Source organism: Mytilus edulis, chromosome 3 (genome assembly GCF_963676685.1).
Source record: "Mytilus edulis chromosome 3, xbMytEdul2.2, whole genome shotgun sequence".
NCBI lineage: Eukaryota > Metazoa > Mollusca > Bivalvia > Mytilida > Mytilidae > Mytilus > Mytilus edulis.
The window spans coordinates 51,320,476-51,383,382 of NC_092346.1; the positions used below are offsets into that span (position 1 = coordinate 51,320,476).

General features: G+C 33.8%; 4 protein-coding genes across 4 annotated transcripts; 2 read left to right on the plus strand and 2 right to left on the minus strand.

Moving 5' to 3' along the window:
- Positions 1-5,268: 5,268 nt before the first annotated feature.
- LOC139516752 (cholecystokinin receptor-like) lies at positions 5,269-7,085 on the minus strand. The gene has a single exon (XM_071307037.1). It carries the CDS (start codon positions 6,673-6,675, stop codon positions 5,485-5,487), a length of 1,191 nt encoding a protein of 396 aa, XP_071163138.1. The 5' UTR covers positions 6,676-7,085; the 3' UTR covers positions 5,269-5,484.
- A 1,512-nt stretch (positions 7,086-8,597) lies between these two features.
- Positions 8,598-49,300, minus strand: LOC139516754 (coiled-coil domain-containing protein 167-like). The gene is made up of 4 exons (XM_071307039.1): positions 49,235-49,300; positions 13,634-13,728; positions 11,249-11,301; positions 8,598-9,678 (listed from the first exon to the last, which is right to left on the minus strand). Exons 1-4 carry the CDS (start codon positions 49,262-49,264, stop codon positions 9,572-9,574), a joined length of 285 nt encoding a protein of 94 aa, XP_071163140.1. The 5' UTR covers positions 49,265-49,300; the 3' UTR covers positions 8,598-9,571.
- On the plus strand, positions 18,770-21,038 carry LOC139516753 (zinc finger protein OZF-like). The gene is made up of 2 exons (XM_071307038.1): positions 18,770-19,120; positions 19,902-21,038. Exon 2 carries the CDS (start codon positions 19,909-19,911, stop codon positions 20,977-20,979), a length of 1,071 nt encoding a protein of 356 aa, XP_071163139.1. The 5' UTR covers positions 18,770-19,120; positions 19,902-19,908; the 3' UTR covers positions 20,980-21,038.
- On the plus strand, positions 39,335-45,838 carry LOC139518166 (zinc finger protein 271-like). The gene is made up of 3 exons (XM_071309858.1): positions 39,335-39,674; positions 40,426-41,670; positions 44,428-45,838. The coding sequence occupies exons 2-3, from the start codon at positions 40,432-40,434 to the stop codon at positions 45,784-45,786; spliced, it is 2,598 nt and encodes an 865-aa protein (XP_071165959.1). The 5' UTR covers positions 39,335-39,674; positions 40,426-40,431; the 3' UTR covers positions 45,787-45,838.
- Positions 49,301-62,907: the final 13,607 nt, after the last annotated feature.

Genomic DNA, 62,907 nt, shown 5'->3' on the forward strand with positions numbered 1-62,907 from the left:
ACAATATGATTTTCTAAGAATCATGCGCTTCGGGTACAGTTTTGTTTTACAAAATATTACATTGGTCTATATGCAATATAGCTATGCTATTTTCAGTTCTATTGTATATGATGTAAACCCCTTCTTAAAATTTTCTTAATTTATCAGCGTAGTAAAATTAATTTTGTTGAAAAAAACCAACGCTGAATACCAACTACTAAACAGGTCCATACAGTACATTCGTTAAGTTCTCTTTACCATGTATACCACTTACACTTATGGTGTAAGTGTTTACTTCCTAATGAAACATGATGAGGGATTTATCTAAATAAATTTTACTAAAATCTCCGGAAATAATAAAGTACTGAAACGTTAACATATATGTACTCTCAGCAGTACAACATTTAACATATAGCTTCAGTCATCCTTTAGGGTTGAACTTCTTTGAATATAAAGACAATGCAATGTATCATATAAACTCCTTTTTTATGAATTTTGGGTCCTCAATGATCTTCAACTTTTCACTTTATTTGGCCTTTTATTTTATTTTTTATTTGAGCGTCAACTAGTTGTTTTGTTTGGCCGACACTTAATCAACAACCGTATTTTGGTAATTTGTTATGCATCTAATAGTTTTGTTTTACGCATTTTCTTGTAATCTAAAGGTGAAATAAATGAAAAGGCGGCAAGGTGGAGTTAATCTGCAGGTGACAATCATTTGAATGTCTAAGGGAACTTCATATATAAGAAACAAACTGAATAAAATTCTGAATCTTAATCAAAATCTATTAACACAAAAATGCAAGAAGCTGATAAACGTCCTTAGCATGCATCCTGGTCAGAGTCTCTAAGACATTATGTGAATTTAAACAAGTAGTTCATTCTATTTCAATATATTATGGGCAATTGTTTTGATAAGCATTTGTGTTTATATTGTGTACATGATTATTTATTTTTCTCATGTGCATAATAAGCTAAAAATGACTTAGTCTGAGTGGAAATTAATTATGAAAACGATAAGTTTGCTCGATTCATACCAAGGGTAAAAATCACCATTAGTATCTCGTTAAATTGAGTGCAGCAATATTTTCTATGTCAATTTTCTTTTATTATAATGGATTCAATTTTCCCTTGTGTAAATGGAAATTTGAACATTTCAAATGTCTGTGCTGAAGATTATTTGACAACAATTTGTCAGATTATTCTCAGTCGGAAACTGTATTGCAAAAACTCACAAAAAATGAAACTAACAGAAAAACAAAGATTAGAAAAGTGAAAAGGAGCTAGCAATGATATTTATTGTAAACGATATCTTATTAATAATAAACTCATCACAAATACCAGGCTTACATTTTGTATTTACGCAAGACGCGTGTTTCGTCTACAAAAGACTCATCAGTGACGCTTGAATCAAAAAAGTTTAAAAGACCAAATAAAGTACGAAGTTGAAAAGTTTTGAGAACTAAAATTTTGCCAAATACAGCTAAGGTAATCTATTCCTGAGGTAGAAAAGCCTTAGTGTTTTAAAAATTCAAAAGTTTTGTAAACAGTTAATTTATAAATATGACCATATCAATGAGAATTCATGTCAGCACAGAAGTGTTGACTACTCGGCTGGTGATACCCTCGAGGAATTAAAACTCCACCAGCAGTGGCATCGACCCAGTGGTTGTAAATAAACTCATCATAGATACCAGGATTAAATTTTGTATTTACGCCATTACGTAATTTCATCTACAAAAGACACATCTTCATAACCTATATCGTTCTTGTTGTATTTGGTAACGCCATAGTATTAAGTTTATAAATATAAAATAAAACAAAATGTTGATGATCGGTATTTTATTCCATGGCTTGCATTGTCGGATCTTTTAGCTTGTACTTTTAGATCATCGTTCGAGACAAATCAACCCTGTTTACTTTCGAGGAACATTGCTTTGCAAATTATGTTGGATTCCAGTAAACATTACTTCTGTAATTCTGTCGTTAGCTATAATATTTAACATGTCGTCCGTTTGGACAAAAGATAACATTGACATGAAAAAGAGTTGCACTTCGACTACTTATTGGATTTTCTGTTCTTCCAACGATGGTATTGCATGTGTAAAATAGAGAATTTGAATTATTTAATACTAAAATAAATGTAACGGGTTATATTTGTGACATTAATATAAACAGAGTAGAACTGGGGTTTTTAATTTTTGTGGCCTTTGCGTAAATCTTTGTTCTCCCTATATTGAGTGGGTTACTAGTTTTCAATACTTTAATTGGGTGTACAATTTATAGGCAGTTACATGGTAGGAAAAACGGCTTCATCAGAGAGTCAGAACTGAACACCCATATCAAAGCACCAGGCCTTGAAGGCATAAACCTTGCTCAGTGCTCGGAGCACAAAAATTATGCTCGAAACCAGAAATCCAGCAATTTGATTGGTTGAATTTCGAGTCTGAGTACAAAAATCATGCTCGAAAGATTTATGACCATGAGGCCAGAACAGTGTGTCAATATCAGAGCAGAATCCTAACAGGGAAAAGAAAGAAACATTGAAAGAAAATTGGTTTATTTTCTCACAATTTCTCCTACATATCTATGATGGTAGCGATTGCGTTTTATCTGTCGTTTGTGCCAAAGTTCATAATACTTGTTATGTCGGTTGGAAACGATAACTTTTGGATAAACAAAGGCAAAGGTGAACTTGCAATGTTAGTAGCAATTCGTGAAATAAACGTCATAAAATCCTGTCATTTATGGGTATTATGACAAACTTTTTCGACAAAAAAAAATAGTTGCTTAAATGCAAATGTTTGTTTTATCACTGGAATAGAGTATTCCCGAAATAATTTCAATGAATACATAGAACCAACTATAAACGAGCGGGAAGGTCTAGTGAAAAACTGGTAATCAGTTGTTCAAATGGGGCCTTAAAATATAAAAAAATTAATCATTTTTGGAGTGTCAAAAAACGTAGGAAGTACTCGACAGATTACATGCTCATATTGTTAAATTTTAATCTTTTCAAAGTTTTGATTTTTTTCTACCACTTTGCATTATAATCTCATTGGAAAAACTTCACACACCTTATTAAATGTTCATTTAAGGTAGCACAATACAAAGATTTTTCATCCCAAATCAGACACCTTTAAACTGATATAATTCCACTCATCTTTCTTTAAATTTTATAAATGAGGTACCAAAAGAAAGAAGAAGGATTAATCTTTCAAATTGTGATAATTTCATTATGACATAATTATTACATAATTAATTGTTATGTAATAAGTTGCCATATTGTGATGTCCATACTTGAATGAATTTAGCTTCTTTGTTATTCATAGCATCCAAAAATATTTTATAGATTCTTGCACAACACAGTTTGACCTCCAAAACTGTCTCTCAGATTTTTCCTATTGCATTTCATTCTCTCATAAATCTTAAATGAAGTTTGGAACATCAATTCATAAGAGACCACTAAATTCAATTGGGTATAAAATTTGTTCTATTGATGTTTTTGGAAATCTGACAAAAGGACGTCATCATTCGTAAATATAAATCAACGTGAAGAAATCTTATACGTTCACGTATTTCGCATCCAATCACTTATGGTTATATTGTATACAAAGCTTTAAAATGTCGTCATTCACCTCAACAGCTAATCAAACATTAAAATAGACTTATTTAGAAGGGTTATAGTTACCATACTGCTACCAGGATATTAAAGATGGCAATTTTGGAATTAATATTGATTCACTAAAAGGGTCTTTGCATCGGAAATAAACACGTTTATTCTAAAACCATTTGTTGGCATGACACGCGTACAATGTTCTTCTCGTATATTTATGGTGGTTTGATTTCAAACCCTTTACGTTTCGGATTACTCTTGATTTTCATATGATGAAGTCATAATCTTTCAATCAGTTTAAGTGAGGTCTGAAGCTGGCATGTCAGTAACTGCAGTAGTCCTTTATAAATTTATGTATCATTTTAATTTTGCTTAGTTTTTTCTTATTACTTATTCTGACATCGGAGTCGGACTTCTTTTAGACTGACATTTACCGTGCGTTTTTTTGTGTGTTTGTTTATTCTATATTGGTTAGAGGTATACGGGGGCGATTGAATTATTATAAAAAAAAAATATTCACAGCACTGCATGTTTGTGCCAGTCCCAAGTCAAGAGCCTCTGTACTTTATTAGTCTTGTGTGTGTGTGTTGTTTTTTTTTTAATTTGTTCAGTTATAAATTTAGTGTGACGTCCATTTTCACTGAACAAGTACACATTGTTAAAGGGCCAGCTGATGACCACCTCAGGTTGCGGGATTTTCTCGTTGTGTTAAAGACCCTTTGGTGGCCTTGGACTGTTTTCTTCAATTTGGTCGGGTTGTTGTCTCTTTGACATCTTTCCCAGTTCCATTCTCAATTCTATGTTTAATTCAAAATCTAATTCATGTATAAATACATACTAAAATAATGCCATTATGGCATAATGTTCTATATTTGAATTATTGGATTAGTTATTCTATAGTTCAGACACACAAGATCTATAAATAGTTACACACATTACAAATTAAAATCATAACACTTTTTTACGAGGATATAATGTTAAATATTTACAATATCGATTCTATTCTATAAATGTTTATCAAAATTTCACATACAACTCAGACACGCCATATTCGTAACAATAACGCTAAAAGTAACATTACGAACTTTTGAGCAAATGACACACGTCTGATGTGTTTTCAATTTTTTATGCATTTAACAAAAGTGTACTATCACTACTATTGTATATGGTATAACGTCGGAAAAGTTGTGAAACTATAATATCAAATGTATTGCATTTCTCCGAATTTCGTAGAATAAAATTCACACGATATAGCCATCAGGGAAACGGATGAAGCAACTTTGAGTTCTGGGATGATTTAGTGATTTTTGTTGGACAATTATACTGCGGGGTTATGGTGAAATGTGTTCATAATAAAACGAAAATAAACATGAAAGCGAAAAGGGTAAAGTTTGGTGAAAATCGAACAGACCATTTGGTATGTTTCTGTATTTTTCTATGAAGATGTATTTATCCTCTTCACTAAGTTACAATAACAAATATATGAAGCCAGTTTAAAGGTTCCAACTTTCTTTTTCCTTATTCATATTTTCTTTGCAAAAAAACCCAGATTTTTAACTGTAGAACTCGAACAAAGCCTTGACAATAGAAAAGGGTGGATTTTCAGTGAAATAAAACATAAATACACAGAAGATGTTGAACACAGCGTACAGTACAGTAATGAAGCAATAAAGGAATTATAATTTTTATTGAATCTTATTATCAGTTTTTTATTCAATTTTATTATTTCCTCTCCCCGGCCATTTGGTGTACCAAATGAGTCATTTCTTCAGCAGTTATAATATAAAAGTCTTTCATGGATAAATATGTTGCTTTTAAATCTGCCAAGAATCTAACTTTATTGATATATACCAACGCCAAGTACTGTTTCTGACTATTTCTATGTCACCTTAAAACTCACTGTCTCGAGCCCGTGCATTAATTGTCATACAAAACAATTTCTTTACTTCATACTTAAATGTAGTGTCAAAAAATCCATATATGAAAGGATTAATAATGTGGTTAAAAATGTAAAAACGATAGAAAAACAAACATACAGCAATTGTTTTAGGTTGGTCAACCAGATTTCTCCAGAAGTTATGGTCCACTGATTCCGTCACCATCAATGTGATACGAGGAGTAAAAGTGATCATGAAAAATAAAGTAATTGCCATGAACATGTATGTATAACGGTGTGTATGAAAATGCTGCTTCAAAGCTGAAACGTTTTCTTGTAATACATCAAGAGATCGTCGCTTCTTCCGTTGCGATGGTTGATTGTCATCTACAATGCTTTCCTGACTATTGTTCACTGAAGACACAATGTCTATATCTATGCTGTCTACCGACGCTCTATTTTTACCGTCGTCTGTAGTTGACGTTGATATCGGTTTATTATTTTTGCCGAGCGGTCGTCGCCTGAGAGTCGTTGTTCGTCTGAAGATAATAAACTTTTTATATATCTGTTTTCCTATAAGAGCATAGAGAACGGTAAATGATATACAACCAGCAATGGCCGCAAGGAATTCTAATATAGTGTATGTTATGACACTACTACGGAATAAATCGTCTGTTCTCCCGATTTGTCCACATCTTGATCCAATCACGGACGAATTATTTGGATGAGGAAACTGCAATTCTCCGTAAAAGAATAATGTTGGAATCGAAAATATCGATGATGTAATAAAGCACAAAAAAATTGCAATCCGTTTCCAACGTAACGTTAATGTCAACAGTGGTTTGCAGACTTTCAGATAACGCTGCACTGCAATAACAACAAGCAGCAGCCCAGAAGAAATAGTCGTAGCTTGACTAAAATACCATAACACTTTACATATAATATCACTTGTAAACTTGGCCGGAAGTAGATTTAACGCAAGGGCATACGCTGAACCAACCGAACATGCCGTTAAATCCATCGTCGCAAGAACTGGAATGAAATACCGATCATCCTTTTTCTTCAACTTAAAAATGTATATGAATATTACTAAAACGTTACCGAATAATCCTATAACCATATATAACACTAGAATTATATTGTTTACTATCAAATGATTGCTGAGCTGGTAGTTCCAGTTATCTAGAATTTCTTCTTCATCCATTTTGTTTCTTTTAACTAAACAGCCTTATCTTTAAACTAGATACTTTTCCTATTACTCAGAGTAACAGCTTATATCTTATGATTCATTGTGATAAATTGAATCTTTTACAAACCACAAAATGAAAATAAAAGTATTTCTCGTAATTTCATATAAACAATGCTCATAAAAGTTTATCCCATATAAAGTGCACATGTTTAAGGAAATGAATAATCCAACTGTTAACCGGACCGTAACGGAAACGAGGTTGTCAAATTTGTAACGAATCTATAATAGTGTACAACAACCTACATATTATTTACATTTGTTAAATTAATGCATTGATGACTTTTGTTGTCATTAAAGCAATTTTTCTTTGTCAACGAACCATGAATGACGCTGTCACTTACGAGTATCTTATTATCAACGATTTTTTTTTAACTTGATTGTAGTATTTATCATGATCAGATTAATTGTGCAATACAAAAGCAATGTTTTATAGCTTAAAGCTTTTGTATTTTAGTTTCATTGCTGTCTCATTTTTGTTTAAGCCTAAAAAAAAATCTCCCAAGATGTATCGTGGAAGCCAGTTTGCTTTGAGAATGGGATATCGAAGATTCGTGGATCAAACCAGACTTGAAAATTGTATTGTGTTTGCTACACTAAGCCTTAGTGGAGCAAAATCAAAATAAAGCAAACTGCATATAGGACTGGTCAACCCCGTTTCATTATGGTATACCTTGGTAGCGTGACGTGTTTTCAAGCAGACTGTACTAGCAAGTTAAAAATCTGGCATAGTGTTTTATTTTAGTACAACTCGGGGTTTATGTTCATATCACAATAACATATTCTCGTCCTAAATCTTAGCTTAATTTGCAATGGGTCAATAGACATTTAAGTCATATATCACCCTCCTTACTATCTTTGGTTTTCGTGTTTAAATTGTCTTACACTAATCATTTGAGCTTGCTTTTCGGTGTGAGCCAAGGCTCCGTGTTGAAGGCCGTAATTTGACCTATAATTGTTTACTTTTTACACATTGTGTCTTAGATTTAGAGTTGTCTCATTGGCTCTCATGCCACATCTGCTTATTTCTATATAATAGAAAATGTAAAACTTTACAGAAGAAAATAATTGAGAGGAAAAATGTTCAAAATTTCTAATATTTCCACAACTTAATCATACACATAAGCCTCCGGATAGCGTGCTTGACAATGATCAAGATGGTACGTATATGTTAAATATTTAATGGCAATTAAAACATTACTAATGACACTAAATTATCTGGTATAATACAAACATAGCTGTAGTAAATGAAGTGATTAATAATTCTGAATAACAACGCTTTTGAACACTTCATATTAGCTAAGGCAGCTCGTAAATAAGCTTCTTTCGTATGATTGTTTCACATTTTTTCATGTCCGTTTCATTGATAGCTGACTATAAGGTATATATACGAGGATTCTTTTCTCATTGCTAAAGCCGCAAGGTGATTGATAATTGCTTGCTTCCCTGTCATTTGAATTATGATAGATAGGGGTCTCATTTTGGAGTGGGGGTTCTGATCCCGGATCCCGATTACTGTTTTGTCATATTCCCATATCCCGCTTACACTATGCAAGTAAGCAATTCTCATTTTTTTTTTGTAATTTCCAGTGTCTCGCTAGACTTCATTTCCCGTTTTCACGGCACAATATTTTGACCTTCACACGTCACGCTTACAAAAAATCGGCAATCCCGCGTCACGCTTATAGACCCCAATGAGACCAACTCGAGAGTTGTCTCAATGGCAATCATACAACACCTCTTAATATTTATATTCAAAATCTTCGAAAGTCTTAACCAGAATCCTTAAAAACCAATATTAAAGGAAACTGGTAAATTAAATAGCAAATTATCTTCCTATCTAATATGAACAACCAACGGTGTCCATTACAACAACAAGAAGATGTAACCATTCTCTTTATTTCATCATTTCTTAAACACATTGTTTATCCTTAAAATGATTTGAGAATGGTCTGCATTTGAAATTTCTCTTTTTATGATATTGTTATCCAATGCATCAGTTGTTGTTCGTCTTGTTTGTTTATAGTTTGTCATGATTGTTGATTGTTTAAACATTCACCGGCAAATATTTCATGCATATTAAGGACGAATAACAATGTAAGAATTAGTGTTGGTAAAAAGGAAAAAGGAACTATTATTTTATGTCCACCCGCAATTAACAGAGTATTAGAGAGTATTGATGCGAATAAAGCCATGCAATAGCTAAAATATCACATATTGACATCTCATGAGTTGTTGTTCGTGTTTGTTAATGTGCATATATCTCTATAGAAAGCGTCAATGTCCTTACTCTTAAAGATGCCGTCTCTCATTAGACTGAACGTATATGATATATGCATTGTTTTAATGAAAGTGAAAAATTCTGTTTCTGTTCAAAATTACAAAATTTATACTAGATATCTGAAACTCATTCAGCCTAAGTTTTGCTGAAATTGCTTCAGCAGTTTTAAAGCAAGCAAACTAGATGAACAAATTCAGAAAAAAATCTTTAAGGGGTAGATTGTCAGTTTTAAACTCTTTTGTAAATCTTACTTTGCTGAACATTTTTGCTGTTTACAGTTTATCTTTACTGCTCTACTAGTGGAACGTATCGTATCATGTTGTCAAGAAGAAAATGAATCTTAGTTTGCCATTCAGAAACAATTCTTTTCATGGACCTTTAAATCCTCCGTTCCTTGTGAGTCACATTGTCACAGACATTTTTAAACCCGAGACTATAATTATAAAACACTTACACGAAAGTAATTTGGCATCTGCCAAATCATATTATTTAATAAAAAGCAAATTAAAAATAGTTAGGTTTTTTATTTTTTTTTTATATAAAACTTAATACAACTGTCAGGTGTTCATACTATTAAGGAGCCCATATTGAATGATACGCTAAATATATCAGTGCCATGAATAACAAAGATAAAATGGCATTCTTCCAGTTCTCTTTCCGAAGCTGTTTCAGTGCGGAATCTGTAAATATATAATATTGCAAACATATATTCACGTTGTTGTCATACGAATATACCATCTTCAATATACAAAACAAAACACGAGAAAGGAGTTCATAAAATATATAATACGTTTATGATCCTCCTATAAATTGCGTGCAACAACTCTTTGAGGATTCCGTAGGAATCCGGGTCCGTCCGCCCTGATTTTGGTTCGCCCTAGTTACTGTTCGCCCTAGTTCCGTTTCGCCCTGAGACCGTTCGCCCTGATACCTGTTCGCCCTGATACCTGTTCGCCCCGGGTATGTTCGCCCTGATTTATATTTTTTAATATAGTGTTGTGTTGTGTGTATTCAATTGAATATGTTGAAGTCAGTCTACAATTTCGCCGAATATTTACGTATAATACCGTAGACCTTACACTTGACTCAATTTCAGAGCTAATCTCTTTACCTTTTTTACGGTCGTAATAAACAACATTAACTATAAAGTCATCAACATCAAAACCTTGACTAAAAGCCATGTCTATCTTTTCTTATTTTATCAAGCAAACAATAGATTTTTTTTTTTCTCTCTTTTTCTCAAGAAAACAATAGATAAACTATCAGAGTAGGAACATATGCACCGGTTCCATAATCCACCATTGTTATAACCATATATAACAAATTTGTCAAAACACACTTGAGATCAAAGAAGCCAAGTCACGTTTTTACCCTTCCAAGCTGACTATTTTATTTGAGAAAAATGTTATTTTCATTATTAATCCATCAAAGACAATTCATATACCAATCAGTGATATCAAAGATTTCAAATTATACCTAATCAGCAATCAAAATTCAATCAACAGTAATTAAACGTAATTATAAAATAAAGTGTTTCAATGCAGCCAAGAATTTTATTTAATTTTAATATTCTGTATTTAACTTTTAATAGATATACATAAATTTTAATATATATAAATATATATTTCTTTCATTATAAGTTTTAAATATAAAATATATACTATATAACATATAACATATACATTAATGTACATATCATAAATGAAAATAGGGCGAACGAACCCAGGGCGAACGGATTACCAGGGCGAACAAACTCAGTGCGAACGAACCTAGGGCGAACATGTAATCAGGGCGAACGATTCCGATACCATTCCGTAGGTGGCATGTTGCAAGGCAATTTTCTGTTCCTTTCCAATATACCCTCATTTTCCAGTGGCAATCCAAATTTCCCAAACCTTCATCCCGAATGGCCTCTTATTACAAGACCTACCTATTGTATTTATTGTTAACTTGTTCTCATCCTGAACATGCATGAAATATTTGCAACTGGACGTTAAGCAACCAACAATCAATCATATAAATCTAATCTCAATGGACATCTCGGACTATTCTTATTAAATTTTTTAATTTAATGTATTACGGACGACAAAATGTCTGAATTTAAAACGAAAATCAAATACATTTCAAGACGTATCAAGTCAGAAAAATCCTCACAAAAAGACGACTCATGCAAAACCTAAATGATCAGAATAGTAAATATTCTTCCAAACAGATTCATTACTTAAAAATAATAACAGAAAAATGTATTACCTTGAATTGCTATATCTTTTTTTAGTCGCTTTTGTTCCTCAGTCAGTTCTCTTCTGAAAAGAAAACAGAAATGAATGTTTATCGTGTGCTTGTTACGTCTATTGTTATATCAAAAAGATGCATAGCTAGCATCTAGAAAAACTGAAACCAAAGCTAAAGAATTATTACTTCCAGCTTCTAGGTGTTCCAACTTTTGCTACAAAAAAACATCATAAACTATGCCATATTAAAGCATTACTAAGCTGGTCATAAATTCGTAAAAATAATGCAACAAAAAAGAGAAGCCGTTTTCCTCTTGCGGATTGACTACTTACTAAGCCCAAGGAAGTTAAAAGGTTTTTGTATTAATAATTTCACTATTGATAAACAGAGATTATAGAAAAGTTGTTAAAATTCATGTTAAAGTCAAAACACTGACTACTCATGACTGATCTGAAGATATTCTCGTTGACTAACGGTTCGCCATTCAGGATGACAGACCCGGTGCTAAAAAAAAAGAAGATGTGGTATGATTACCAATGAGACAACTGTCCACAAGAGACCAAAATGACACAGACATAAACAACTATAGGTCAACGTACGACCTTCAACAATGAGCAAATCCTATACTTATAGTCAGCTATAAAAGGCCCCGATAAGACAATGTAAAACAATTCAAACGAGAAAACTAACGGTAGTACCCTTAATAATAATAACACTTTAAAACATTGTGCTGTCGATCCCCTTTTTTAAAGTTACCATCAGCAGTCTTTGATTGTCGCAGAGTTGCTAACTTTTGAAAATCACCAAAAATGATCTTTGTAATGATATGTCACTTTACTGATAGAAATGGGAACAATAATTTTAAATATGTGTATATATAGTACACAACCGTTACTATCAAATAATTTCATATACAATTTCTACCATTATAATTATCTACTATATAAGCGCTATATTTATTAAGATTTGCAATTTTTCTGTTTTTGGCGTGATTTAAAAACAGTTAAACTTCCAAATTTGTGTTTTCCAGTTTTTAACGATTTTTTGATGATTTTGCTATATTTTACCCAAAATCACTATTTACCCTTTTAAAGATTGCTATAAAGTTTTGAAATGATTAGAATAAAGGTTTTTGTCTTTTTTGAACTATCAAATGAACTTCTATTACCAATATTTATATTTTTCCTGTCCTGTTGGTAATCAATTCATGCTTTGTAAATCTCAAATTCCAACAAAATTCGGATGTTTTCACCTAAAATTTCATGTTTATAAAAAAACAAACTATTTTTTTATTATTTCATTTCATAAACACTGTATAACCTGTTCTAAAACATTTGATTTGAAATGATTATCATCAAAAATGAATGTTTAACAAGTTTTTCCCAGTTTTTCACTACTTTTGTCAAATTTTGCTATTTTTCACCCCAAAAATCCATTTTACCACTCCGATATCTTGGTAGACTTTTAGTATGTTACAAAGAAAGCCTTTTAGAATTGAAAAATATCAAAAATAATTCTGTTGCAATTTTTTTTTGAGGTTGGCCACATTTTTCATCTATTTTGATCAGACTATTAAAGATTACGTACGTTAGCAATTTGTAATAAGATTTTATTACTTTTATAACCACTTATATATGTATCATAATGCTCTATTGATATCACGAATAATTTTGTTAAGGATAGACTAATATATCCACTATTGCCTATGCCGGTCAGCCCATATTAGATTATTAGTCATTATTTCTCTTTAAGGGTAACTTCAATAATGTACTTATCGTGTTATTTCACAAATGTATAAAACGAAAAGTATGTAAGTATTTGTACTTTGTTTGGTATAATATTCTTTTTGTTTCAGTCTTAGACAAGGTTATTTTTAAAGTTCCTTCAATGCCAGAAAAAGTTCGGCACGATTCGCTTTCAATATTGATATTTTCATCCTTCACATAATTTGACTTTGATTTAAACAACTAAAAAGTTTGTATCATTATGGAACTTGACATAAAGTAAAGTCTATGGTTAAAGATAAATGTGTTTTTGGGGTCTTTTGTGGTTTCCTCTCCCCTCCCTTACAAAAATAAATAAACTTTTTGTACATAAATTAGGCCGTTAGTTTTCTCGTTTTAATTGTTTTGCATTTGTCATTTCGGGGCCATTTAAAGGTGACTATGCGGTATGGGCTTTGCCCGTGTTGAAGGCCGTACGGCTACCTATTGTTTTTAACTTCTGTGTCATTTAGTCTCTTATGGAGAGTTGTCTCATTGGCAATCATACCACATCTTCTTTTTTTATATTCAGCATGTATCAAGTAAACATAGTACACACTGAATAATAAATCAGTTTAACATTACAAAAGCTACTTTGGAAAACCTATAACTTTCTATTCAGTAAGCGTGTTTATTTTACCTTCTTTGGTCTGTTAATTCCTCCAATCTGAGAGACTTTTCTATATCTTCAAGATTCTCCTCATATTCTGATATTTGACGTTCTACTTCTTCTATCTAAAATTATAAACAAAAATAGCTTTCTAGAATTAAAAAGAACAAAATATTTCTACTTTGAATCATGGGAGAACTTATTTTTCTGGAGAGAGAGACATCAGTGAGATTGACTATGACCTACCGATTGCTGCTAAGTATCCAGTGGCAAGAATTACATGTATATTATCATAAATCGTTATGTGTGTACGGATAAATATGCTGAGTCGGCAGTGGCGAATTCAAAGGGGGGTTCCGGCCTGGACATTCAATGCATTTGAATGGGGACGTCTAGTTGGATCCCCCTTTTATCCTGTGTTTGGACCCCCCTTTTTTTAAATGGCTGAATCCGTCCTTGATCGGATCGTTTATTTTAGCTAAGGGTTTATCACTTTACCAGGACACATTATGTTGATATTCTTCGCTCAATACCTCTAAAAGATTAGATTTACCAGACTCACAAACAGAAAATACAAATATAAAAAGTCCAGTTTGCATAGGATAAGGAATGCTTATACTCATTAAAAAATACCATTGTTTTATGGCAAAGGCATACACGATGTGGGCATTAGTTTAACCGGTACCAGTTAGAGCATAATATACAATAATCGGACGATGTGACACTTTTTAAAATAATATAAAATAGGAATTGAAGGGAAACTCTTATCCAGGAACCAGTTGAGCAAATGAAATAAAATACTCATTGCCAACAGGAGCCACGTTAACAACTATTGCTACTATTGCTCTCTATAATTTATTCTATCTATCTAATTTCAATCATACATGTATTTAAATTTAACTCGAGTTGCAGGATAAATGCTAATCCATAGATTATTTAAATGTTTCTACAAGTCAGATCAAGAGTTCTTTTTGACAATCTTCAATTATGAAACTAAATTCTAAATTCTTTACTTTACCATGAATGGACACTCGAGGAAAAAATGAGAGGCAATACAGTGTTTGTTCGATATTTGCATTTTCTCCCAATAATAAGTGTTTTAAAATAATTGATTGTTTTAACTACTACTTCATCCTTTTCTATAATAAAAATCAAGAACAAACAAAAAACACACAATTTACAACGCAAACAAGTTTCAATTAGTTAAGACATCAGGAACAATGTAAACCGAAAGACGTTGATTTCTTTAATATTTCCTTTCAACATTTTGGTAACTTTTATCAACGAAATATAATTAATAAAGCCAAAAAATCAATTTTCTGACCTGCAATCATGATAGCAGAATATTATTTTCTAAACGTCTTATATCAAAACAAAATTTAAAAATCCAGATTCTTAAAGTACGGCTAAATTAATACTGTGTTTTCATTGGATGAGAACTTGCAAGTGTGTTCTAAATTTATCTCAACACGTACGTGAATTGGATCATCATCATTGTGTAAAAATTAATCAGGTATGTGATTTAACTACAAGGACATTAGGTACAAAGGTGTCATAAAAGGGGCGCATGAGAAATAAATTTTCAAGTATTCATTATAGCATCATTTTGACATCTCGCTTGTTGTTTCCACACAAGATTTTTTTCCACTGTGAACCGGAGATTAGTCGTGGTCAATCATGGCTTTATAGGGTTGTCTCCCTTTGCACAGTACATCTAATATTACCGCAAAATTACCGAATATTCATTTTGATTCATAAATGGTTTCTACTTACTTTTACCGATAAAAGAAAACAAATATGTATTATACTAATTAATGGCCCTTGATTGGCATCATGACAATAATATAAACTTTACAGTTCACTATATACTAGTATATGATACGTATAAGAATAAGAATAATATTAATCTAATCAAGAACCCATAAAGGGCATCATTTTACAACACAATATGATTGGAAAAAGCAAAACAGAAAAACTAATACCATACTATAACGTTATGACCGTGATTTTTTTGGTAGTTTATGATGCAGAATGGAATGTTGCACTGTATACTACTCTGTCGAACATCTGTATTCAATAAATATTTCAGTACAGACAAGATCAGTGACAAAGTAAGCCACGTGAACGTGGTCCCCTTTTCTTACATTGATCTGTTTTTAGTTTGTTTTCCGTCAATTCTTTCTATGACTGTGTTGAGTCTTACATTGGGAGTAGTTTCCTAAAACAATAAACTGTGAACCAAAAAAAAAACCAGACTGGTTAATACCATATGTATACATCACGCAAACTATACAGCCAGGTTTGATGTTAAACTAGCTTTTTCCTTCATTAAACCATGCGGTGGCTGTCAATTGATTATAAGACACTTTCTGTTTTAATAATGAGGTTAAAACCTAAAAAATGGCGAAAACACACAGCAATAATAATAAATTATACATATTTTTTTTAATTAGTTGTGTGTTTATAATCTGTATGTACATCTGATAAGAACTTTGATGTGTCTTTAAACAGATAATGCGGCAATCGAAAACTTTGCAAAGATGATGATTGATTTCGCTGTGCTTCGACTAGTAAACGAGTCACCGTATAGATTTGAATTTTATCAGATTGGCAATGTATGTACACTATTTCTATCTGTAAGTGCTTTTGTTGATAGAGGTAACTTTGTCTAGTGCATTATTGTGTGTATTACCATTCTGTGTATAAATGATTGTTTTTTGCTATAAATACTATTCCATTCCAATATATCATATGCTGATTTCAGCATTATCGTTTGTTTTAAATCATTCAAAAATTTAGGACATTCCATTCAAAACGTAAATCATTGCCAGTTGGTAAGCCATTTATTGTAATTTTGTCACTTTTTAATTTTATACAGATCAAAGAGAAAATCAGACAAAAGCAGTTTAATGACAAAGAAAAGAGAACGAAGTTAATAGCGATGGAAAATTTACAAGGTTTTTGTGAGATAAAACAAGAGCATACGAGTGCCACAGTTACAGTTCAACCAAATACTGAAACCTACATAATCAACCCTGATTTAATACAGACTAATGTTGAAGGTACTAAATTTGAACAAGACAATTGTTTCGCAGAATCTGTATTTAACATTACATCTGTATCAGAATGTTATTCAACAGGCGCACAAGTTTCTCACTTTGGGGATTCGCCAAAGCTCATAAAGTTTGAGAAGGAAATTGACGATATCGTTACGGAAATTGGTGTTGAGATTGGTACAAATAAATCCAGTACTAAATGTAAAACTTGCTTGAAAGAGTTTTCAAATGTCAGTAATTTAAGAAGGCACATGAACACTCATAAAGGAAAATCAAGTGATGGTAAGAAATTTAAGTGCGAGATCTGCGGAAGAATTTTTGAAAAGAGATACCAACTTGTAAAACACAAAAAATCTCACATCGGTGACGTTGTTAAAGATGATAAACAGTTAAAATATAAATGTGGAATATGTGGGAAACAGGAGTCGAATAAGAGAGAGTTTGAGGATCACATGAGAGTACATACAGGCGAACGACCTTTTCAGTGTGACGTGTGTGATCTCTCCTTCAAACAGAAGAGTCATCTCAGACGACACAGTCGTGTTCACACTGGAGAATATTTACACGAAGGAAGTTTTATACAATGTGATGTCTGTGGTCGAAATTTTGGCCAAAATCATCAGCTAGTTCGTCATATGAAATGCCACTACCCAGCTAAGAAAGAATTTAAATGTGACCTTTGTTCAAAAGAGTTCAACGAAAAGCATCATCTGGTACGACATGCTCGGTTACATACTGGTGAAAAACCTTACACGTGTGAATTTTGTGGGCGTTGCTTTACTACTGACACTGGTTTGACTATTCACCGTAGACTTCATACAAATGAAAAACCTTACACGTGTAGTTTGTGTGACAAATCATATACACAATCGACAGCCTTGAAGCTACACATGCTTGTGCATTCTGGGGAACCTCGTTATACGTGTACAGAATGCGGAGAGAAATTTGATAAACCAAGCCTTCTTAAAAACCACAAGCATTGAATTTTCAAATAGTGCATATACATGGGCATATTTATTATATGTTTTCTGTCGGAATCTGATATTTGGTATTTGCGTTGGTGACTCAGTAATGCTTTTAATTATGGTCGTTTTGATTTCAAGTATTTCGGTACTCCTGCTTTCTGTAAAAGACCGGACTTCACTTAACGTATTGATGGACAAATCTCCAGTATTAGTTTTTCAATAAAACAATTTATATTTCTTTTTGATTTTTTTAAAATGCCTTTCTGTGCATCAATAGATTTACTTCCCGACATTGTCCAAATCCTTTATTGAGGTCCCTCAATATATGACAATTGTTCGTCATATTTGAGTCAATATTTGGCGGACGTAGACATGTTAGATCATACACACAAATTGATGACAATTCAGAAAGGGCATTATAATGTAACTTTGATCAATATTATAAGCTGGTTCAGAATGCGTTCTGTTATATAGATATAGGAAGATGTGGTATGAGAGCCAATGAGACAACTCTCCATCCAAGTAACAATTTATAAAAGTTAACCCATATAGGTCAAGGTACAGCCTTCAACACGGAGCTTTTGCTCACAACACCAAGCTATAATGGGCCCAAAATTTACCAGTATAAAACCATTCGGGAAACCAACGGTCTAATCTATGTTTATATATTACTAGGTTTATCTGTTTCTTAAAAAATGCATGTATTGGTAGTACTAGATCACTGCGATTGAAAGCTAGTCGCTCAAATGATATAATAAAGGTCGAGTTGGCATTTAAATTGAAATTTCAGTTATCTGAAAGTTAATCGAATATTCTCTTAACCATATATTTCAGAAACTTAGCATATAATTATACTACAGCAATAATGATGCATATAAACAAATATGAAAGCAGTTCATTTTCGCCACAAAAGCAGTACATTTATTCAATTGTGCATATGTGACAATTTAAATTATACGGGAGAGACGACTTTCAAAAATATATATAATAAACATTATAAATCTTGCAGGTTATTCTTATACAAGTCAACAAACACAATAATATCACTTGATTCAGCATAACTAATAAAGTGTAAATCATACATAAAGTACTTGCATATTTTTTTTTTACAATAATGCAGTAAAAACTTTTTTCAGAAATAGCAAAGTTACAACCTAGAATCAAATGACACTCATCACCTCTTTCGTTTGAGTCACATGGATTACAGTTTGTTACTTAGCTTGTGGTATTCCTCAGACGAAATACACATCATTTTAAAACCACTTCTATATGATTGAACACGCATCTAATTAATTAACCATCAATTGTAACAGAATAAAACAAGCTATTGGACACTAATTGAGAATTTTGACAGATCACTACTAAGAACATGAGTTATTTAAATATTGTATAAATCAGTCGATAGTACACCAATTTATCATATATGAGTGAATTTGTGGTTTCATCTAGAGCTACTGTTGTATACTATAGTGGAAGATAGACATTTGTAACATAAAGTAAGTAAACCAAGTTATGGAAACAAGAATAAGAGACATAAAAAGGGGGGGGGGATTAAAAACCCATCTTTGTTTTATTTTTTTTAATTATCTAATATTGATTGTATTTAATACTTCCATTACTAAAGTTCTCATATCTTAATCACAATGACTTTGATTACCAAAGTGGCCAGCAAGTTGATAGATTCTTGATTGTAAGGATGCACTCCCCGTTCAGTAACGGATCTGGAACTTTTTGTAAGGGGGCCCACTGACTGACAAGGGGGCTCCAGTCATGATTCAGTTATTCCCTATATAATCAACCAAATCCACCTCCCCATGGATCTGCCTATGCCGTCTAGTATAATGTTTTGTGCTCGAATTTAAAAAGTTTAAAAAAAAAAAGAAGATATAAGATCTATGTATTTACAAGAGCCACATAGTTTAGTACTCAATCTCGTTATAATTATAGTATATGTTCATATGCTTCGACGAGCACGCGAGTTTTATTGGATCTGTATTTGATCACTTTACAATATTAAAACTTTTATTAGTTTATTATCACAGAAGAAATATACTGCTCACACAAAAAATAGAGACAATAAAAAATCTGCCATCAACACACAATTATACCGGATTCTTGACGGACGACGAGCATATTAATTATAAATTTAAGTGGCCAGATTTTCTTGCTGCATTGAAGACCCATTGGTGGTCTTCGGCTGTTGGTCGGATTGCTGTCGTTTTTACATATTTCTCATTTCCAGTCTGATTATTTATTATTTTGCTATTTTTGTTACAGGAAGATCATGACGATCAAGACAGACGATGACAGTTTCTTTATAAAAGATCCAGAGTATAATGACATAACAGGAGAAATAGAAGACGAAATAAACGTAACTGAAGAAAGTGTGAGATTATTTTATAAAATGAAAGAAGAATATACAAGTGCATTAAATCCAGTATTTACAGTTCAAGAGATTGAAATTTATAACACTGTTTATAAACCTGTTCAAATTAATAATATATCCTCCCTGCCACACGATGTTGAAAATTCTCAGAAAGAACGAAAATTGATCAAAAAAAAACCTTCGGAATGCCAAATTTGCTTCAAAACCTTTTCAACTAACGGGAATTTAAAAAAGCATATTGATATACACACAGGAGATGCTATTCACAAAAGGAAATTTCAATGTGATATTTGTGGAAAAAGTTTTGGGAGGAAATACCGACTAGTTAACCATGTAAGATCTCACAACGGCGATGGTACTTACGAAGATAAAAAGTTCAAGTTTGAATGTATAGTGTGTGGAAAGCTTGTGAAGGAAAAGAGGGAGTTTGAGGATCACATGAGAGTCCATACAGGCGAAAGACCTTTTCAGTGTGATCTGTGCCACCTCTCATTCAAACAAAGGAGTTCTCTCAGACGACACAGTAGTGTTCACACTGGAGAATTGTCACACAAATGTGAAGTCTGTGAGCGATGTTTTGGACAAAGCCAACATTTAACTCGCCATATGAAATGTCACAACCCGTCAGCTACGAGAGAATACAAATGCGACCTCTGTCCAAAAGAATTCACCGAAAAGCATCATCTCTTACGACACGCTCGCTTACATACTGGTGAGAAACCTTATAAGTGTGAATTTTGCGATAAACAATTTACTTTTCACACCTCTTATACTAGTCATCGGAGAATTCACACCAATGAAAAGCCATACGAATGCAGTATCTGTGATAAATCATTTACCCAATTGTCAGGATTGAAACTGCATATGCATGTGCACTCTGGAGAACCTCGGTATCAGTGTAAAGAATGTGGCGAAACGTTTGGCAGACACAGTAATCTTAAAAAGCACAGACTAGAACTCCATCATTGAAAATGTATATACATGTTCCATAATTTGTTCCACTCATGAATGTTAATACTATTGTCATTACTTTGTCACCTATATGATAAATATAGTTTGTGATTTTCAATATTTATTAAAGCTGTTATCATTTCAAGTTCCTTTTTTTTTTGTCATCATGATATCTGCTTGGTTTAGTTTTAGCATATTTAATCTCCAATATGACTAATGAACTAGATAGAAAAATAACGTCTACTTCAAAACATACGTAAATAAACACACAAATGAACGCATAGATATAAGAAGGTGTAATGTGACTTCCAATGAGACAACTCTCCATTCAAGTCACAATATTTAAAAGTAAACCATTACAGGTCAAAGTACGGACTTCGATTCGGAGTCTTGGTTAACACCGAACACCAAGCTACAAAGGACCCTACAATTTACTCATGTACAAGTGTAAAACTTTTCAAAAGAGAAAACTAACGATCTTATCTATATAATAAACGAGAAACGAGAAAAACTTATGTACCACACCAACAAACAACCACACCTGAACATCAAGTTCCGGACTTAGGACAGGTGCAAATAAATGCAGCGGGTTTTAACATTTTAATAGGTACCAACCTTCACTCTTACCTGAAACAACTATGTAACACCACAACACAGAAAGACACACTATAAAATATCAATTGAAATGTATCTGACACTAACCAATTTTTAAAGCAGGAAGATATAAACATATATAAGAAATTTGATGACACGAAGTAATGTACTTCAAGAACAAATCGAATGCGACTTATTGTAGAATAAGCAACAAACAAACACACCTAGCTGTGTAATATGATGACTTGTGTTTGTATATACACGAACCAAGTCATAGAAATAATTTGTTTAGGAAATTAACGATGGGATATATATATGATAATTGCTTTGATTACTCTTGCTAAGACTTTCGATTCACGAAGGAACCGCGAAAACGAAGTCAATGGCAGGTGAATTCGGCTGGTAGGACATTCCCACCTCGCAGTCATTCCGTATAAAACATGTAACATATTCACATTGTACACGACATATACACCAAACATTGTTGGCATTTTGCTTAATTTATCCGAAAAAACGGATTTTGCTATGATTCGATAAGTTAAGCGAGACACGTTTAAATAAAATCTGCATTGTATTAGACTGGCAATGTACAACACTTCCATCTTTCCATCTGTAATTGGGTTTTAACTATGCTTTAAAAAGGTACATATACATTACTGTAGTGTATCAAGTATATCATTGCATAGAGAGAGCACTGTTGTTTTTATTTGGTTGTATTTATCAATATATCTAATCATTCAGCAATATAGGACCATTCGTCTATAATGAGCATCACTGCAAATTTGGTCTTTCCTTTGTAATTTCGCGAGATAAACAGATAAAACTTTTTTTTCTAAAACAGTGGTAGTTCAGTGACGGGAGAAAGTATGAAGGTGCGTTTGGGTCATAATTCATTTTGTTACACATTCGCTAAGAGGTACACATAACAGGTCGTTCACGAACTCTGGAAGTACACGTAGCAATTTATTCATGTACCCTAGAGGTACACGTAACACCTTTTTCATGTACCATAGCGTTACGCGCAACTATGTGTTCATGTATTCTAGAGGTACACGTAACTTTTTGTTCACATACATTAGAGTTACGTGTAACCATTTGTTCGCGTACTCTAGAGGTACACGTAACTTTTTGTTCACATACACTAGAGTTATTGTGCTTGTCACTCTCGCTTTCAGCATTCATCACTGGCTAGCAGCTTGCTGTGAAAAGGAGAGCCGAGTGCGTAAGTCTTTCCTGCCAGTTACAGCCTCTCATGCAGTAAGACCTATGTGGCCCAGATATGGGATCCTCCACGAGGTGATAGATGGAAACTGGGCACCTCACGGCTCCAGGCAAAACCACAAGGTCTCGGAGGAGGTTTGGCCCCTAGATGCAAGGCATGCTAGGCCCACCGGTGAGTGGATATGCCCTGGTGCCTGCAAACCAAACCCCCAGCTATGGGTAAATAGTCCCACTGCCTTGTGGGTGACTGTGGAAAGTCAAAGGCTATGGGAGACAACCCAGAAAGAAATCCGGACAGATGCAATCCGTTAGCATGGTAATGCAATCATCTACGGGAAGGACTACCCATAGAGAAAACCCGGCCCACCAGAGTGGAGGTTGGACGTTGGGCTAACTACCCAACTTCGTACCAAGAATGGTGTACTGCTGAGGAACCAAACATGACACATTTGGGGGAAAGCCGAAAGGAAGCTCAAAAGCCGATCGGTTCCATAGTAGCGCCAAAACAAAATATGTATATAGGATGTTGGAATGTTAGAACAATGGCAGACATATCAAAAGCAGCACAAGTAGCGAAGGAAATGAAAAATTATGGTATGGACATACTAGGTATCAGTGAGAGTAGATGGAAAGGATCGGGTGAAACCAAGCTTCAAAGTGGAGACACGGTGATATATGTCGGGGATGATGAACATCAAGTCAAGGGAGTAGCCATAATGATGAATGAAAGAGCTAAGAAAGCATTGATGGAATGGACACCTATTAACAAGAGAATGATGAAAGCAAGATTCTATTCAAAGTATAAGAAACTGACAGTTATACAAGCATATGCTCCAACAAATGATGCAAAAGAGGAAGAGAAAGAAGAATTTTACCAACAACTACAAGACAATGTTTCATCCTGCAATAAGAATGATATGCTTATAGTTATGGGTGACCTGAACGCAAAAATAGGCAAAGACAATAGCCATATGCAAGAGGTGTTAGGAAAACATGGAAGTGGGACAATAAATGAAAATGGTGAATTATTATGCAATTTCTGCCAAATCAACGGCCTCCCCATAACAGGCTCCATTTTCCCACATAAGGAAATACATAAAGTAACATGGAAATCCCCTGATGGAAAAACAACAAACCAGATAGATCATATAATGGTACGAGGGGACATGAGGACATCAATATTAGATACAAGAGTAATGAGAAGAGCAGATGTGTATACTGACCACTACTTAGTAAGGTCAAAGATCAGACTCAAACTGGCAAGAAATAAAGGTTATAAGAACAAATGCAAAAGAGAGAGATATGACCTAAACAAGCTAAAAAGTATGGATGTAAGGAAAAAGTACAACATTGAAGTGAGAAACAGATTCCAAGTACTGGAAGAAGGTAACATAGAAGATCCAGTGTTGAAATATGAAGGTGCAGTAGAGATATACACTGAGGCAGCTAAACAGGTATTGGGGAGCAGTAAAAAGATCAGTAAACCATGGATAACCAACAATACATGGAAAATGGTTGATGAAAGAAAAGAAATTAAAAATAAATTAGAAGGAACTAGATCGGAAAGATTAAAAGTGAGACTCAACGAAGAATACAAGCAGAAAAATAAAGGGGTTAAGAAAAGTGCCCGAGAGGATAAAAGGAAGTGGTACAATATGATGGCTGAAGATGCAGAAAAAGCAGCAGAAAATGGCAGAAGCAAAGAGCTTTATATCATCACTAAAATCCTAACAGGTGAAAGAAAGAGGCAACACACAGGAGTAAAAAGTAAAGAAGGAGAACTGAAAAGTGAAAGAAATGATATATTGAATAGATGGGTAGAACATTTTAGTGAAGTTTTAAATAGGCAAGACCCTCTTCGTCCAATTTCAGAGGAAGATGTAGATATGGCCGAAATTATAATAGACGAGATCGATCTAGGAGAATGGACAGTAGATTAAGTTAAAAGAGCACTGAAGAAGACGCAAAATGGGAAGTCAGCAGGAACAGACAGTGTAACACCAGAGCTTATAAAGGCAGACATCGACCTTACAGCAGAGAAAATGGCAGAAATATTTAATAGCCTATGGGAAGAAGAAAATTGGCCATCAGACTGGAGAAAGGGATTGATTTGTAAGATCTTTAAGAAGGGCGATATGACAGATTGCAACAACTGGAGGGGAGTGACGCTTTTACCTGTTTTCAGTAAAGTATTCTGCAGAATGCTAATAGAAAGAATAAAAGAAGGAATAGGCAAGAGATTGAGGAATGAGCAGGCAGGATTTAGACCAAAAAGAGGAACAACTGAACAAATGTTTATCCTTCGAAACATACTCGAGCAAACAAATGAATGGAGGGCAGCTTTAATAATACTTTTTATAGACTTCGAAAAAGCATTTGACTCAGTCCACCGAGAGAGTCTATGGTATATCATGAAGAGCTACGGAATACCTGACAAGATCATAAGAACCATAAAGGAGATATATAAAGGATTTAAGTTCTGGATCATGCGGAAAACAACTGCAGACAAAGCCAGAGGGATACGATGGAACTTTAATACTGTTCTAGAAGATCTTGACTTTGCTGACGACATCGCACTTCTTTCCTCAAAATTTAGCGACCTTGATGAAAAAACACAGAAATTAACAACTGAAGCTGAAAGAGTTGGAATGAAACTTAACCCCAAAAAGTGTAAAACTCTGAGATCAAAGCAAACAAAGAATAAAGAGTTGATAACACTATACGACCAGAAAGTAGAAGATGTAGACAAGTTCACATACCTTGGAGCAGTCATGGACAAAGAGGGAGGAGGAAGTTGTGACATCAAAAACAGAATACAGAAAGCAAGAGGGACATTCCATCGCCTAAGAAATATATGGTATGCAAGAGGAATTGGCCGAAAAACAAAAATACACCTATATAAATCATTAGGTAGACCTGTATTATTGTATGGATGGGAAACATGGAAACTAACAAACATTGAAGAAAAGAAACTAAATACTGTAGAACACCAATGCCTAAGAAAGATCCTAAATATAAGATGGCAAAGTAAAACATCAAACAAAACAGTAAACGAAATAGCTAACACCAGAAACATCAGTTGTGAAATCAGAAGGAGACGTTGGACATGGATAGGACATATTTTAAGGCGTGAAAGAGACAACAACAGCTATGTAGCTCTACAATGGGCACCTGAAGGGAAAAGAACTATAGGAAGGCCAAAAACTACATGGAGAAGAACAACAGAGAGAGAAAGGAACCAACAAGGATGGACAAGTTGGAATGTAGCCAGAACAGCGGCAAAAGATAGAAAAGGGTGGAAAAGCAGCGTGGAGGCCTTATGCGACTTCTGGCGCGGAGAGAATTAATGTTAAGGTAAGAGTTATTCGCGTACTCTTGAGGTACACGTAACTACTTGTTCGCATACTTAGAACAACCTTTATACCCTATGCAAAATTAACTCGTCTGCTGTAAAATATTTAAGTAACCATGAAAACATTAATTACCTTTTTAAAAATATTAAAACTCGATTAAATTTATTGATTTAAACCAAAATTTATATTTAACAAGAATTTTGGTAATCATATTGTGTACATGGAAACCGTATTTTTCGTTTTGTTACATCAGTTGTTGCCAAAGGAGTAGGTTCAGTAAGACCCCTTTTTGGCCCCACAATTAAGCAGTTTTGCAAAATTGTCAAAATGTAATCTTTTAGCTATTTTTTGGAAAGTAGAATGCTTCTGCTACATAAATATGTGCTGTTTTTGACAATACAATGCACATATATTGTGTACTAGCATCATAAAGTCATGCTAAATTACTGAAATCTTCACAATTATAGCATTTTAGTTAAATTTTAGACGGTTTCCGTCTTTAATGAAAGTGGCCGCATTCGTGTTCATTCATAATATTGAAATGTAAGTTGTATTTGATGATAATACATAACATATATAAAGGTTGAGGATGAACACGGATGCGGCCACTTTCATTTTTGACGAAAACCATCTGAAAAGTGACGTTTTTTGGCATATTTGATAGATTTTTCATATTTAAGCTTCAATCGGAGCGTTTTTAATGACTGAATCAGTTAAAATCTTTAGCATAAACTAATCGAATCATTTAAAATAGACACTTAAGTGTTTAAAAAGTGTCCTAAATATCTCGTTAGATGAAACTGATATTTGGGGCCAAAATCGGTCCTTACCGGACCTACTCCTTTCAAGCAGTTTTTACAGAGTTATCTTCCGTATTCAATACACGTTCTAAAATGATATAATTAATTTCTTTCATTTATAATTTTAGACATCTGCATTTAGTTCACGGTGGGTTTTTTTAACTTTGTCAATACTTATAACTTATAAAAATGTATTCTTCTGTTGCAAGTAGTTGAATATGGGGGATGATGAAATTGTGCTGACAAAGATAATCCACTTTTCAAAGAAAGGGATGAAAGGTTTTCTGTTGCAGTTAGCGGCAAGAAAAAACAGTTACGCGAACCTCCAGAGTACGTGAATAAACAATTGCGCGATTGCCAAATCTCATGGAAACGTGAACAAACAGTTACGTGCACCTCTATAGAAACGGTTATTGTTTGTTCACGCATTTACTGTTACGTGTACCTCTATATACTATAGGATACGTGAACAAGGTGTTACGTATAACTCTAGATAACTCAAGGGGAGGGGGTCGTGAATAAAGTGTTACATGTAACTCTTTGATATATGAGCGACCTGTTACCTACGTGTAACAAAATGAATTATAAGCCGAACGGCCCTTCATCGAAAGGTGAATGGAGTAGATGAAAATATACAGTAGATGGAAAAGGAGTAGGTTCAGTAAGACCCTTTTTTGTCCCCAAAATATAGCAGTTTTACAAAATTGTGAAAAAGGTAATCTTTAAGCTATTTACTGGAAAGTAGAATTATTCTGCTACATAAATATGAGCTGTTTTTGACAATACAATGCACAAATATCGGGTACTAGCATCATTAAGTCATGCTAAATTGCTAAAATCTTCACAATAAAAGCATTTTAGTTAAATTTTAGACGGTTTCCGTCTTAACTGAAAGTGGCCGCATTCGTGTTCATTCATAATATTGAAATGTAAGTTGTATTTTATGAATATACATATATAAAGGTTGAGGATGAACACGGATGCGGCCACTTTCATTTTTGACAAAAACCATCTGAAAAGTGACGTTTTTTTGCATATTTTGTATATTTTTCATATTTAAGCTTGAATCGGGGCGTTTTTAATGACTAAATCAGTTCAAATCTTTCCCAAAAACTAATTGAATCAATTGAAATAGACACTTAAGTGTTTAAAAAGTATCCAAAATCTTTCGTTAGATGAACTTGAAATGACCCTGACCTAGGTCCTACGCCTGGTTTTGTGAGATCAAAAAAAAAAAACTACGAGTGCCACAATAACGTAAAATCCGATGTAAACCAACCTGAATTATATGAAGATTAATATTGAAGATATATAAATAGAACAAGTCAAAGGGGTCAATTGAGCATTTCCGTCACTTAGCGTCCGTCGTCGTCGTTAGTTATAGTTTATTAAAATTATCTCCTCTAAAACTGCGGGACTAAATTTATTCAAACCTTATAATCATCTAGATATATAATTAACAAGAATGTGTCCAAAGTACACGGATGCCCCACTCGCACTATCATTTTCAATGTTCAATTGACCGTGAAAATTGGTAAAAAATATAATTAGGCATTAAAATTAGAAAGATCATATCATAGGGAACATGTGTACTAAGTTTCAAGTTGATTGGACTTCAGCTTCATCAAAAACTACCTTGACCAAAAACTTTAACCTGAAACTCGCACTTTCATTTTCTATGTTCAGTGGACCGTGAAATTGGGGTCAAAAGTTTAATTTGGCTTTAAAATTAGAAAGATCATATCATAAGGAACATGTGTACTAAGTTTCAAGTTGATTGGACTTCAGCTTCATCAAAAACTACCTTGACCAAAAACTTTAACCTGAAGCGGGACAGACGGACGAACGAACGGACGAACGGACGGACGGACGAACGGACGCACAGACCAGAAAACATAATGCCCCTCTACTATCGTAGGTGGGGCATAAAAATATATGTCCGGTGACCTCGTTTACCAACCAAGATACCTTACACGGCTAAAATAGAACATAGGGGGATGCATGTTTTGTCTATTATTCTGAAAGCTGCTGTCAGACGAATAGTAACGGGAATGAGTTGTTGCCTTTAAATGATAAATTTTGTCTTCTTTTGTTTTTCATTTCGCCTATAATCTTGAAAAATAGCATAAACTATTAGCAAGACAAGATCTACATAAATGTCACATGATTGAAAATGCACATAGATCAACACTGACCACCAATCTAATTAATTAAACACAATTAATGACAGAGTGAAAAAGACTATTCCACACTAATTGAGTCGTCTAAAATTTGACAGATCACTATTTAGATCAAGAGTCAATGAATATAATTGTCCAAATCAGTCGATAGTTCACCAATTTATCATATATTTGTGAATTCTATAGCTACTGTTGTTACTATAGTGGAAGAGAAATATTTGAAACCTAACGTAAGTAAACATAGTTATGGGGGAAAGGACATGAAACATTTAGCTAAAACAAAGTAGTTTAACTTAAAACGCACCTATATTTTAATTATTGTTGATAAACATGCACGTATTAACTGTTACAGTATTGAATACTTCCATCCACATAATCACAATTACCAAAATCAAAGTACTGAAATACTGAACATCGGATGACCGCAAGTTCTTGTGGATGGTCCGACAAGCACTTGTCTCTGAAAAAAATCACACCTCTATACCTGAAAGTGAGGTTAATGTACAGACATAAGAAAGTTCGTGCGTGGGTGATAAATAATGACAGGGAATTCATCCTCACCGTAATGACTATTATAATGTAGAGATACAAATCAGTATACTCTGGTTTATTGTTATATATTATATTAAAATACTTGTATATACATGTATATATAATTTTCATGTATTTGAATATCATTTTATTCTACTATATCAATAAAAGTACAGTGCAAGTGCATGGTGGACACGTCACTCTTCTGTAATAATTCAATTTTTCTAATAGAATGGATTTAAGTAGGCATTCGTATTTTCCCGCAAAAATTGTTTAATCATCCATGAAAAGTTATCGTTCCTTGAGATTGCATATTTTCGCTGCGTGTGGGTGGATATTAATGTTTTTATATATAACAAAACATTTTATATTATTAATTTATCTTCTTTAAAATATATTTGATGAATATTCATTGGAGAAATGAATTTATAACAAGCGATAAGGAATGTTAGTTTGCACTTGATTGTGTCTACGTATTCATCATGTTTAAAGATCGGTTAAAAATATTACGTAATGGAAATATAGGCGATAGCAATACACCGGAATGCCCACACGGTCAGGTGATGACTTAGGAAATAATTGTAACAAAAGGTTAACATTTATAAAAAAAAACTTAAAGTCACTGAGAGATCACCTTCCAGATACCAATAATCGCAGAGTCTAAAAAAAATTTAATAAAAAAAATCCAGACAATAAAAATCTGTCATCAGCACACAATTATATACTGGTACCAGATTCTAAACTCTCAGAAAAAAAAATATTCATCTATTTTCGTTTACAGGAAGATAGATTCCACCGATCATGACGATCAAAACAGACGATGACAATTTCTTTATACAAGATCCCGAGTATAATGAAATAATCGAAGAAGAAAATGAAGAAGAAATAAACGTATCTGACGAAAGCGTCAAGTTATTTTATGAAATCAAAGAAGAATATACAAGTGCGTTAGATCTGGTATTTACAGTTCATGAGATTGATATTCATAAACCTGTTGAAATTAATAATCAGATAACCGCCCTGCCACAAGATGTTGAAAAATCTCAGAAAGAGCGAGCAGAGAGTGACGTTCGTCTCAGAATATTCTCTGACAGGCACTCAATGGTCCTACATCGACTGTCGCATACGGAGGCCACACCAGAACGAAGAAAGAAAATGGATGCCTATCATAAAATCAAAGAGGAAACAAAATCTGAGAATAGTATTTCATTAGGTGAAATGATCCAAGATAAATCTTTGGAATGCAAAATTTGCTTTAAAACCTATTCAAGGAGCTGGACTTTAAAAAGGCATATGGAAGTTCATACAGGAGAATCCATTCGTGATAATAAATTTCAATGTGATATTTGTGGGAAAAGTTTTGAGAAGAAATACCGGCTAGTGAACCATGTAAGATCTCACAACGGCGAAATTACTTACGAGGAGAAAAAATATAAGTTTAAATGCGGAGTGTGTGGTAAGCTTCAGCGGGGAAAGAGAGAGTCTGAGGATCACATGAGAGTCCATACAGGCGAACGACCTTTTCAGTGTGATCTGTGCCACCTCTCATTCAAACAAATGAATCATCTCAGACGACACAATCGTGTTCACACTGGAGATATTTCACACCAAGAAAAGCCTTTTCAGTGTGAAATATGTTGCCGATATTTTGGACTACCCCACCAATTGACTCGCCATATGAAAATTCACAACTCATCAGCTACGAAAGAATTTAAATGTGATCTTTGTCCGAAAGAGTTCAGCGAAAAGCATCATGTCGTACGACACGCTCGCTTACATACTGGTGAAAAACCTTATAAGTGTGATTTTTGCGACAAACAATTTACTTTTCACGCTTCTTACACTTCTCATCGTAGAATTCACACTAACGAAAAGCCATACACATGTAGTTTATGTACCAAATCATTCACACAATTGTCAACTTTGAAACATCACCTACATGTGCACTCTGGTGAACCTCGGTATAAGTGTAGAGAATGTGGTGAAACGTTTGGCAGGTACACTTATCTTCAAAAGCACCGACTAGAATGTATATACCATATAGAGCATAGACAATAAGTTGGGAATGAATTTATTTCGGTTATATGAATGTTCTTAATGTTGTTATGACTTCGTCATCTAATAATGTCATTTGTGATTTCTAATATTAAAGCCGTTTTAGTTTCCATTCCATATTATTTAGTCATTTATTTATAGTATTTGCAATACATCACATTATTAAACACAGCATATATCTGACACTTACAAATCATTGCGGTATGAAAATATAACACACGAGATAAATTATTTATTGTACAATCAACAAAACAATCAAACAAACCGAGCTGTGTAATATAATAACGTATGTTGGTGTAAACGAATTAAATTTTGCTTTGAGTATTATCACGTAACTTCCAAATGGGACATACAAGATATCTGCTTGGTTTTCCCCTCTGAAGCCGAGACTACAAAGTCAACAAGGACCATGAAAATGCAGCCAATATCAAGTAAACCATGACGGTCACAGGCACTCGTCTCAGAAAAAAATTCCTATATACCTTTATATAACACTATTCACAGGCACTCGTCTCAAAAAAATTCCTATATATCTTTATATAACACAAGGTACTTAACTCGCGATTTAGAAAAATGTCAGGCGGTGACGAAATTCCGTTATATGCCGATTTCTCGGCTGTCAACCCAACTACTGAAAACTTGTTATTTTGTAAATCTACATTAATTTATCTTCCCAATGGTGTGAAACACGCCTACTTTTGTTGTCGGAATCATCCGTAGCAATCCTACCCAAGGATGTCAATCGTAATTCTGAGACGAGTACCTGTGATGACGGTCGGACGTATCCACCTTGCAATCATTTGAAATCACAGTATCTTCAAAAAGCGGATCTGATTACTCACTTGATCGTTGACCAACAAACAAAAGGCACTTGTCTCAGATTTAAAAAAAAATAAAAAATTAATATAACACTATATAGGATCCCCCACCCGAGACAAGTGCCTGTGCAACAAACCATGAAAATGTCAATTCCAATTTATATAACACCGGACAGACACGTACACATTACAATCATTCCAAAATAATATTACCGGACAGACACGAACACATTAAATCATTCCAAAATAATATTACTGGACAGACACGAACACATTACAATCATTCTAAAATAGTATTTCCGGACAGACACGAACACATTATAATCAATCCAAAATAATGTTACCAGACAGACACGAACACATTCCAAAATAATGTTACCGGACAGACACGAACACATTACAATCATTCCAAAATAATATTACCGGACAGACACGAACACATTACAATCATTCCAAAATAATATTACCGTACAGACACGAACACATTACAATCATTCCAAAATGATGTTACCGGACAGACACGAACACATTACAATCATTCCAAAATAATATTACCGGACAGACACGAACACATTACAATCATTCCAAAATGATATTACCAGACAGACACAAACACATTTCAATCATTCCAAAATTATGTTACCGGACAGACACAAACACATTACAATCATTCCAAAATGATGATACCGGACAGACACGAACACATTACAATCATTCCAAAATAATATTACCGGACAGACACGAACACATGACAATCATTCCAAAATAATATTACCGTACAGACACGAACACATTACAATCATTCCAAAATAATATAACCGGACAGACACGAACACATTTCAATCATTCCAAAATTATGTTACCGGACAGACACGAACACATTACAATCATTCCAAAATAATATTACCAGACAGACACGAACACATTACAATAATTCCAAAATGATGTTACCGGACAGACACGAACACATTACAATCATTCCAAAATAGTGTTACCGGACAGACACGTACACATTACACTCATTCCAAAATAATATTACCGGACAGACACGAACACATTACAATCATTCCAAAATAATGTAACCGGACAGACAAGAACACATTACAATCATTCCAAAATAGTGTTACCGGACAGACACGAACACATTACAATCATTCCAAAATAATATTACCGGACAGACACGAACACATGACAATCATTCCAAAATAATATTACCGTACAGACACGAACACATTACAATCATTCCAAAATAATATTACCGGACAGACACGAACACATTTCAATCATTCCAAAATTATGTTACCGGACAGACACGAACACATTACAATCATTCCAAAATAATGTAACCGGACAGACACGAACACATTACAATCATTCCAATATAATGTAACCGGACAGACACGAACACATTACAATCATTCCAAAATAATATTACCGTACAGACACGAACACATTACAATCATTCCAAAATAATATTACCGGACAGACACAAACACATTACAATCATTCCAAAATAATGTTACCGGACAGACACGAACACATTACAATCATTCCAAAATAATGTTACTGGACAGACACGTACACATTTCAATCATTCCAAAATAATGTTACCAGACAGACACCAACACATTACAATCATTCCAAAATAATATTACCGGACAGACACGAACACATTACAATCATTCCAAAATAGTGTTACCGGACAGACACAAACACATTACAATCATTCCAAAATAATATTACCGGACAGACATGAACACATTACAATCATTCCAAAATAATGTAACTGGACAGACACGAGCACATTACAATCATTCCAAAATAATGTAACCGGACAGACACGAACATATTAAATCATTCCAAAATAATATTACTGGACAGACACGAACACATTACAATCATTCCAAAATAGTATTTCCGGACAGACACGAACACATTACAATAATTCCAAAATATTATTACCAGACAGACACGAACACATTACAATCATTCCAAAATAATGTTACTGGACAGACACGAACACATTACAATCATTCGATACACCGACACTGACATAGTCAGTATCATTATCATCAACCAAAACCAAAATCATGAAAATGAGATAATAGTCATACGAACCCTGCCATCCAGACGGACAAGTACACCAATTTTCCATTTATCAAATATTGTTGACCTATAATTGCTAAAGTATTTGAATCAAAGAGCTGAAAGCTCTGAAGAAAAATGACGCCACTGTCTCTAATATTGGGATAGTTTTTATGCAAGTCTTGATTTTCACATACCGTAATTAGTTTAACAATGCAACATGTCTCGTAAGCATATAATTGATATTCGTATATGTGTGTGTGTGAAGTGAAGGTGCCAACTGGCTGGGGTTTTTTTTTAAGACAAATGAATAGGTCAAGACTACCTGAATTGTACAAATAAATACCGTAGAAAGGCTTCTATATTTCTCACTGGTACATAGGCTGAATCCGGGTCCGTTCGCGCCCATTCACGCTTGCACCAACTCAGGTTCGCCCCCTTTCACTTTCACACCCTACATGTTCGCAACTAATCTTAATTGGTTTTGTGTTTAATAACTCTGTAAGCAAGTGTTTTCTTATAAGTATAATTGTTGTCATTGTCTCAAAATAAAGTGAGACAGCATTTTTTTTTTGTGTTGAATAAATCTTAATCATGTTTTGGATAGCGTATTGTTAAAGATAATAATAATCGTTTCTAAATAAAGTGGTATTTTGTCAACGTTTTATTTAGCGTTGAATAACTCTTAATCATGTTTTGGTTAGTGTATTGCTATACTTTGTTTCATTGACCTCTTTCATAATGAAGTGAGATTCTGACTATTTTTTTTCTGTGTGTTGAATAAATTTTATCATGTTTTGGTTATAATAGTGGAATGCTATATTTTGGTTCCTATATTTTATTGTTTTGTTGTTTCAGATCAAAAGGCTTAAAAACAATTATCTTTTGTGTTTTTCCTTTAAAATCTTCAATGTTTTACTCATACCAAGCTAAAAATACATTCAGTATTTACACCAAAGCAATTTAAAACAACAATCATGATTTTCCAATTATTCAACTTGAATTTGAATTAAAATTGGGCGCGAATGAGTAGAGTGCGAACGGACCTTGGGTGTGAACGTGCGAGGTGCGAAAGTGTATTGGGCGCAAACAGACCTGATACCACCTAGTCTGAACCCCCTTCTCCCACAAAATATGATGTAAATTAAAAACAAATTGTTCAGAGAACAATTGAAGTCTTTCCACTAGAAAAGATCTATTTTTATATTGAAATATGAAAAATCAATTTAAAATGTTAGTTCCTATGGCTTTATGACGTCCTATTAACCTTTGACCTTGACCTCAATTTCAAGGTCACAAACCATGGACCTTGAATCAAAATATCCTAGGTCTTTAATATGTTTGGTTAATGAGTACTACCACTTGACGCGTAATTTTAAATGTAAGATGGACAAAAACTCCCTTTTATTGTATGCGCAGCCTTTCAACCAAAATATACAAGTAAGGACATGTCGCAACTAATAATTTATGAAAAATTATTTGTCAAAATGTCATACAGTATTTGAAAAGAAGTGAAAATAAGCCAAAATCAAAATTTATAATATGACCTTGACCTTTGACATTGACCTCATTTTCATTTTTAGTACCAATGACCTCATGAAGACCCTAGGTCTCTATCAGTTATGGTTTACCAGTTGAAAATGCATATCGCTTGAATCAAATGAAAAAGGGGGAATAACTCTCATATGGAGTCCCCATAGAGCTATGGTTCAAACGAATATTCTTATCCTAAATATGTAACGAGCAATTTGGTAAAATAAAATCTTTTACGGTTACGAAGGAGAGGTGGCCACAAGAAAAACAGTGTTTGGGGAGATAACTCTTACAACGTAATGTATTTTGTTATAATTACATTTGATATATGTTTCATTATAATACTTTATTCTGATTGGCTAACTGCACATCACATGTTATTCCTCAAGCAATTGCATCACTCAATAAAACTTTTCATTCATGATAACACGTGGTCCCACAATAAAGTGCACAGATGAATTGAATAAAAAAGTTATAAAATTCGTGTTTTCATGATCCTAGCTAAAAAAAGTAATTATAAGTATTGAATGTTTCTTTTTGTAACCTCATAGGGTTGCAAAAGCGTTGACCGTGTGCACATTTTTAGAATGAAGCGCTTACGCGCTTCATACAAAAAGTACTTCGGTCAACGCTTTTACACCTCAATGAATTTACAAAAGAAAGCATTCAATACTTAAATGCAGTTGTAAATTTTTAAAGCAAAAAGAGTTAATACTAACTTTCACTTTTTTGGATGTTCATTTACATTTTGAATGTATTTATTTTTCTCAACTACATGAATTTTTTGGTGTATTTTTAATGATATATATGAGTAGTCCAAATAATTATTACATCTGGCAAGGCTTTTTAAATTTTATTCTGGGACACCTTCCTATGACCACAAGGCTTATGTTAATTTTTTTCTGGGACGCCTTCTTAGGAAGCCTTCCTACGAACGTCTTACGAAGGCGTCCCAGAAAAAAATAAAATAGCCTTATTGGATATTTTTATGCATTATTTAACCAGTTAAGTCTTTTACAGGATTGTTTGTTTAATGCTGTTTAAACATTACTGAAAAAAAAACACCTTAAATTTGCTAATTATTTGGCATGAAAGTTTGATTTATTGAAAGGGACTCATAGTTTTTCATTTAATTTTAATAATTGTCTAATGCAGTAATGGTTAAAACAATAGCTTCGTTGTTTACTTTTATACACAACAACATATTCACTTTGGTCTCGTTGTTTACCTAATATTCACTATGTACTTGGTAACAGTTATTAATTAATTGAATAGAAAATATTATAATAAATATTATTGGAAGCCGAATTGACGTCAAATAGGTGCCGATTTGACTAAATGCCAATTTAACCAGGTGCCGACTTGACTTGTACGTTTCAATTCCTCTGCGATCGTTTGCGGTATTTTCTTGAGAAAGCCTATTTTCCATCATCAAAGAGAAGAAGAAACTGCTTGAAATGATTCCCGAACGCTTCGTGATTGTTAAAATAAGTTTAATTCACTCAAAAAACAATTTTAAAACTTGCGATGTTTAAACAGGAAGTTTCAAAAGCACGTGTAAAAGAAGAAATTAACCGGTGAGAGTGGAAATCCGTACATAACATATATCACTATAGTACGACTTTTAAAGCAAAACAGTTTCATCCTTTTGTAAAACAGTCTTTAATATACCTATCACATTAATGTTTGAAGGGTCTTAAGCTTATTCAAACCATATAAGTCGGTATGAAACACCAAAACGGAATGATAATAACCGATTACGTTTTGTAGTTTACAAAATTCTGGACTGGTTCCTGTCAAACTACAACACTTTCTTCGACTGTAGTGGAATACAAACAGAAACCAGTTAGTTTGTAAACTGGTTCCTGGCTGATTACTACACAATGCTCATGCATAATGATAACACAAGCACATTCCTCCAGTTTGTATTGAAATTAGTAAATACGAAACCAAGCGCGGTAGGCAGAGAAATCAGGTCGGCAGTTATGGAACAATGACTGCGTCATTTTCCAAAAACGGATCTTATTTTAAATGCGTGGCTTTGAATAATAATGTCCGAAATTGGTGTAAATTCCGATTAAACCCTATCAGACGAGCATGCACACATTGCAATCTTAATTTCACCAAAAATAAATGATTAATGGCGAAAACTCAAAGTTGGCCAATGAATCAAGAAATTACCTAAAGGTCAGATGCTTTGGTGGAAACTACAAATCATCAAGCATCTGTATACAAGTCCTAGTCATGTCTCGCTTGCGACAAAAGCGAGACAACCATTAACTTACTATGACTTATCAAATCCAATGTTTGAAGTTGTCTTGTGTTGAAAAAGGAATTAAATTTTGTGTGTATTCTTCAATCCAAACGCGGTAATACTTTTTTTTCTTTTAAGCTCATTTTTCCTTTCTTTTCTTGTCTTTTGATTGGGTGCGTAAGTCTCGTTTGGTTTGCTGTTGAAACTTTAACACTTATATGAACAAAATAGTTCGGAACTGAACTTTGCAATAAGATTGCAAACTAAATGTGCCAAAACGGCACGAATGCTCCCAAAAGCACGAAGACATTTTTAAGAGGAAATTTGATAATGAAAGTCTGAATCACTGTTATTTTTAAGTCTTCCCTCGTCATTTCTGCATAAAAAACATAAGTGCATGTAACCAAACGTGAACTAGTTTTGTAACTTAATCGCATTGATATAACCTAATAAATTTCTTCGCTGAGCTCTTCTGGATACGACCGCAGATATCAAACATTGAAAAGTTGGGGCCAAAATAGACACATTGTCCAAGCTTGATACATGTCTGAATTTGGATTGTAATTAAAATTTTGACACAAAATAGGTTTCTGACAGAATAACTGTAGTCAAAGAACTTTAAATTGGTTAAACGATGTGAATTCAATATCAATGATTTGCTTTTGTGCAATACACTATGCTGTTGCGAATTAAATGAATAGCGAGTTTTTGATATTCTAGGTGTCAGTTGATCCCGGCCTGCCTCTATATCGGCAGCAATGCCATGCATCATCCTAGGCATTGTCACAGCTAGTTTTCCCTACAACATGTAAAGATCCCAACATCAGCTCCCATAGATGTAGTCGAGAGTCTTAGGGAAAAGAACATTAAACAGAACATGTTACAGTACACGAATATCAACCTATTTCTTGTTATAATAGATGTGTTGTTAGATACACAAAATATACAAAGAGCAAATAGGTTAAAAAATCAGAGACAAGCACCGATGTTTATTATGACTGAATCTTCGAACACCAAAGAAGAAAACGATGAAACATACCACTGACATTCTAAAATTTAGTAAGCCGCCAAGATCTACCAAAATAAAAGAATTGTTTACGGTCAAATTATTGAAAACTTAATTTAATTAAAATCGCCTAACACACCTGTTAATCCGTTTTAATTGGATATATGAAACGTTAAATAAACATAGATGTGTCATAATTACCTAATTGGACCGTTAGTTGACTAGGGGCCATTTTCGATGAGAAAAAAACATGTGTATCATAAACGGATGAACTGAAATACTGGTAAGTTTTAGAAAAATGCATATAAAATTTCATACAAACATTTTTGGATATAACTAGTACCCGGTATACTTAATGTTTTCTTGGTGTAAGTCAACTGTAATAATGGTAATGTGTTCACGCTACTAGCTTTTAGTGTGTCATTGGGTTGATGTCTCATTAATATTCACACTTTTAAGATATATATATATAACTTTACTTTTAAACCTGGACATGTCGCAAAAGTATTAATAATCCCATGAAAAATTATTTATTACATAATCTTCTTTATATTAGAAGTAAATATTGTATATTGTATCGGTTTGATCGCTGGTCAAGTTTAAATCTGCCAGTATTCGGCCCCTGATAAGTTTTATTTACTTTGTAAGGTAAACAGACCTGTATACTGGTAAGTCAGTTTACAAGCTTTATTATAGAGTTAAAAGACCTTTACTGGTAAGACATTATTTAAGTTACATGTACCATATATTTGACAAAAACCAGAATAATGCTGCACGTAAAAAAAAAAGTTATGTATATAAAGGACTGCACATTATGGAGAACATAACAAGCAAATAGCCTAGCCATTCCTGTAAAAAAAAGTTGACTACTAGTATCCATCATTTACCTAGGCAGCAAATCTACTGTAACTTTTGGAGTGCCGCTCTAATTTTGAAATCTGGTATTTTATGATTTTGTTTCCATTCATTCACTTCTCCTACATTGATAATCATCTGAATTTTGATTGTTATTTTGTGCTTTTATCATTTTACAGGACAGGATGACGTTAAGTAAGGACTGTGAAAGTTACATCATAAAAGATCCTGAGTATTATGAAATAATGGAGGACGAAATACCAATAGAGGATGACATTCCCGTAAACGAAAATTGTAAAAGGTTATTTTATAATGTCAAACAAGAGAATATTAATGGAAAACATGTCGTTTATACGGTCCAGGAATCGGAAGAGCCCGACGTATATGACATTGACAATCAAATACCGCCTGATTATGATTACAGAGATTTTATTGCGACCAATAGGAAACAAGTGAACAATTTAAAGTATCGGAGAAGGCATAGTCTCCGGAAGTTTTCGGGCAAACACACTATAATACAAAAACAGCTGTCACATGCTGCGGAATCAGTAACACAAAAAAAGAAGATGTCCGAACACAAAATTGAAAAATATTATGAGCTTGATACTCAAATAAAACAACCAACAGAAGATAAAACGAGGGAATGTGAAATTTGCTTCAGGACTTTTTTGAAAAGAAGCAACTTAAAAAGACACATGGCTGTCCATGCAAATGAACCGGTTTCCATTAGAACATTTAAGAATAAGATTTGTGGCAAAACATTTGGGGAGAGAAGCAATCATCAAAGTTCAAAATCTCACAATCATAAAATAAAAGAGGATCTGAAGAAGTTCAGATGTAAACTGTGTGGAAAACAAGAGTCGAATAAGAGAGATTTTGCCAGTCATATGAGAGTTCATACAGGCGAGCGACCTTTTCAGTGTGATCTGTGTCATCTCACCTTTAAACAAAAGAGTGGTCTCAGACGACACACTAGCGTCCACACTGGAGAATTTTTATACAAAGGGAAGCCTATCCAGTGTGAAATATGTGGACGTTTTTTTGGACAAAACCAGCAGTTAACACGCCATATGAAATGTCACAATCCATCATCTACGAGAGAATACAAATGCGGTCACTGTCCAAAAGAGTTCAACGAAAAGCACCATCTTGTACGACACGTTCGCTTACATACTGGTGAAAAACCCTATAAATGTGATTTTTGCGACCAAAGATTTACTTTTCACGCTGTTTATGCCAATCATCGAAGGATTCACACGAAAGAGAAACCTTATACGTGTGGTTTGTGTGACAAATCATTTACACAAAGGTCAACATTGGACTTTCACATGCATGTGCACTCTGGAGAACCTCGTTATAAGTGTAAAGTATGTGGAGAAAAATTTGGTCAGCACCATCGTCTGAAAAAGCACAAACTACAATTAAATCATTGAAGATTTATGTATTTTAAAGGAAATTTTAGCTAAGTGTTGTGACTTAGGATTCGCTGTCTACTAGTATCATCCGCGCATTAAATCTGTGATAGTAACCTTTCACTTTTCTTAGCTTTGTCATTAAAGACTTATCATCAGTTGTCAGTTATTAATATGTATTTATACAATAGTGTTAAGATAACAGAATAGACAAGAATCCGAGAGTATTGCATGGATATATAGTCCCATGCCGGTTAAAAATTAGCTGTACTCGGAACAAAATGCTAACTTTATCTATAACTTGTCATGTAAATTATAAAACAAAACAAACAAATATCAACTCAATATCTTCAAGCATGACGAAAAAAATTTGGAAAACTGATTTTTTTTTAAAAGTCCAAGGACCATATACATTTTAAAAAGAAAAGCACGTTACTAAAGATAAAGAGCTTTGTGTCCATCATTAATGTTGGTTCCCAACAGGCTAATTTATGTCAAAGGTATATTCAAACACTTAAAGAAGAAAATCAGTAATGTTGGTTCACAATAAGCTTATTTATACCAAAGGTATATTCAAATCCATAAGTCGAAGACAAACTGACAACACCATGTATACAACAAAATTAGACCAAAGACTCAAATGTCATTTACACCTTATACAATAATATCAATAAAGCAAATAAACAATAAACAACTTAGGTATTTAGGTGGTATATAGTATATCAGACATCTTGGTAAACGATGTGCCCAGGATACTGTTTTAAATAAATCATTTGCAAAGATGCAGTTGAGATAACCCTAATGCCGCGTAATATATGACTGCTGCTGGAATCTTTCAATATCTGAACGTCAGCATTTTATCTAGCTTCCGAGTGTAGTAAACATATACACATCATCAGTACACAAACCTCCTACAGCACGTACATATGAATAGTGGATTAAAGACAAACAATCAAAGAGTAGCAGACTTCGAAGGATTCCATCAATACTCTATATAAATTGATTCACTTACGAATATTGAATGCAGTTGGTTAATTAATAAAACATATTGATTGATGTGTGGAATGTTTCTGAGTGTGTAGATATCAAGTGCTACAGTATGGTGGAGGAGAAATAAGTGTATCTTATTTACACGATTAAGGTATGTCTTTATCTTTTAACGAAAGGCAGTATTAATCAGTCTCTATTTTCATTCAATGCATATTTACAAAACTATGCCCACTAAAAGTTTATAAGGGTAACAGAGCTCAGCAATGTGGGGCGATATTAAATTCACTACCACCACCGATTGCAAAGAAATACCGAAAAGCATAGGCGGATCAAGGGGGGGCCCTTTAGTGGGAAAAATTTGGTTGATTATATAGGGAATCATTGAAGCATGACTGGAGCGGGGCCCCCTTAGGTCAGTCAGCGAGTCCCCTTAGGAAAAGTTCTGGATCCGCCACTGGAAAAGTCATCAATATATAACCCGATTCCACAAAGCAAACATAATTTACACATGTTAAGGCGGAAATGCTTGGGACGAGACATTAAGATGACGATAGATTTAAGGGTTATCGATAATAACTGATACACGGAAACACAAAAACTAAAATTAATATAGCATGTATAGTATCGCTATAGTAGTAAGCCGAACTTAATAAGTACTTGTATGAAAACATCATATCAATCGTTTACTAGTATTTTATATATAGTATGAAATTCAAAACAGTGTAGCTGTGGCCATTGATTGACACATTAAAATCATTCATTGACTGGGACAATTTAGGTGAACGTTTGTATGTAACGACCAATGCTCACTATGTACTTTTTAAAGACACTTAAACTATGGGGTCACCAAAGGTTCTCAACACCTAAATAAAGTAATTCGAAAAATTAATCAGAAATAACACGATATTTTGATTTATGTCAATTATATAAATCAAAACACAAAGGTTATTCCTGATTAATTTTTCGAATTATTTTATAATTAAAGGCGTTAAGAAACCTTTGTTGACCCCACAGTTTAAATGTCTATCGTAGGTACGTCATGAACAGTGGTTGTTACAGACAAACGTTCACGTAAATTGTCCCAGTCAATGGATGATTTTGACGGGTCAATCAATGGCCACAGCTACACTGTTTTGAATTTCATACTAAATAAGGAAGAGATTAGATAGGGTTGCATGCCAGTGGGACAACTATCCCTGAAGACCAACGCAAAACATGTGAATGATTAGACTCACGGGGCGGGATTTCAACCCTCCCATTTATTTGTGGCTGTGGTACATAATAACACAACGCAAGCATAAACTAAAACCCATTTACAAAATACTAATACATTGGTACAAGACACAAAAACAAATGACACAACCACACAACGTAACGATCTTAAAAAGTACTTGCAGTTATTGAAAGTAAGTTCAATAACCAATTTCAACAATAATAAATGGAACCTATGCTATCAATATTTCATATTTTTATCCTTTTTTAGTGTTCAATAAAAAAAAATGAAATGGCTTCCGAGGAACACAGCAAATCTTATACGTTGAATTGGGTACTTATAAAAACTATTTCCTTGAAGGTCAATTATCTGTCGTGAATCTAAGCCGCACACCAAAAGTGTTTTCTAACTTTAACTTTTAATAACCCGTAAAGGATAAATGCGGCTTTATTTTTTTAAATCTGCGATATTCGTGTTTTTTGTTTCTGGTTTTCCCGAATCTTAATTGTAGTTTTATGCTATTTTCATTTCACAGGATGTTTTGAAACACATGAATTATGGCTTGCATTAAAGACGATGGAAATTACGTTATAAAAGATCCTGAGTTTTATGAAATAAATGAGGACGAGATACCGATAGAAGACGAAATAACCGCAAATGAAAATTGTGCAAGGTTATTTTATCATGTCAAACAAAAGTATATCAATGGAAAATATATCGTACATACAGTCCAGGCATCTGAAGAGCCCGACATGGACGACATTGATAACCAAATTCACCAAGATGATTATCACAGAGATTTAATCAAGACCAAAAGGAAAGATGTGAAATCGTATCGAAGAAAGCGTGTTGGGTGTGACATTTGTCTCCGAAACTTTCCGGACAGGCGCACAATGATTCAACACCGCCTGTCACATGATGGTGAAAGAGCAAAACAAAAACAGAAAAAGTCAGAAAATAAAAAGAAAAATAACCACAAGATAGGTCCAAAAATTAAAAAAACAAAAAGAGATAAAACTTTGGAATGTGACATATGCTTCAGAACCCTTTCAAGTAAAAGCAATTTAGAAAGACATATGGACGTTCATTTAAGGGAACCAGTTTACAATAGAACATTCAAGTGTCAGATCTGTGGTAAAACGTTTGGAAAGTTCAGTCGGTATGAAAGTCATACACAAACTCACAACTCTGATATAAATAACGATAACAAATTTAGATGTGGAGTGTGTGGAAGGGCAGAAAAGGGCAAAAGAGATTTTGAAAACCACATGCGAGTCCATACAGGCACACGGCCATATAACTGTGATATATGTGACCGCTCCTTCAAACAGAAGAGTCATCTGAGACGTCACAGTCGCGTTCACACTGGGGAATCTGCCTTATATAAATACAAGGGGAAAATTATCCAGTGTGATATATGTGACCGCTCCTTCAAACAGAAGAGTCACCTGAGACGTCACAGTCGCGTTCACACTGGAGAATATGCCTTATACAAGGGGGAGATAATCCAGTGTGATATATGTGGACGAAATTTTGGACAAAACCATCAACTCATTCGTCATATGAAATGTCACTATCCCCCTACCACGAAAGAATACAAATGCGACTACTGTCCAAAAGAGTTTGCCGAAAAGCATCATCTTGTTCGACACGTTCGCCTACATACTGGTGAAAAACCTTATAAATGTGATACTTGTGACCGAAGTTTTACTTATCATGCTGCTTATACTTGTCATCGAAGAATTCATACAAAAGAAAAACCATACACGTGTAGTCTGTGTGACAAATCGTTTACACAACTGTCAACAATGAAGTTTCATATGCACGTGCACTCTGGTGAACCTCGTTATCAGTGTAAAGAATGCGGAAAAAAATTTGCGAAGCATTCTGATTTTAAAAAGCACAAAATTTGCGAAGCATTCTGATTTTAAAAAGCACAAACTAGAATGTAATCATTAAAATGTGAATTTTAAACGTTGATAAAATGTGATTGTGATTTACTTTTAAGTCCAATGGCAAATATTTCATTCAGGTTCAGGACTAGCTGAACAAATCTAACTCATATATTAAGATAGCACCATTTTAGTCACGTGTTTATTTTGCACGAAATACATAATATCCATATTTTCAACAGAGCATAAAGATTGATTGATTCTTACGTTCTTAATAATCTTACTTCAAATCTAATACATTGTCCTATTTTTCCATGTTGATGGTATTATTTATGAAGTGTAAAAATATTTTGATATAAATGGACACACTTATCATAGGCCAAAATAAAAAAATACTTGAAATTTTGGTGTTTTTACTAAAGATTTTGTATACCAGTGATATCACCAGTCCCTGGTGCTCGCCATTTTATGCCACTATGAAACCAACAGTAGAATGACTTAATAAAGCAAGAAAGTCAACTTTTTTGGGGTTTACGATTGCTATAAAATGATTTTAACTGAGCTCAGTTTATATAAAAATGATGCATCTTCCGGCTCACAAATTCAGACAAGGATCAAATAAGGTGTCACGGTACAAAATGAAATAAGCACGTTATGTATGCATGAATACGTCAAAAGATTTTTTGTTATTTTACTTTCATCAAAAATGCTTAACCCCAAATGCATAAGTATCTGAACACATAAAGAGCTTTGTTACCAAAAACAACCGAAAAATAATAAGTCAAATCAATCCAAGGACAACCTGTCTTAGAAACAAGATTTGTTTGAACATCAATGTTGAAAATTATAAACAACCTTGAGCGACATGGTCACTGAAATTTGGATTTGAATAGTAACCTTCTGAGTCTCTTCGAACACAATTTTAAGAAGCCACAATCATATAGGACAATCCGACATCTGTGTCAAAAGTTTTAAAAAAAAACGGTAAAAATATGTTTTTTCGTGCATAGCATTACTGGTGTTTACTTATTATTTGGAAACTAGGTTTAGGTTTGTGTAATATCTTACATAATTTTGCAATTTGACGCCAGAAGTTTGATTTAGTTTAATTTCAAAGTACATATACCCTATAGATATTATTGTTTCATGCAGATTGGTCTCCGATGAGAACATTTTTTTGCACTAGACAAAGACCATGAAGATCCCACTTCGATTTATACAAAACTAGATCTGAATTTTGACTATTCCATAATGTGCATGTTCGTACCACAACCTTTCTATGGACCTTATAAGATCCTGTTACGATTTCGCTACGATAGTAACACGTTCTAGTCACGATCTTTCCGATCGCAATACTATATCAAGTAAAAGTAGAGATAACAACCGAAAGAGGTCGTGCAGTTTTCGTGACTAGGACGTACATTTAGTAGAATCGTAATTGAGGTCGTACTGAGGACGATTGTCTTCTTCTTCGTAGAATAATCGTAAAGACGCAGTGAAATCGGGATAGTCGCAGTTAAATCGTGTTAAGATTGCAGCAAAATATTTGCCATTGGATTCCCCGATTGCACCACGTTTCCAATACGATGCTTCTACGCCCATCCCGATCTTACTACGTCCTTTCTACGTTTCTAATACGACTAGGTTATGAATGTTCTGAACATGTTCAAAGTTTGCCGTGGACCTCCACGATCACGAAGACTTGGCAGCTTCTAAATACGACCTTACCACGATCTTTTTACGAGTTTCATAATTTTTCATAATTTCTGAGATCGTATAGTGGGATCTTGATCCTATTTACACGTGATTGGTGTACAATAGCGAGTTTCGATCGATCTGAATTTTAATCAGATTGACGATCTCGTTTAATTTAACCATGTTTAATTTCTATATTTGTATCAATTTGTTATAATTGGTTACAATTCTCTCATTCGTTGACTGTTCATACAGCTAATGCAGGCCCTGTCGACCATGGTTGTCACCGATAACATTTACCACGGCATATTCTTAGGCAGCGGACAGTGGATGTCCTTTCAAAGGCCACGATGTCAAATTCATAATCTCATCGCATTGCACGAACCTCAGATTTAACATACATGTAGTATGTAATCTAAAAAATACTATTAATTCCACTATTTCGTACTTGATTACATCTTTAAGTTTCTATGAGTTGTATACATTGTTTCTAAGCGCGGATCTAGTAATGATCTTCTAATAGATTACAGAACAGGCCCACAAAACGTTGATAAGACACATATTAGGGGAATGCAATTGCCGGTGAGACAAATATCTATATTGGAAATAAACACACAGGTCATCGGATGAGCTTCAACAATGAATAAAAAACCATAAAATTCACAAACTGAGCACTGCAGTCAATGACATACTAGTAATTCAAAAAAAAATGAAGACCACCAGTGTCCATGTTACTGCAGGCTCCTGGTTTCTGCCATAATTTATGTGATGCAAGGTGAATCATTATTTTAGTGCAGCATAGTCCTAGTATCAGAATGTTGTACAAATAAAGCCTATAAGATTCTTAGATAAGGTTAAACAGCTAAAACTATCATATCCAATACAAACCATTTCAATGTATATACATATAAGAGGAATGCTGAACTCAAAGTAACCCCAGTTTCGTTCAGATCGTCCACATCTCTTGTGTACTAATCCTTGATCAATTCCCTGTGATGCATAACAGCCTTCTTATACACCTATTTTATGTGAGCTTATAATTTTATCTACCAAAATTTAAAAAAAAAATGATGTGGAAAGGTTATTTTCACAGAAGATCAAAGATTTAAAATAGGCTTAAACACAAAAGAAAACGTTAATAGTAGTGTTAGTTTATACGTAAACAAACAGACAACTTGATGTGACAAGAAACAAAGCTTAATGGAACTTTCCTTTTTCTCCATTTCAGAGTAGCACTGTATATGGTACATGTACACAAGCAGTGGATTCTGTTTTCTTACAGAGTAAAACAATACATTGTACCTACCTGTTTGTGGTTTTTATCTGTACTGTAGTTACACACAGCCTCTTAAATTTAAGCCTCTAGACTATTCAAAAAAATCTTTTCGAATATATTATTACTTGTTTGTTCTAATCTGATTGAAGTTTCAATCCTGGATATGCAAATTTTACAACTAAATGCCAACTTCATTTTAAATTGTTTTCAGAGGTCGGGATTGTGAGGCGGGGGGAGGGGGGCAGACACACCCCTTTAGTGGGAAACATTTGGTCGATAACTTACAGAATCACTGAAGCATGGCTGGATCGAGCGGGCACCCTCATGGGCAGTAAGTGGACACCCCTTATAAAAATTCTGGTTCCTCCACTGGTCTGGTCAACAGGTCAAACTGTGACAGAACTGAACGTTCAAACGATTTAAATTGTTTGCAGTCAGGTTTCCATCTCGTAGTTTGTCACGTCTAGCATCTTATCTTACTTTAACATGCATGATTTAGTAAACACCTACCTGAGAAGTAACCGTTCTTTTGCTGCCCATTGTCCACGTGGATTTGTTTACAAAAGTCTCTGTCAATGTGGACACGCTTTTATCAAACATTTATGTGATTACAGTAATAAAATATGAGTCGTCATGTATAAGGAGACGAGCGTGTTCCGAAAAACAGTTTTGATTTAGCTTGATTTGTTGGGGACTGTGACCAACTTGAATATGATGCAAGTTACTTTTTAGTCTCATTAATTACATACATATTCCAACAGAGATTACTATAAAACATGTGTTTTAATAATCTTAGCATTCCAATAATTTTTAAGTCACATTAAATTTCAAAATACAAACACTTTTAGTTAATTGAATTTGGTCAAAGTTCCTTTTACTATTTATGCTCACAAATGTTGGCTTTGTAAAAAAAAAAAAAAAAAACGATTCGAGAGACATTAGCTGGAAAGTTTGTTTGTTTCTGTGGTGTTTTTTTCTCACAGATACATGTATGTATCAATCTAATCAAAATATAAATCTCTTATCGAAATTTCGTTATTCTCATATGACGCAAGTTACCGGATGGATCTTTATTTTAATATGATGTGTAAATTTCTTTGATATCTCAAAATTTGATCTCTTTGATCCTTGCCGTATAAAAAAATAACACAATATTAGAGCCCCCCCCCCCCCCCCCTTTTTTTTCCCTGTTTGTGGTTTGAGTAATTTGCTGACACAATATAGACTTAAATTGTTTATAGAAACAAAGAATAATAAATCTTAGCCACTAGAAGAAACTTCACATATTCACAGAAAAGAAAAAAAAATATTGTTAATTTCTCTATCATAAATTCACAACTAAGATGCTCGCAAAATAAAATGAAACAAAAACATTAAGATGTACTATATACTAAGATGTAAAAGATATCATCCTCATTATACAATAATGGTATGACACAGTTGGATAAATCAACAACACTCTTTTATGAAAAGTTAATGGGGGATAAAACCCGATCAAAACATGGGATAACTTCCCGGCTATTGAAAAACTTTACTTCCGATAAATGTATGTCAGCTATCCCCATTATGATTGAAGGTGCAAAGCAAGCAGATAATGCATGAATCTGACCGATATATTCAAGGAAAAAATACACGCTAGGAGCTCGAGATGGTTTGGCTGAATTTAAATCCGTCAAAATAATTATTTCTTAGAAAAATTTGTCATCTCTGTTTGATAGATCGTTGTGTCCAGTTACAAGTTGTACATGCAATTTTTCCAAGACCTGTTTTAAACATCCTTTTAATATTTACACTTTCTGAAGTAGGGATCAACTTTTATTTGAATTATTTAAAAGTGATTTTGCTGACAGTCATTGGTTATATAGTTCTCCCAAAGTGAAACGCATTTTTATATTATTATTTGTTATATTTGAAATTCCTGCAAAAAAAAATCACATGTCTAAGGGTATCTTCACCCATGTTTTCTATAAGTAAATGAAAATAAAAAATGGATTTGACAATGCTTTCTTAAATTGTCAGATTGCTTTGGATTTGTCCATATACCTGTTTCATTGCCTTTTATTTGCCAATATACCTGTGTTATTGCTTGGTTTGTTGATGCATCTGACAATGTAACATTGTTTTTGATTTGTCCATACAATTTTCTCTTTGCCCTCATTTTGCCAATACAATTGTCAACATTTTGCCAATACAATTCATTTTTGTCAAATTGCTTTTGATTTGAAAATACAACTGTCTCGTTGCTTTTGAGTAGTTTATACAACTGTCAGTCTACTTTTAGATCTAATTTGTCAATACACTCATGCACTCATCTCTTGCGTTTAATCTGTTAGTTTTGATTATATAACTGCTGTCCCATTCTTTTGATTTGTCCCTACGTCTGTCTAATTGAGCTTTTTGGTTTGTCCAAAATTCCTCCCAATTGTGTTTGATGTCTCCATACAAATTGACGTCTGGTTGTTTTGGGGTTGTCACCTGTCTGATAAATTTTGATTTGTCCACACACCTGTTGCTTTTCATTTGTCAATATACTTGTCTTGTTGCATTTCATTTGTCAATATAAAATTGAGAATGGAAATGGGGAATGTGCTAAAGAGACAACAACCCGACCATAGAAAAAAACAACAACAGAAGGTCACCAACAGGTCTTCAACGTAGGCTAGCGAGAAACTCCAGCACCCGGAGGCGTCCTTCAGCTGGCCCCTAAACAAATATATACTAGTTCAGTGATAATGAACGCCATACTAATTTCCAAATTGTACACAAGAAACTAACACAAGACTAACAAAGGCCAGAGGCTCCTGACTTGGGACAGGCGCAAAAATGCGGCGGGGTTAAACATGTTTGTGAGATCTCAACCCTCCCCCTATACCTCTAGCCAATGTAGAAAAGTAAACGCATAACAATACGCAAATTAAAATTCAGTTCAAGAGAAGTCCGAGTCTGATGTCAGAAGATGTAACCAAAGAAAATAAACAAAATGACAATAATACATAAATAACAACAGACTACTAGCAGTTAACTGACATGCCAGCTCCAGACTTCAATTAAACTGACTGAAAGGTTATGATTTCATCATATGAACATCAGGCACAATCCTTCCTGTTAGGAGTTTAGTATCATACCATCATAACATATATGAGAAGAATATAACCCGTGTCATGCCAACAACTGGTTTTTGAATAAATGTGTTTAGTTCCGATGCAATATACTTGTCTTGTTGCTTTTGATTGTCAATATACTTGTCTTGTTGCTTTTCATTTGTCAATATACTTGTCTTGTTGGTTTTGTTTGTCAATACGATCTCTCGTTTTAATAATTTTCTTTTTATACAACTTCTGTCCCGTTTAATCTGATTTGTCCCTGTGTTTGTCTCATTTTTTTGAATTGTCCATACAAGTCTCCTTGCTTTTTTGTCTGTCTCGTTGGTTTTTAGTTATCCATGCAACTCTCTCATTGATTTTGAGTTGTGCTTACACATGCTACGTTGCTTTTGATTTGTCAATTCAATGTCATGTTTCCTTTAATTGTAATACATATGCTGTCCAGTTTCTGATGATTTTTCCTACGTCTTACTCATTGGTTTTGAGTTGTTCATACATATTAATAATTGCGTTTGATTTGGCTACAGACTGTTCTCGTTGCTTTTGATTTTCCATACACCTGACACCTATTTCATTGCTGTTTTAATGCATAATGATTGTCCGTAAACTTGTTGACTTATTGCTTTTGATATATTAATATAACTGCTTTCCTGTTTCTTTTGATTTGTCCCAACGTCTGTCTCATTGCTTTTGATTTGTCCCTACGTCTGTCTCATTGCTTTTGATTTGTGTCTACGTCTGTCTCATTGCTTTTGATTTGTGTCTACGTCTGTCTCATGGCTTTTGGTTTGTCCTTACGTATGTCTCATTGCTTTGATTTGTCCCTACGTCTGTCTCATTGCTCTTGATTTGTCCCTATGTCTGTCTCATTGCTTTTGATTTGACCCTATGTCTGTGTCATTGCTTTTGATTTGTCCCTACGACTGTCTCATTGCTCTTGATTTGTCCCTACGTCTGTCTCATTGCTTTTGATTTGTCCATACACCCGTCTCATTGTTTTACATTGGTAGACACAGCTGCTTTCCCGTTTCCATTGATTTGTACCTACGTCTGTCTGTCTCATTGATTTTAATTTGTCAATACAGTTTTTACGTCGCTTCTAATTTGTTAATACAATTGTCTCTTGCTTTTGATTTAATACAATTGATGTTCCTTTCTTATTATCTGCCTTTAACCTGTCTGGCTTTTGATATTTGTTGGTCCACTTGTCACGTTGCTTTGACTTGTACATACACTTGTCACACTTTTGATTTGTCCATGCTTTTAATTTGCATATTCAGCTGTCACACTGCTTTTATTTGTCAATACAATTGTCTTCTTTCTTTTGATCTTTTAATTTCTGTTAATTCAACTGCCGTTTCTATTAATTTGCCTTTTAAAACTGTCACAATGCTTTTGATGCTCAGGGAACCTGATTCGTTGCTTTTGTGTTGTCAACTGTTTCGTTGATTTTGACTTCTCAATATAAATGTCTCATTGATTTGAATATTCACTTGTTTCTTTGATTTTGACTTCTCAATATAAATGTCTCATTGATTTGAATATTCACTTGTTTCTTTGATTTTGACTTCTCAATATAAATGTCTCATTGATTTGAATATTCACTTGTTTCTTTGATTTTGACTTCTCAATATAAATCTCTCATTGGTTTGAATATTCACTTGTTTCTTTGATTTGATTTGCCAATAATAAAAGTGAGAATGGAAAGAGGGAATGTGCCAAAGAGACAACAACCCGACCATAGAAAAAAAAAAATAAAAAAAAAAATACAACAGCAGAAGGTCACCAACAGGTCTTCAATGTAGCGAGAAATTCCCGCACCCGGAGGCGTCCTTCAGCTGGCCCCTAAATAAATATATACTAGTTCAGTGATAATGAACGCAATACTAATTTCCAAATTGTACACAAGAAACTAAAATTAAAATAATACAAGACTAACTAAGGCCAGAGGCTCCTGATTTGGGACAGGCGCAAAAATGCGGCGGGGTTAAACATGTTTGTGAAACATGTTTTGTTGCTTTTGGTTTGTCAATACAATGTCTCTTTAACTTGTATTTCAACACAACTGCTGTCCTGTTTCTTCCCTACATCTTTGCAACTCATTTGTCCTTGTCTGTACAACTGTCTCGTTGGTTTTGATTTAGTCAAATAACTGCCTCATTCACATTGGTTTGAATTTGTCCATTCACTTGAGCTGTTGCTTTTGATTTGTCCATACAATGGCACTTGAATTTTCCTTCAATACAGGTTCTGTTGTTTTTAGCTCACCTGGCCCGAAGGGCCAAGTGAGCTATTCCCATCACTTTGCGTCCGGCGTCCGTCGTCGTCCGTCGTTCGTCGTCGTCCGTCGTCCGTCGTCGTCCGTCGTCCGTCGTCCGTCGTCGTTAACTTTTACAAAAATCTTCTCCTCTGAAACTACTGGGCCAAATCAAACCAAACTTGGCCACAATCATCATTGGGGTATCTAGTTTAAAAAATGTGTGGCGTGACCCGGTCAACCAACCAAGATGGCCGCCACGGCTAAAAATAGAACATAGGGGTAAAATGCAGTTTTTGGCTTATAACTCAAAAACCAAAGCATTTAGAGCAAATCTGACATGGGGTAAAAATGTTTATCAGGTCAAGATCTATCTGCCCTGCAATTTTCAGATGAATCGGTCAATCGGTTGTTGGGTTACTGCCCCTGAATTGGTAATTTTGAGGAAATTTTGCTGTTTTTAGTTATTATCTTGAATATTATTATAGATAGAGATAAACTGTAAACAACAATAATGTTCAGCAAAGTAAGATCTACAAATAAGTCAACATGACCAAAATGGTCAGTTGACCCGTTTAGGAGTTATTGCCCTTTATAGTCAATTTTTAACCATTTTTCGTAAATTAAAGTAATCTTTTACAAAAATCTTCTCCTCTGAAACTACTGGGCCAAATTAATCCAAACTTGGCCACAATCATCTTTGGGGTATCTAGTTTAAAAAATGTGTGGCGTGACCTGGTCAACCAACCAAGATGGCCGCCACGGCTAAAAATAGAACGTAGGGGCAAAATGCAGTTTTTGGCTTATAACTCAAAAACCAAAGCATTTTGAGGAAATCTGACATGGGATAAAAATATTTATTAGGTCAAGATCTATCTGCCCTGAAATTTTCAGATGAATCGGTCAATCGGTTGTTGGGTTGCTGCCCCTGAATTGGTAATTTTGAGGAAATTTTGCTGTTTTTGGTTATTATCTTGAATATTATTATAGATAGAGATAAACTGTGAAAGCAATAATGTTCAGCACAGTAAGATCTACAAATAAGTCAACATGACCAAAATGGTCAGTTGACCCGTGTAGGAGTTATTGCCCTTTATAGTCAATTTTTAACCATTTTTTGTAAATTAAAGTTATCTTTTACAAAAATCTTCTCCTCTGAAACTACTGGGCCAAATTAATCCAAACTTGGCCACAATCATCTTTGGGGTATCTAGTTTAAAAAATGTGTGGCGTGACCTGGTCAACCAACTAAGATGGCCGCCACAGCTAAAAATAGAACATAGGGGTAAAATGCAGTTTTTGGCTTATAACTATGAAACCAAAGCATTTAGAGCAAATCTGACAAGAAGTTAAATTGTTAATCAAGTCAATATCTATCTGCCCTGAAATTTTCAGTTGAATCAGTCAACCCGTTGTTGGGTTGCTGCCCCATAATTGGTAATTTTGAGGAAATTTTGCTGTTTTTGGTTATTATCTTGAATATTATTATAGATAGAGATAAACTGTAAACAGCAATAATGTTCATCAAAGTAAGATCTACAAAAAGGTCAACATGACGAAAATGGTCAGTTGACCCGTTTAGGAGTTATTGCCCTTTATACTAATTTTTAACCATTTTTCGTAAATTAAAGTAATCTTTTACAAAAATCTTCTCCTCTGAAACTACTGGGCCAAACTAATCCAAACTTGGCCACAATCATCTTTGGGGTATTTAGTTTAAAAAATGTGTGGCATGACTTGGTCAACCAACTAAGATGGCCGCCACAGCTAAAAATAAAACATAGGGGTAAAATGCAGTTTTTGGCTTATAACTATGAAACCAAAGCATTTAGAGCAAATCTGACAAGAAGTTAATTTGTTAATCAAGTCAATATCTATCTGCCCTGAATTTTTCAGATGAATTGGACAACTGGTTGTTGGGTTGCTGCCCTCCAAATGGTAATTTTTAAAGAAATTTTCCCGTTTTTGGTTATCTTGAATACTATTATAGATAGCGATAAACTGTAAACAGCAATAATGTTCAGCAAAGTAAGATCTACAAATAAGTCAACATGACCTTAATGGTCAATTGACCCCTTAAGGAGTTATTGCCCTTTATAGTCAATTTTTAACAATTTTCATTAATTTGGTAAATTTATGTAAATTTTTACCAAATATCGTTCTCTGTTACTAATGGGCAAATTTCATTATAGATAATATTGTAAGAAGCAAAATCGTTCAGAAAGTAAGAACTTCAAACACATCACCATCACCAAAATACAATTTTGTCATGAATCCATTTGTGTCCTTTGTTTAATATGCACATAGACCAAGGTGAGCGACACAGGCTCTTTAGAGCCTCTAGTTTGTCTTTTTTCCCCTTTGACTGTCTCACTACCTTTAATTACCAATACACCTGTAACTTTGATTTTGACGCCAATACACCAGTTTCATGCAATTTTTGTCGTAAAAGCGAGACAGCAATCCTTCATTCCATCGTCGTCTGCCTTGTCCATAAATATTCACTTGGGTTAAGTGTTTGAGATTTTGATAACTTTCTTAAATCAAAGTGCTGGATAGCACCTCTGGAAAGTTTGCAACTGTATATGTGCATTATTTCAAATAGGTTATAGACGTGTATTATTTCAAATATGTATTTAATCACAGTTTTGATTTTTCAAACTAAACCATTATCTCGCAGCAATTTCCAAAAATCACTTTTTATGCCCCATTTATGGGCATTATGTTTTCTGGTATGTGCGTCCGTTCATCCGTCCGTCCGTCCTTTTATCTGTCTGTCCCATTCAGGTTAAAGTTTTTGGTTGAGGTAGTTTTTGATGAAGTTGAAGTCCAATCAATTTGAAACTTAGAACACACCCGTGATATTTGGGGTCCGTGACTGAACTAATGTATATAACTATGCGTAAGCCTTATTTTAGTATTGGGATTGTCATATGATAAAGTCATGCCCATTATAAGATGCAGTTTCCTCTGCTTTCAAAATCATTCTTTTTGAACCTGTCGACCTGGAACTTATCAATTATTGGTAATATTAATTATTCGGAAAACAAAAGGCCCTGAAGTATTTTTTAATTTTTTAATCAACATGCAGCATTGTCCTATATTTATTCATTTAGTTATAAATAAAGTTGAATTCTTTGATTCGCTGTTTTATGTCATGCCCGCTAACAAATTGAAAACTGTACCTATACACCTTATTTTAAAAATTTTAGTATTCGTATTGTCATCTTAGAAAGTCTTACTGATTAAAATACTACAATAGGGAACAATTTGACAATGATTGAATTTATTAGTGTCAACCCTGCAATTATGACTCGTGTATATAGCAAAATTCGAAATACACCGTTTGGTGGTGCACCTGTCAGATGAGAAATGTACAGATAAGGTAATAGAAGAGGGACGAAAGATACCAAAGGGACAGTCAAACTCAAATATCTAAAACAAACTGACAACGCCATGGCTAAAAATGAAAAAGACAAACAAACAACAGCACACACGACACAACATAGAAAACTAAAGAACAAACAACACGAACCCCATAGGTAATAGGTGAATATACATGTACTATTGGTATTGGTATCGGATTCGACCCTAAACTTTTGTACTCACTTGTGTACTATGGACACATTCTCGTTTTATATATATACATATCTATACTTCTAAATCTAAAGACCGTTTTTATGTTCACCTGATAAATGTATAACCGAAGAAAGCTACAAGTCAAACTTATATAAAAGGGTAAATATACTTGATAGGGTATACTGAACATTTCACCCCTTTACATCTAGAATGGTAAAAGTGACGCCAACAAAATTCAAACTTGACTTGTGTTTTGTGTTTAATATAAGAATTGCGTATAAGTTTCATAAAATTTGGTTCATGCAAACTAAAGTAAGAGAAGAGAAATCAATTTTGGGATGCATGGACATACGTACAAGTAAGGGACGTACATATTTACAGAAAAAAACAAGGATAAAACTCAATAAGGTGGGGGCATAAAAATAGTAGTATGACCTCAGGAATAAAACGTTTATATAATTAGATTCATACAATGTTGATCTGAGGTGCTTATAACCCTGTAACACATTTTAGTTGCTGCTGTGTAATTACCATTGAAGCAATGACATTTGAGATTTTTGTTTTAAGCCATTCATTTGATATACTAGTAATCATTGCCTCTGTGTTAGGACGACACATTGTTAATTATAGGTCAATCTTAAAGAATCATACTGCCCCAGGAATAAAGTCTGAGGATAAAAAGTTCTGGATCCGCCACTGCATTGTTAAGCACTAAGAAAGTCATTGTGCTACTTACATGCTTCAAGCAAATAAGGCAAAATTCCCAATAGAAAATGCTGACTCAACCTGTCCCATTTGCAGGATTGAAGAAGAAAACCTTATTCATTTCATTACAAGATGTCCTGTCCTCGAAGGTATCCGTAGAAAACACTATGGAACCATCAAGCAAGAGATAGTGAACAAAATTGGAAGCATTCAGTGGAATAACAAGTTCCGTGATAGAGACATTATATGCCAATTGATAACAGACTGTAGGAAACTCACTGGAGAACATCTGCCCTATGATGCAGAGCTTATGAACAATATAGAGTCAACATCTCGTAAAATGTGCTATGATATGCATGTAAAGCGTCTGAACGCAATGAACATAGATTAAAACAAAAGTGAATATGTACATGTACTCAGTATTAACCATAGTGACTAATCAATAGCTATCGTTTATATATCATCTGTGTGCTTAGACTTTAGCATGCTTAACTATAGCATTATTGTAATTTGAATGGCTTAATCTGTGTGGCTTGGCTTACCTGCTAGATTAACAGTAGCAAATATTAGTGGCCTTGTCTTGCTGTGTTGTGCTGATTACAAAACCGTTTATATGAACACTTTTTAGCTTTTAAAAATTTCAGTCTGAAATTGTTAGTCTGTATATATTAACATTTAAAACAGTCCATAGTTTTATGATAGTTTTAAATAACATTCTATGTGGAATACTTTTAAAATGGATTATATTGTGCCGTGTTACATAAGCCTCACATTCTATATTGATATTTGTGCCCGTGTAATATAAGCCAACTATTTCTTAAAATCCGTTTGGATGTGCTCCTCATTAGCAGGAGGAAGATACAGAAAAGAAAAAGAAGCTAGTACATGAACAAATGTTATTAGATCATTTTAATAATTTCTACAGCACTTGTCTTTAGCTTGACCTCGGTCTTGATACACTGAACTATAATATTCTAAGAAGTAGATGATGACTTGGTTGTTTTTAAATTATGCGGATGCTATGATAATTGTCATTAAGGTTCATCATAAGGAATTGAAAAATATGGCCGTGTTTACACCTCCAAAATTACTATGAGTACAGACAAACTGGTATATCCAGGAAAGTTTTAAGGCATGGCAGGAACTAGATATATAAAAGTTATATGAAGTCTACGTTTCAGAAAATTAAAAACTTACCTGGATTTTGATGTTCATTTTTTTCCAGTCTGCAGAAGATAGCAAAATAAACAAACACCCGAGTTTCATTTGATACGGTCCACTCAGTTACACAGTTAAATCACCTATTGTTTACAGGTGTCTATTGTCCATCTATTGTCCATTTAAATCAATACTACTCACAACATTGATTATATGAGGGGAGCTTCTCAATCGTTTTCACTACTTAGTTAATTTTTGCACCTTCTGCAGGAACGAAAAAAAATGGATAGCAAAATCTAGAAAAGTTTATAATTTTCTGAAACATAAAATGCATTTAAAATTTATATATCTAGTTCCTGCCATCCCTTAAAACTGTTGCAGGTGTATAGGTTAGTCTGTACTCAGAGTAAAATTTGGGGTGTAAATACGGCCATTTTAGCCAAAAGGTTATGATGAACCTTAAGACAATGTTTTTCTGTTGTCAGTTTGATCCACTTGAGCATGCTGAACGAGTGAAGGTCCTTATATCCACATTAGAATGTGAAACAGCTAGATATTTAAATAACGCAATAAAGTTTTCAAATGATTTTTGGCATCAAAACTTTCAGATCGATGTCAGTTTGGCAAAAACAATGCACTTTTCTATTAAAGCCGGTATTTACCTTTACTCGTCCTTGGCGTGAGACACAAGCCATATAATTGTCGATTATTCTATATTCTATCACCTGTGTATTGTTAAAATAAATCAAACCATTATCACTTGTCAATTACTTGTTCTCGCATACCGGAATCTTTCGATACACTCGGGCTTTTACTTATTCAATAATAAACAGTTGTAAATATCGTACATAGTAAAAAAAATAGTGCGGGAAAATGTTCATTCATGAAATATTCATGAATGAAACGCTGTCTCGCGTAGATTTCTTTTGATTTTCTCTTCAGCCAATGGCCGATCCGCAAAGTAGTGTTTGTGATATTTATTTTCAAAATGATGTTAACTCATCTGAATTGTCGGTGAACATTTATTCCTTTTTTTTCAAGCTGTAATCATTTCAAAAGATTAGCAACTCAAAATACCGGTATCCAAGAATCAGAATTCGAACACTAGTACTACATTATCATGGAGCAGAACATTGCGATAGTCTGTCTCATCAGAAGTTAAGGCTGATGCCTATGGAAAGTAGCTATAGCAAGCTATAGCAAACTTTCCAAAAAATAGCATGGATTTATACCAAATATGGACATAACTTGTTTATGATAATAAGATAGTATCAAGAATTAAATATTGTAAAAAAAATCCTGTTTATTCGTATTTTACTTATAAATGGACTTACAGACACAAGACAACATAAATAAACAGCTGTGCCATGAGCGCATGATACGCCCGACGTCTTGTGTGGAAGTTTTATGCAATAATCATAAATAGTTTCTGAGAAAGTTTTAAGCAATTACCATTTATTGCTTTTGAGACACGGTGGGACTTTAAACCCCCCACCCTGTTTTTTTTTTTTAAATATCACTAAAATAAAATTTTGAATCAAACCAAAAAGTATACAGATCTTTAGATTAATATAACAAAGAAGTGTGTAAAGTTTTAAGCAATAATCATAAATCGTTTTTGAGATACGGCACGACATGTAAAAACCCCCTCCCCCTTTTTTACAAAATACTCAATAACTCAAAAATGAAATTTTGAATCATCACCAAAAGGTATACAGATCTTTAGATTAATATAACAAAGAAGTGTGTAAAGTTTTAAGCAATAATCATAAATCGTTTTTGAGATACAGCATGACATGTAAAAAAAAACACCCTCCTTTTTTACAAAATACTCAATAACTCAAAAATAAAATTTTGAATCATCACCAAAAAGTATACAGCTATTAAGATTAATATAACTAAGAAGTGTGTAAAGTTTTAAGCAATAATCAAGAATCGTTTTTGAGATACGGTGCGACATGTGAAAAAAAACACCCCCTGTTTTAGTTACAAAGTGCCGTAACTCAAAAAGTTTAAATCTTATTTTCACCAAAAAGTATACAGATCATTTGACCATCATAAAAAACAACTATATCAAGTTTCATGAAATTTAGATGTCGTTCTCAAGTTACGGTGCGACATGTTTACGCCGGACAGACAGACGGACATTTGTATACCATAATACGTCCCATCAAAATTTTGATGGGCATATAAAAACTAGACTAAGCAACAAAAACCCCACCAAAAAGGGGGTGATCTACGGTGCTCTGGAACTATCCTGGATTTGCACCAAACTTGGACAGAAGCTTGTTTATGATCAAAATTTAGAATAGTATCTGCAAGGAAATTTTGTAAAAAAATATTTCCTTCTACCTATATTATTATAAATGGACTTTAGTTTTTTTCTTCCAGTTAACATTACATACAGTTTGCAGTTAAATTTTTCAAAACATTTATTAGATTCATTAACCATCCGGAGTTTTACCAAACTTGGACAGAAGTTCTTACAATCAAAAGATAGTATTTAGAGGAATTTTTTTAATAATGTTTTCCCCATAAACAAGAGCAAAAGTAGGCGAGACATGCGGAACCCTTTCAATTTTTTATATGGGTTAATAACATGGTAACATTAATTTAGTATGATCTCATATTTATATAACCAAGATAAAAAATTTCATGACGAGACTTAATGTTTGATCTTGTTTTTGACAAGTGTCTGAATGAACTCTAAACCATACAAAAATATGAATAGGTCAGCAAGAAGCGCAGTTTGTTTCCAATGAAATGCTGTGCTGACAAATTAGAGTATTCTACAAAAAAAGCACGAACCTACAGGCATATCCTCATGAGTGGTGTATAAAACAAATAAAAAAACATCTAGAAGCAATGAAACAGTTGTATGAACAAATCAATGCAAGGAGAAAGGTTACAACTTGAAAGCACCATTCAGCAGCAATCAATAGCAAGGAGACAGTTGCATTGAAAAATCAAAAGCAAGACAGGAAAAGAAACCAGACATGTTTAAGGACAACTCCTTTATTTTGTATATGAAGATGATTTCTGATATGGACTCGTTGATAATCAATTCATAAAAAGATTAACATTTATAGTGGCAATTCCTGAAACATCCATTCACTTCATAATACACACATTGGAATAAGAATTCAACAGCAATGGTCAAAATAAATATTTTTTTACTTGTGTACATGCCAATAATTGTACAATGTGTCCATAGTACACGAATGCCCCACTCACACTATCATTTTTTATGTTCAGTGGACCGTGGAATTGGGGTCAAAACTCTAATTTGGCTTTAAAATTAGAAAGATCATATTATAGAGAACATGTGTACTAAGTTTAAAGTTGGTTGAGCTTCAACTTCATCAAAAACTACCTTGACC

Bases quoted from the DNA above. Each gene is read 5' to 3' on its own strand.
- LOC139516752 (XM_071307037.1), bottom strand. From the start codon at position 6,675: ATGGATGAAGAAGAAATTCTAGATAACTGGAACTACCAGCTCAGCAAT.
- LOC139516753 (XM_071307038.1), top strand. From the start codon at position 19,909: ATGACGATCAAGACAGACGATGACAGTTTCTTTATAAAAGATCCAGAG.
- LOC139518166 (XM_071309858.1), top strand. From the start codon at position 40,432: ATGACGTTAAGTAAGGACTGTGAAAGTTACATCATAAAAGATCCTGAG. The intron at 41,671-44,427 runs AATCATTGAAGA...ATTATGGCTTGC, and splicing joins AAAAGCACAAACTACAATTA to ATTAAAGACGATGGAAATTA.
- LOC139516754 (XM_071307039.1), bottom strand. From the start codon at position 49,264: ATGGGCAGCAAAAGAACGGTTACTTCTCAG. The intron at 11,302-13,633 runs GTAAAATAAACA...TTTTCTTTTCAG, and splicing joins GAATTAACAGACCAAAGAAG to AAGAGAACTGACTGAGGAAC. The intron at 9,679-11,248 runs GTAATACATTTT...ATATATTTACAG, and splicing joins AAAAGATATAGCAATTCAAG to ATTCCGCACTGAAACAGCTT.